At 41.9% G+C, this 72,089-nt stretch overlaps 1 long non-coding RNA gene across 1 annotated transcript; it reads right to left on the reverse strand.

The window, feature by feature from the left end:
- Positions 1-1,478: 1,478 nt before the first annotated feature.
- On the reverse strand, positions 1,479-58,757 carry LOC146346846 (uncharacterized). The gene is made up of 4 exons (XR_014789832.1): positions 58,685-58,757; positions 5,719-5,858; positions 4,394-4,518; positions 1,479-3,847 (listed from the first exon to the last, which is right to left on the reverse strand). It is a non-coding gene; the product is annotated as an uncharacterized LOC146346846 (long non-coding RNA).
- Between the last annotated feature and the right edge of the window lie 13,332 nt (positions 58,758-72,089).

Here is a 72,089-nt window from a genome sequence, read left to right on the forward strand (position 1 = left end):
TGACACCCTAACAATGGCTACAATAAACTATGCATCAAGTTTATTGTAGACCAGCTCTCCCTGCTGGCACACCCTCTGGATTCTGTGGGGGATACACCTATTGCAGCCACAATTTGTGTGTCTTGGGCAAATTACGGCTGTAATTAGCATATTTTATGGCATGTGTAGCTGTAAAGTGCTTCATAAAATTGCATTATACGTAAATCACAGCACATACTCATAGTACTGGCAGACGTATTGACCATCGGGCCTAACTTGAGCACATAGTGGCTTCATTTGATCAAGGTCAGGAGTGCATGGCACACTAGCAGACTTATGATCTGATCGGAAGTATGGGGACACACCTAATGTGTGAACCAGCAATTCCACCTGTTCACTCAACTGTCATAATTTGCACAATCATGGTGGATTTTTTTTAAGCCATTGCTGCAATCATTCCAAGTGCAGCACGTTTGTGGGAGTAATGGTTCATAAAATCAGCTCCCCTGTTTGATCCCCACTGGAAGGAGTCCCATGTGCTTCCTGAACAATTGTGTGGGGACCACTGACTGTCTAGAGCTTAAGACAGAGAACCCCTCTCTTACTTTGGTACTAGATGGAGTCTAATGGCCACTTGGCAACGTCATGTGTCAGGCAAGTCTCCTTGGAACTTGCTGCACGGCTGCTCCTTCCCCCTGAACCATGTTGCTACTTGCTACACATGATGAAGCTATTTCTCTTTCTATGCATGGATGGCCTTTTCCAATTAGAATCATTTGCCTTAATTTTCTTATGGATTGGGCTGTTTAAAAATCATACTGACACACTACAGAGTGGAAATACTCTGTAGCCTGGTACAATTAAAGTCTTACATGAAATAATACCACCAAGGTCTGCAAATACCTTTCTCCTGATAGAAAATGGCTGTATTAGAGAAGCAATTTAAAATGGAACCAGCTATCTTGTTCTCCCCCGCCCCTCCTCTTCCTCCTCCTCCTCTTCCTCCTCCTTCATAAAAAGTGCACTACTCTGGTTTATAGAACACTTCAAACCAGGAATAAAATGGAAATGAATTAAAATGTATATATCATCTGCGGTACTTTCCATCTTGTGAGAATTTTTCGGGTAGCCAACTGTTTTGAAATAAAATTCCTTGCAGTTGCTATAGTGATGATAATAAAGTTCCTGCCTCAATTTGTGTGATAGAGGTTCCTAGCAGAACAGTTGAAAAGGTAAGCTAATCTAAATGAAGGCACTGTTAGTTCTCAAAGCTAGCCTTCTTGAATTTAGTTCACAATTACAGGACTCCTCCATTGTTCTCAATTGTATTATATGCACATTATCATAATCTTCTTCAAAGTGTCAGTAACAAATTACATAGCAGGAGCAGCACCATTCTCTTTACAGATTGATGCCAGTGGACAAAGGTTATGGACATTTGTAGCAATAATCAGTGCCTAAATTAAAGACATTTCCCTATTAGCTTTTAGTTGTTGTTTCATTATAAATCTTTATTTTTCTAACAATGCAACAATGGGTGTTATTTTGCTTCTGCGCTACATCATGATCCGCTCTCATTTTATCTCTGCACTGATGCAAACGAAATAGCTTAAAAGCAGACAGTTACCTGTCAAAATGGATGACTCATCAAAGCAATGTCAAAGATAAAACAGCATTGCCTCAGATATACATTCTCTTACAGCAATAAATTTTGCAAAATAACATAATTTACTTTTAGACGCTAAAGTCGCTTCCCTAATAGCTGCTCTAGAAGAAATATATGCAAAACACCTGACAGAGCCAGAATGTCATTAAATACTATTTCAGATAAATAAAATACAACAGAAATAATAAGTCTGCCACAAAGAGATAAACCCAATAATCATGAAAACAAGTATGCTTTGTGATGTGAATCTGGGGGGGCGGGGGAGCCCTGAACTTAGCAACTGGGGAATAATTAAGAGCTAAGCAGTTTTCCTTGTTCCATTCTTTTCTTCCAAAAGTTTGTTCGGTGCTGCGTACTGCTCCTCCTTAATTCCTGTTTTAACTAGGAAAATGTCTAAAATTCCGGGATTGGATCATATACAGTTTTCCACAGCTTTCATTAATTTGCATCTCTCCCCCCTCTAAATTACCAGTGAACATTTGTACATTGAAAAAAAATCCACCAAACACACACAGTCCTGATATAATCATACATGTGTCAAACATATTTACACACACACACACACACACAATACATACATACACTCACATCAAAATTACTTTTTTGCAATGCTTTTTCAATGCATGCATGCACATTGGTAATGCAGAGGAGAGAAAAGACAGAACTGAACTGAATGAACAGAAGGTTATGACAAACAGCACATGCACAGCATTGTATACAAAATTCTCATTTTTCTGTTAAATACAACAACCCCAAACAAAAAGAAGTCTCCTGATGCATCAGTTCAGTTCCACTTTGAAAACAAGACCAGATAATTCAAAATTCCAAAATGTTAACTTCGAAAGCATCTAACGCAACTACATACGTCTCAGTGAGTGCCTAGTATGTGGCTAACTTGCCATGCATAGCTGCCATTTTAAAAACCACACACACTATGCTCTTACAGCTCACTGGCATGGCTCCCACTCATCAACATGCTTTTATTTGTAAAAAAAAATGTTAGTAAAGGATAATTAAAAATTAAAGTTCAATGACAGTTCATGTTTGATCCATAAGGGCACAAAAATCATGTTCAGAATATGTCACATAACAGGAAAGATCAAACAAATTAATGGAAGTTTCTGCCAGAGTTAATGGCCGTAATGCCAGTAAGCTTTTCATTAATATCTTTCAGGATATTTTTTTAAAAAAGCTCCTTTGTAGCTGCACTCATTAGGACTTAGTGTTCTGCTAACCAGGCAACCACCCCCAACCCCCAAAACCAGTTGTTTTGATTTTACCACAGTGTGGATAACTCTCTCCTGCAATCTTAGTAACAGCATATGTTCTTTGGTCAAATGTGTGAAGCCTTAATCTGACCAATGACATTCAGGTCATGAGTACACATATGGTATGCCATACTGGCTCAATTAACCATCCATCAATTTAATTGCATAATACATCAGTCCTTGTATTCCTTTACTATTTACAGCAGCAAGATACAGCCTGAAAATACATAAAGAACAAAAACATTGTTCTGATGTTTGTTTACGTGAGATGGGCTATTAAAGAGAAACAATAATATAATTTATAACACTTTTTCCTCCTTTTTTACTTTCAGCAAATATGTTTGACAGCTAAACTGATCAGGGACCGCTGGTTTTATAAATTATACTTATAATAAGCAAGCGTAGGTGGAAAGCAGGCTTACAAGAAAATTACAGTGCTTCAACTGATTCTAATCACATTAATGTAGGGATAAGGGGAAAAGAAGGTGTATTATTTAAACATTATGTAAATTCAAAAGAAAGTTAACATGCTGCAAAGTTATAAGTAGTGACACTGTGAGATTGGTAACTTGACTTTATGCAATCACTCCAGACATCAAATCATTCTGAATGATACTTGACAAAAATACCAACATAGTGACATGTCTCTAGGAAAAAACCCCACTCTGTATCTCAAAGCTGTCCCATGCACAATTTGCATGTGCCTAAGTCCAGTTGAACTGAATAACATTCAACTGTAGCTGTGTGCCAGATTTCAGACTATCAGTTTAACCCAGAGATCCGTGCATGCAGATTGATCTTTTACACATGTGAGGATCCCCATTCATATCAGTGGAGGGAGCAGGCAAAAGAAAGCTCTCTCTTCTTTGAAATGTATTGTGGAACTGTTATGGTTTGTGGAGCACTTTGGAATATCCATGCCTGAAGGAGATAGCTGGAACAGGGGAGAGAGAGAGAGAGAGAGAATCCATACCAATAATAAGTCAAATGTAAGTAAAACCTTCAAAACGTCAATAATTAAGGCGGCAATGCTCCACCCACTTTCCTGGGAGTAAGCCTCATCAAACTCTGTAGAACTTACTTCTGAGTAGTTGTGTATTGGACTGAGCTATTACAGTTTCTGGCTTTGGACTCAAGCCAAAGTTTGTTTGCATTATTGCAATTTTAAAGTCCACATTAATATATGACCAAAAATAAAGTTCAGGTTATCAACAATATTTGAAGATCTTACACACTTCATGTTTTTGTTTTTGTTTTTTCCGTATAAAACTGTTTGTAACCCTTCCAACCAAGGCCTTCATTTGACAATTCTCTGGGTATAACAACCGGTGCACAAAATCACAAACTGTCAGCCACAGGCCATAACATTATTGCAAGATTCTTTCTCTTACATGAACCAGCTCCATACAGCTGGTATCATTCCCTTTCTGCTGTTCCTCTGGGGGTAAAAATCATTCTGGTGTGATTTGTCTTTACTGACCTGCGGTTGTTGCCTAGAATCAGATCTTCCCTTCATTTTTTTTTCATGGAAGAACACCCAGTGCTGGATATTTTCCTCCTTAGCATTGCTTATTCATCCAGAACATACCAGAGAGCTGTCTTTTCCTACAAAGTAACAGTATCCCAACAGGGAAGGGGAGCTTATTTAGCCAGTGAAAACCCTAAAATAATATAATCATTTCTTTTCTCTGTTATAAAATATTGGCACTGTTAAGGCATTTAATAATATCATGCGGACTGTTTCCTCTAACAAAACAAAATGTTACCTAATCTAGTTTCAAAGCAACAAAAATAAAAAATGTGTCGGCCATGGCATTGTTAGATCTCACAAGAAAAATAATGGCATATTGACGAAGGTCAAACACATGCTAGAATAAAGGAGCATTGAGAAGGGGCGAGGTGTCACAGTGTGTCAGCATCAACCTAATGAGTTCAAAAGTGAACATAACATATAATTCTTGTATGTTCAGAGTTGTATTTATTAGGCTTCTATGTAGTTACTCCTGATTCTTTTAAAGATATAGGATAACCACCACAAAGTAAGCTGAACTGAGAGGATCTACCAAAAGGACATGTAACTGACATTTAATAATTGAGGGGAGAGACCCTGAGATCACTTGTAAATATAGAAAGGTGGTTGGCATGAAATGGAGTTAAAGGCGACAAGTAGCTGAACCCTACAGCTTAATTTGTAGAAACACAGCAAAAAATAGACAATTCTAGTGGCATCAGCAACCATATAAGCAAAGGCCGAAACACAGAAACTGAAAAGTTGACAAGTTGTTTTGCTCAATATCAGTAGTAAAGAGTATGGCAAGTGATTAATGGGCAACTAATGAAAGATAAGATTATTTGGAAGGTAAGATGAGCAAAAATGGAAGAGGTTACTGCACTCAGCAATTTGTACAAACATTAACATAGGTTTGTGAGGCAAGTATTCCATATGGAAGCCTGATTTGCATGGTTTTTTCCTCTTCAAAAATCTGAAAGGGGGGGGGGAGATCATGCAAATTAAGCTTACATACACAAGGGCCTCTATGTGGAACATTTGCCCCACAAGCCACATCATGTGTATGGTGGAACTGAGGTGCGGGTGCATGCTCCCTAGCCACGCAAAAAGAGGCATAGTCCTTTAGCCTGGCAAACGTGAACTAGGCCAGTGTCTAATGTCTCTGTGTAATGTCAGAGGATTGTCACATCTTACTAGTGAAAGATGTATGCCTCCACAGCTGGTGGATCCACTTCTGTAAACTGTCTCCATGCACAGAACTTGCATTACATGTAGTAGATATGAACACTGCATACCAGGTAACTGTGTAAGAATCAGATGTGAAAGAGGTCCAGGTAGTAAGGCAGAAACTGAAAATCAGCTGGCCATGACAATATCTGTCCCAAATATTTTCAATTGCTGCTCCATCTGCTGTCAGGAAGGTGTTTCAATAGATCTAGAAGAAAGACAACATGTTTGATGAGTTGTAGAACTTTATGTTATTGGGTAGTATATACATATTAAGTAAACAAATAAATACATAAATCATAATGCTGCTATGTGAAGAAAGCTGAGTCACAAATTTAGCCAGTAATATGACTAACATATATCCCATAGGCTTCAAATGGGTCCGCTCTAGGTATGGCTAAGCCTGGATCCCACCCACAGAGTAGAACAACTTAGCTTTGACTAGAGCAGCAACATTTCATATTTAGAATAGTTGAGTGGATTTGAGTGCAGCAATGATCTCCACACACTGACTTTACCTTGTTGTGTAAACTTGTCCCTTCTTTGTAGTGACAATGTTGCTTAGAGACACCCCATAGTCTGTTCCTTAGGGCAAAACTGATGCTTGTTGGATCTGGTACACTTGGAAGACCCACTCCACAGAACCTGCTTTAAGTAACTACATTGGTGGCTGCCATCACCAATGCAGATAAAAATATTCCTCCTCCTCCCCTCCTCCCACTCCCAAATGGGAATTTTGGTTTCCCTTCCTTTTCCTGAGAAGTAGAAGTTTGTGCACTGAGGAGTCATTGAGAATCACAATTGTCCTTATGAGGCACAAATATATGAGTTTTCACATTTTCTCAGTGCAGCGCTAACTTGGTAAACACATAAGTGAATATGGCTAGCATGTATCAAGGAAGAGTATGAGTGGGTGAATGTACTGAACAACTTTAGAGGGGGTAGGTTTTATCTGCTTTTTTGATGTTGTTGTCCCACCTAGAGGTGAAGGCATCCAGTCACATATCCTCTCTCCCTTCAGCATAATTATAGCAGCATAGTGTAAGGGGCGGGTGTTTCAGGGAGCCACTGTAATGCGGTGGGTAAAGTGTTGGACAAGGATTGGGAACATGCCACTTGAAATCTCTGGTATGACCAAAATTCAAATCCCTGTTCAGCTATGGAGCTCACTGGGTGGCCTTGGGCTGGTCGCTATTTCCCAGCCTAGTCGAACCTACCCTACAGGGTTGTTGTGAGGTTAAAATGAGGGGAAAGGTCCTGCCTTGCGGTCCTTGGAAGGAAGGTGGAATATGAATGAATAAATGAATGAATGGCTATTCTCTCCCTTTCTTCCCTGTTTGTCTAGGTAGACTGTTGGCTATTTCGCTCCTTTGGTAATATTGATGGAGTGGAGAGTACAGTGGAATTAGAAAAGGTTGATTTTTTTTCCCTAAAAGAGCAGCTAGGAGAGGAGAGAGAAGACCACAGAGCACAGGAAATTTGCTACCCTATAAACTATAAAGTACTTAGTTTGTTCCATACTGCCTAAAAGCACATAGACTGACAGGCTCTGTGTGTATACAGAATTCACACATATGCACAGGCTCAGTAGAAAAACAATCTCGCATCCTGCATTTTACAAGATTCCACATTGCAAGGAGAGAGCTTACACACAAACAGCTTGTATTCACTTAGGCTCTGAGGATATCAACACATTTTACTTCCTGACTTACTTATGTAATATACTGGTCCTCAGTCTAACAAGGATCTGCAGAGCGGTTTACAGAAAGAAATTAGAATCCCTAACACCAAAAACCAGTAACACCATGATGTTATTGCATTAAGGGGTTCTATACAGTTAAAGGGGCAGCATGGCCTTGCCGCTGGTTTCCCCCCTGCCAAGTTGTGCAGCTTCTTTGCCTTGACCCCCAACATATTCCATGGATGTCTGCAGAGAAAGCCTATGAGCACTGACCATAGGTTTTCATGACAGCTGGAACCCTGCACAATCAGGGTTCACATTCCATGGAAGCCTATGTGTAGAGTTTTACGCACAGAGGCCTTTTCCCTCTGCACACTCAATACATGGTTGTTGGGGAATGGTACAGTGAGGAAGACACATGACCATAAATCTGGGTATGTATCCTGACTTTTCCTTTCTACATGTGGAACCCCTTTATGCAATTAACATGTGAAGGTGGTTTAGAAAACAATGACCACACCATTTAGCAACTCAGCAGAGAAAAATGCCAATGTAAGGTACACAGAAAACTAAAAGGCCTGGGAAAATGAGAAGGTCCTCATCAGTGTCAAAAAGATATCAAGTGCGTCTTACCGAAGAAAGAAGCTGAGAGTCTTGAAAAAAGGCCATATCCCACTGGCCACCTTAAAAAAGGCCATATCCCACTGGCCACCTGCCTCAACTCCATTGGCAGTGGGACCCAGACAAGGGCTTCCAAGGCAGACCTTAATATATGGGCAAGCTCCCATGTGGAAGATTGTGGTCTTTAAGGTACAGTTGTCCCAAGAGCTTTAAGGCTTCAAAGGTTTAAAAGAGTACTTTGATTTGTGCTCAGAAATGGACCAGGAGTCCACACGTCTGGTCCCACTCAGTCACCTTGCTGCTGTGTTTCAAATCAGTTGCAGTACCCAAGCAGCTTTCAGTACATACATGATATTTTGCACTAATCCAAACATTATGTTGCCAAAGCATGGATAACACATGGGGGACAGGGCCTGCTGCCAAAACCATGATCGCCCTCCACACATTGTGCCTGTAGGATTTCATTTCAGAAGGTTGGACAAGGGCTTTTCAAACCTAGCATCAGCATGTGGAACCTCTGGGCAAGTGCTGGGGTTTCAGCCCCCCCTACCTCCCCCAGCTGAGCCTACCGAGGTGCTGATGCCTGCCTTGTCCCCTGCCCCCAGAAGCTCAGAGCTGCCATTTTAAATTTCCCACAATGCTGCGGAACATGCTACAGCATGGACATTTGAGGAAATTTACAATCCAGCACTCATCACAGTGCTGCTGCTGGTTGCCACTACTGGGACCCACTGACCTTGGAGGGAGTCCTCCAGAGGGCATTTTAGCAAAGGCAACCTCAAACCTGAAGCTGGCACCCTGGGGCTTTTGTTTTCTGTACTTCATATAACAGCCAGTCCCTCCATTATGCCAAGTTGGACAGAATTCAACCTGACCTGAGAAAGAAAGAATGGTGGATCAAGGTAGCTAAAGCACTGTGAAAGCAAAGTTGGTGGGGATTTCAAATGAGGGGACAGCTCTGCACACATATCCCCTTGTGCACATGGATCTGCTGCTCAGTTGAAGAGTAATGGAGAACCAGGATGGAGTGGTCTAGCACTGAGGAGACCTGGGTTCTAGTCCCTACTCGGCTGTCAAATAGGGAGAAATCCACAACAGATTCAAATCAGATTAGATTTCTGTGAGTCCAACCTGTGGATTCTTCAGTGGCTTTTCCTGAGTAGTGTGAATCCACAGACTGTTTTTGTTTTTTGTTTTACTGTGTGTGTGTGTGTGTGTGCACACTTGCAAACCAATAAAATTTTCGTACAAAAAATCAGATTCCATCAATGAGCGGGTAATGGAATGAAAGATACCTGACAATCTGTGACACACAGGCATGTTATATTCAAAATCTGTACACCCCTACCATGAAGCTCACTGGGTAACTTTGGGCCAGTCACTGACTTTCAGGCTAGTCTACCTCATAGTGTTGTTCATTGTGAAGATGAAATGGAGAGGAGGAGGATCACGTAAACCACTTTGGGCTCCTTGGAGGAAAATGTGAATATACTACGGTTGGCGGAGAATTTCTCCCCGAAACTTCGGGGGGCCGAGCGCCAATGTGTTCGGCCCCCCGAACAAGTTTCGGGGAGAAATTCTCCGCACCCCCCCGCCCCCCGCACCCCCCCCGGGACGGGACTTACCTTTGCCGAATGTCCCTCCCGGCGGCGGGTCCGGCCGGCGGTTCGTCTGGTCTTCGTCAGGGGCGGGGGCGGCAGCCGATCTTTCGACAGGCTGCCGCCGCCGCCATTCCAATAAAAGAAAAAAAAAACGCCCCCGTGATAGGCTACGTGACGATTTACGTAGCCTATCACAGCTGACTTTGCAGATCTAGCCGTGATAGGCTACGTTAATCGTCACGTAGCCTATTACGGGGGCGTTTTTTTTTTAACTTTTTAGTTCGCGGCCGGGCGAGGCGAGGCGCCTCCTCCCCGGTCTGAATTTCGGCCGGGCGAGGCGGGAAGCCTCCCCCCCGGCCTGAATTTCGGCCGGGCGAGGCGGGAAGCCTCCCCCCCTGGCCTGAACTTTGTGGGGGGAGCAGCGAAGTGCCTCCCCCCCACTGCGAACAAGCTTCGAGGACAAGTAAGGGACTTTCGTACACCCCTAGAATATACATGAATAAATAAACCCTCCAAAGCCCTGTTTTGAATTGATATGCCAGGGAAGTTCACAGAATCTTTCTTTACACTGTACTTTTTTGGATTCGGTTTTTGTTTTTCTTTACTTTGAATAGTTTTGGCTATGTTGATTTTAATAAGTAGAAAACATATTAATGAATGAAAAAAGTTTGAGTTGGATAAAACTAATCCACTGGTGATGAGGTTGAGAAATACTGAAAAGCCACCAGGAAATGTTGGCAAAATTTGTTAATTTTCATCTTCTCAAGACAGTTGTGCTTTCCATGAAAGAATCCTACAAAACTGGCTTCGTATCTTTATATCTCTCACCATATGTGTACACTCAGTGTCTGCTGTCACCCTTCTATGATTATGCAGCTTAGGGACGCTTATTTGAGACAGACATCAATCTGACATGTTACACACATTCAAGCTTGGGACCAAAAAGATACGGCACATTTATTTATCTGCCTCACTATACTTGAAAAGATATGAAACTATGCTTAGGCTGGTTTAGCAGGACAAAAAATGCTGATAGTCTGTGATAATGGTAAATAATCATAATCAGAAAGCCACCTCATTATGACTGGTTGACTGTTTGATATGAATTTGACCCACGGCAAAGCCTAGGGCTTTGTTTATTTAAAAGGGCAGAGAACTAGACAATCATCTGTACTGTACATTTATATTTTTAGAAGTGTTTATAGATTTACTCTACATGAAGGACAGAAAGAGAAAGGAGAGAGAATACCAAGCCCACTACAAATTTTAAATCTTATATTTTGTCTCACTTTTTACGAGACATAATGAGGCTTTCTGAAAGGTTATGGGCATGCTAATAGCCTTTGTATTATGCCAATTTATTATAATCTCACACTTCAGAAAGTCAGATAGATGTAGCCCTCACATCTTTGGCTCTTTTTGATTTCCCCATGACAGGTTATCAGCTATTATCTGTTATTTTTTTAATTGCAAGGCCTGATGAGTTTAAGTCAACATATTTCCTTATTGCTCCTTCTGCTTGTCAGCTGTAGCTGAATTGATAAAATGCAAATGAACAAATCATTAACGAGTACTGGTTATGAATCTCTCAGGCAGTTCAGGACCCTATCAAATCCTGCACCTATTACTTTGTGTGATTGATGTACTATTGTAAGTGATTGTTCCTGATCTTATTAAATCTTATTGATTTCCCCCCCTGTTTCTATTTTATGCAGGGCCAGGCCTGGACTATTATGAATGTTGCTGAACACTGTTAATCAAGCTTACACAGCTATTTTGATGGCAAACAATTAGAACTCCGCAGCAATACCTTGCAATTAGCTTCAGGGATCTGGACCTCAGCACCATAGTAATGAAAGAGGCCTTCTCCTTCAAGCAAGATAATGAGATTTATAATTATGACCCCAAATAACCTCTAAGAAATAACCAATCTGGAAACTCAGATGTGTTTATCAATAATTTGTGCCCTTCTAAATAAAAATAAATTTAATGTTGGCCTGGCACTATTAACATTTCCCCCCCCCGTGAAAGAATGCAAAAATAAAAATCAGGAACAAGGATTTCAATATTTTATGATGGCTACTATTTATTATTTATCTAGTGTAAACAGTATTTCCACAAATTGCTCATTTATACAATGTGGTTTATTTGATACTGTTGAGGTTTTTTTTTAACAAACAGAAGTGCTTGCAAGGTAGCTGGAAACTGTGACTCACTGATATGCATTTATGTTCATACACAACAATATAGTGCTACATCATATAGAGAATACACTGTAACCATTTCCACAAGCCCTACACACTTATTCTCCACTCACGCAATTATCACTGCATGAGGAGAAGAGTAGGGTCATGCTTGCTGGTCCTGCCCCCTTCACCACACCTCGATTGCCACGTGCCACCCTGCTGCCCTCCACACATTGGCACACTTTCGCTGGAGGAGGATCTGAAGTTGGGAGCATCCTTCATCATTCACAGCTAACCAGGTTCTTCCTGGAATGCCACAGCACGCTGAAGAATAAAAGAGAACACCCCTCCCCTTTCATTGCACACTCTTGGCTGATGGCATGCTCTTGGAGTTGGATCCAAATTAATGCAGCATCAACTGCACTGGTGGAAGTGGCCCCGTCCTGCTCCCTCCTTTCCATCAGAGCCCCTCCGGAGCCCTGAAAATCCTACACAGAGAGGCAGAAGATCTTGTTGTATGGGGTAAGTTGTGGTGTGTGTGTGTAGGAGGGGGAATCTGCAAAAATTCAGAGGATGAGCTTTCCACAAATGGAGCCCTTCCTTTTGCCGAAGGCAGATCCTGATTCTAATGCCTGGATGGTTAGTTAAGTGTTAAGGGTTTTTATCTTGTGCTGTCATTTTATTAGTTCGTAATATTTGTAGATTTGATTTACATGAAAGCTGCTCTGGGTTGTCACTGAAGGGTGCCATTTATCATTGAAGGGTGCTCCCACCCCAGCTAGGAGTGACCTCACCCCAGCTCTCACCACACTTCTGTTTGCGTGGAGGGAGCATCATGGCAGCATCACCTCCCCCAGAGTGTCAAAGCTATCAGTGTGTGGTGCCAGCAAACCACAGAGGAGTGTGACTCCCCATTCCCCATGTCCTAGTGTCCTGGGTCACATGTCTATGGACATGCCTTTAACCTTCTTGGTGCTTCCAGCCATTAATTTCTTTCTCACCATTAATTTCTTTCTCAAATTAATTTCCTGTTCTGTCCTGCCGTCTGGGACCAGGTACTCCGCACCTAGTATCCAGGGAAAAGAATGAAGGAAACCTCCAGGTGCACAAGAAACATATTTTTCTTAAGCCCAAACAAGTTGCGATTTGATACCATGTTGACAATTGTGTTTAAGAATGCCATGGACGAAGAACTGTTCTCCCCCTCCCCATACACCTGGAGGTCTTCTCCCTTCCTTCCCCCACAAAATTGATGAAAATGTCAATTAGTCCTTTCCCTGCAAAATTCATGAATCTCTCAATCTTGGTTTCTCTCAGTTTCTCACTTTTCCAGTCTTAAGTTCAGTTTATATGGTTTATCCTTTGAGAATTTTCTTTTTAAAAAGTTCACATGAAAATTCGTATGCAATTTTGAGCACATTTCTGCTAATAACATGCAATTTTGTACACAATTTTTTTCCAATATACATATTTTTGCAAGCAATTTTACTAATACAATGTACTTTTGAATGTTATTTTCCCTGATATACAGATTTGTGTATGCACTTTCCCTGTATGTATGCATGTATGTATGTATTTTTATTGGAGTACTCCAGTGCTGAATTTGGAGAAGTACAAATTTCGAAGGAAACCTGAATTTGTGTATTGGTTCAAAAGGGCAAAATTAGGTAAGTTTGCATGAATATGCAAACTGAACAAATTTCTCCCCCATTTCTTATTGGTGTCTTCCCATTTATCTTTCCTCCTTATTAGCATTCATACACCACCACTAATGTCAACAACCAAAATGATATATGGGCTGGGTGGGGGGTGGAATTCCTGCCAGTCCCATATGTGACCAGCTAATCTTGTACAGAACAGAATACGAAGTCACTGGCTGGGTGTCTGCTGAGACTGATGGCAGGGAAGGGGTGGATGCAAGCTTATATAGCTTCTGCTCACCTCCTTTTCCTGATTGGCTGGGTGCCGCAACAAGCACCCATGTCCAGCCCCCATTTGCGTAAGACATCTTTCATGGAAAACAATGAATCACAATTCTACACAAAATGGCGGCTCGCTGAGGAGTTGGGCACCCATGGACCACCTAGTAGCTCGACCAGGGAACTTAACAGCGGCAGGTAAGTGGTGGCAGTTTGGTGAGCTGTGCACAGGGTGGGCACAGGGTGATTCATCCATCCCTAGTTGTGATACAGACACTAAACTGCCTGTTCTGAGGCAGTTGCTTCCATATGAAAACATTCAGCTGAAATGAACATCAGTGCACACAGAAAACAACACATGCACACCAGGAAATATTGTAAGTTTGTACGAGGTATACATATACATATATATATATATATATATACATACATACATACATACATATACATATACATACACACACACACACACACACACACACACACTACAGCTTGAATTCAGAGGACTGGTAAAGATGGAATTCTATATTCCAAAAGCTGGGCAAAGATGACAACAGTGTAAGATCACTTTTTAAAAAACAAATATGTTAATCCAGATCTAGGATAGGATTCTAAGGACAAGTAGAGGAATGGGAAGGGTAGAACAGTATTTTTTAGACACACCACTTTAAAATATGCCTACTTTGCTGTGCCAAACTGGGAGCAGGATTATATTTTAAAATGCAGGATTAAAAAGATAAACTCTACTTAACCCATTCCCTACTCCTTGTTCAAGAAAAGTTGACCCAGAAACTGCAGACTACATATTTCCTTAAGTAATGATAGAGACATGTCATATATCTTTTCCTTGCAGTAAAATGTTAAAATGGCCTGAAAAACAATCAACCTCCTTGATCAAATCAAGTAGTGATGAAGGAGTTAAATCTGAAAACCCAGAAAACCTGAAGATGATGATGATGATATACACACATACACATACAGTTTTCCTTATGTCCCCCTAGTTTAAAGACAACTGCTAAATCTGAATCATTTTAGTGCATGTTTTAATTTGTATCAAATAAATACATATTTTACTAGATACAACAGTTAATGAAATGCATATAAAATGTAAAAAAACCCTATTAAAATGCTGTAGTTATACATTTCTTTCTGACTGTCATACAACCTTTGCAAACAAAGTATAGTATATCAACTTTCTTGTGACAATAAGCAGACCTGTTATCTTGGGGACAGCTAAATGAATTATTTAATCAATACAACTACATCTCTGATGATAAGACAAGCTCAGACAAATTAAAATCTGAACCAGGTAAAGCATGTCAGGAACAAGATGCGTAGGTAGTGTAATACACATTTTAATATTAAAGCAGATTCTTTAAAAAACAGCAAAATAAACACCAGTCCTTTCAGTTTCCTGTTAGGATGATGTAAATTTGAAATTGGCTTGGGAAACCACGCCATGCTCGCTAATTTGTTACATGTTTACCGCATACAAACGTAATGCTATTTTAATTATTTAAGGGTTATGAAATCTAAAGACAATGTACAATACAAAGTTAGCAAGGTGATTTGGCAAGGGAAGATAAACCCTCATTTTTAAAAGCTGAATTATTTGTACAAAACTGACTCGGAAATGAAGAATTAAGGCAGCACTGTAGTTCAGTGGTAGAGGACATATTTGGCACACAAACGGTTCCAGATTCAATCCCTAACATCTCCAGAGAGGGCTGGAAAAGGATCCTGTCTGAAATCTTGAAGAGCCTCTGCTAGTCAGTGCAGGCAGCACTGCATGTATTAATATGTAAGGCAGCTTTCAATTCACCAGCAGTTTGAGAGGGATCCCAAACAAGGAAATTCTCCAAAATCCTTTTCAGAGGAATTTTAGCTCAGTTAATATTGAATGAAACTATATGGTTAGTTCATACTGATACAGGTGGACAAAGGAAACAATGGGGTAAGAGAGGAAGACTGGAAAGAGTAGGGGTTAAAACCATTGCTTCTTTCATCAGTATGAAGATAACATTAAACATTATTAACAGTGGAGCCACAGTTATGCCTAAAATTCTCCACTATATGAGGTTGGTGAAATTCGGGCCATCATTTGGGTGAATCCCCCAGGGCTGTGCAAAAATTCTACAATGGGCCAAAAAAGAAAATTCTCAGAAAATGTTTCATAATGAAAAATATTTTCTCAGATATGTTGGCCCAGCTCTAAAATGCAGTTGGTGATGTAAAACTGGTAAAGAACTTTAAATAGATGCTTCCTGTAGGCAATCTGAGCTGGAGAAAACATCAGAGATGGCAATAATGCAGGGGGAAAAATCTATATTTCTAATAGTGATGGATTATTTGCAAGTGGAAAAAACTAAAAGAAAATTGACTGTAGTTAATGTAGTAGTGCAGTTTAAGATAGGGGCTAAATAGCCCTACCACAACAAATCTATGTCTAAACACTCAGTAGTATTCATCTGAGAAATAGGGAGTCTAGATTGGTCAAATGGGAACACCCATCACACACACACACACACACACACACACACCATGCACCTGTATGTTGTGAATTCCAGTGTTCATGAGGGGAATAAATCCTACTTTTGGATGGTCAACTGAATACAGCCCTAGCTAAGTAAGAGCCCCACAAGTGGGTGGAATTAGGCTAAAACCCCAAAAGGGATGGGGAAGAGTTTTGAAGTGCTTCTTACTCTGCTGAAAGATCCTAGCAAATTTGTGTCGTGGCTGCTTGTTTCCTTCCTTTGCTTGTGCAAGGGGTAGATGCAGGGGGAGGGGGAGAGGGATGGATGAATCTGTCAGTTTCACTTTCTCCCAGATTAAATTCTTTTAAATCTCAAATTCTTCCTTTCCTGCATATGAAGAACTGTGTGAATTTTGGTAAATGCCTATTACAACAAAACTCAAAGGAAAGTCTCACCCAATCCGCACCAGCCAAAGTCAATAGGTACAGTGATTCCCAGTATGGAGAAAACCATGATGTGCTTGCCTGCCATACAGCAGCTAAAAAAAAATCAGGAGTCTGTCAGAAAAAAGAGGTGGCAACCTGAATTCAGCACCACAAATATGGTTTAATATGAAAGGATTCAAAACCAGACTTTTAAGAGCAAAACACTCAAAGCCCTGGGCCTAGATGAATGAATCAGTTTTTTTTAAGAGTCTCAAGTTCTTTTTGTCCTGAATATAGATAACTTTGTGAATTTTAGAGGTGTACAAAACTCCGCTTACCTGGCTCCGCCAGGTTCTGCAGGTGGGGGGAGGCAATCTGTTCCTCCCCCCGGAATCCTCAATGGGGGGGAGGCGTTCCGTTCCTCCCCCCTAGAATCCTGCCTGGCTGGCTCTGCTCCACAGCCAGGCCGCAGACCTGCCAGCCGGGCCAACCTGCAGCGGGGCCTCCAGCCGCTGCTGGGCTGGTGCAGACGCAAATGGCGTCCTGAGTAGGGGATGCCATTTGCGTCCCTATGGTAGCCCGTGATAGGCTACGTAAATATTTACGTAGCCTATCACGGATAAAACGGGAACACAAATGGCATCCCCTACGCCATTTACGTTCCCACTTTAGCCGTGATAGGCTACGTAAATATTTACATAGCCTATCACGGATAAAACAGGAATGCAAATGGCGTAGGGGACGCCATTTACTTCCCTGCATTAGCTGTGATAGGCTACACAAATATTTACATAGCCTATCATGGGCTACCATAGGGACGCAAATGGTGTCCCCTACTCAGGATGCCATTTGCATCCACACCAGCCTGGCTGCAGCCGGGGCTGCCGCCGCCGCCACCACCGGAGCTGAAGCCAGAGCCACAGCCAGGTAGGCTCCATTTCGTGGGGCTTTCGTGGGGTGGAGGGGTGGGGGGCTCCATTCCACCATGGATTCCGTGGGGCCGAATTCACTGGAATTCGCCCCCCCTGGGATCTGTGGTGGAATTCTCTAACATCCCTAGAATTCTTATCAAAACAAGACTGGAACAATATTCTCACTCATCCCTAGGGGGAAGTAATAGAGCTGTGTGCAAAAGGCCTCAAAATTCTCTATCCTTTGTTTGGGCAGAGAAAGGGGGGGGGAATTTCACCGAAATTCTCCACGAGAGGAGAAATTATTAACAGTTTCTTACAGGTAAGGCTCACCATTGGCAGGGATTGTACCACAATTCCTTTCTTTTTCCTAAGGATTTTTTTGTGCTGCAATAGCACCAGCTGTGTTGGCAGGCTGGCCCCTCCATTACGCATCGACCACAATGCACGTGTTGTGGGGAAGTGTTGTGTCCAGCTCCAGGGAAGAGGTGGAGATAGTGCTGAGCCAAAATCTGCCCTCCAATTTCCTGAAAGTTTTCTTCCCCCATGAAAGAGGCCTCCATTGTTCTGCCTCACTCTCAACGTGCTGTATACTTTTTTGTGATGTTTTTAAGCTTACCTAATCACTGCAAGATGACCAAGGGTGCTGTGTCTCTGTTAGGGATGGCGGAGAATTTCTCCACGAATCTCCGGGAGGCCGAATGCCAATGCATTCGGCCCCCCGAAATTAGTGGAGAAATGGTCTGCCCCCCCGCCCCCCCGGGATGGGACTTAGCTTTGGCGAATGTCCCTGGCGCTGGCGGCTCCCGGCAGCAGTTCAGCGGCGGTGGCGGCGGCCGGTCTTCCGACCAGCTGCCACCACCGTCATTTCCAAGTAAAAAAAAAAAACAACTCAAGCAAACGTATTAGGCTATGTAAAGATTTACGTAGCCTATCACGGCTAGATTTTCAAAAAACACCGTGATAGGCTACGTAAATCCTTACGTAGCCTATCATGGCTGACTTTGGGGGGGGAAAAAGCACGTATGCAAATGGGGGCGCCCATGGGCGCCGCCGTTTGCATTCCTTATTTGGGCACGTGTAGTCTACGTAAACATTTACGTAGACTACGGCGAAAATAAGGGCAACGCAAATAGCGTTGCCCTTATTTTTGCCGTAGTCTATGTAAATGTTTATGTAGACTACACGTGCCCAAATAAGCAACGCAAATGGGGGCGTCCATGGGCGCCGCCATTTGCGTACGCGCTTTTTTCCCCCCAAAGTCAGCCGTGATAGTCTACGTAAGGATTTACGTAGCCTATCACGGCTGACTGCAGGGACGCAAATGGCGGCGGCTATGGCTGCCGCCATTTGCGTCCTGGCCGGCAAGGAGGATTCGCGGCCAGAGGGACAGGGCACCTCCTCCCCGGCCAGAATTTTGGCCGGAGGGACGGGGCGCCTCCCCCCCACCAAGAATTTCGGAGGAACGCAGTGCTTCCCCCCCACCGCGAAGCAACCTGCGGGACCAGGTAAGGGACTTTCGTCCATCCCTAGTTTTCTTTCTATCACACATCTCTCAGTTGCTCTGCAGCCTCCCAGGCTGCCTGCACTTCCTGATCTGAAAAAGCCCTATGGAAGGAATTGCCTCATGATGACTTCCCCTGGGCTTTAATTGAAGTGTGGGAAGCTGAGGAGGCTATATGCTGTCAGAGAGATGACTGTACAACAAAAGGCTTATCTACCTCATAAGTAAGGCAAGCACAAGGACCCTGAACCAACCCATGAAAATGTCTCCAAAATTTCTCCACCATTGAATTTCTTTTCAATAGCAGTTTCTTTTCTATCCAACTGAATGAGAATGGTTGGAAAAAAATGTGGGATAAAATTTTGGCACAGCACTAAGAAGTACCACAGCATTGGGCTTTGGTAATAAACTAATGATCTTTGCCTATGGCCCATTGTAGTACTATACCCAGCCCTGCTTAGGCACATAATTGGGGTGGAGATGGCTAGCAGAATATAAAAACGCTGTGCTTTTGCTTGATCAGGTCCTGGGACATCTGTAATAGTTGTCAAATCAAGTTAGTGGCTACGCATCTCCCTTTCTTCCAGGGCTTGGCATTTTTTTAACTGTGCCCTGTGGGACACAGTTCCCCAGGGGTAGGAAATCATTTTGGGCCTGCAGGCAGATTTGTTTTGTTTCTTTTATTTTTGGGGGCCCCACGGGCACATTTATCAGGCCTACAGACATTTATTCTTTTGGATTCTCTCAGTTCTTGCCTCTTGCCTGAATTCTCCCTGTTCTTGGTCTTCCCTCACTAGATACTCTCTGTTCTTGTCCTCTCTTGCCTGGATTCTTTCTGTTCCTCAGATTATCTCTTTTCTTGTCCCCCTTCCTCCTGCCACCACCTACCTTTTCTTCTTCCTCATCCTTCTGCTGCCTACTGCCTCTTTCTTCTCCTCCTCCTGCACCCGCACTGCTGCTACTAAGGAGTCAGAAAGTAGGCAGATCAGGAGATTTCCTGCTTCCTGGCTGCTGAGGTGAGCCGAGTGTGGAGGTAAGGAGAAGCAGCAGCCATGGCAAAAACAGACTTGGTTTCTGTGGGGGGTGAGGGAAGGGTCTGGCACGCACAGTCAGGGGGGCTGGTGGGCACTGGTGCACACACAGACACCATGTTGCCAACCCCTGCCCTAGAGCCTTAACCATTAGCCATTGGGGTTTCTTTTCTCTTTTTTTTTGCTCATCTCTGTTTAAGCTGTAATTACTATCCAGGACATAAACAAATACATATTTACAACTGTCTTGCAAAGCTTTTCAACTTCAGTCTTCCTTCATTGAACATTTAAGAATTTGACATGAACTGAAACCCTCAAACATTTGGTTCAGTTCTAATGATAAGCCATGTGATACTGGTGATAATAGCATTTCTTAGGGTGCAATCCTAACTAGATAGGCAGCCGCCTCCGAATTCAGAGGTGACGGCCTATCCAAAGCAAGACAGGAGAGGCACGGGTGTGTGTCTGTCATTCTCTCCGTGCCTCTCCTGCCTTGCTATTTTTCGCTAGACAGCTGTTTTCAGATGTCTCGTGGCGGGGGCGGCCGGGAGAGGAAGCTGCTGTATGACACATTGGATGTGTCGTATGTGCAGCTCCGCTCTCCCCACCCCAGAATGCCCCCAAGCCCTGCCCCTTTTCAGTCACCCCACACTCCTCTTGCGAGCGCGGAGGATGGGGCTTCTCCACTCTGCTTCTGAGGCAGCATGGACAAGGGGGGCAGTCGGTTTTCCAGGAACAGACCTCAGAGCGTGGGCTCCGAGGTCGGTTCCCAGAAATGAGCATATCCTGGGGGTCTCTAGGCAGTGTCTAGTGGCCATAGGATTACTCTCTTAATGTACCACAAAATCCCACTTCATCCCATTTCATGCTTCTATGATACACTGTTTGCTTACCTTCCACAGAACCCTGAAACATTACAAAACAATGTGCAGTGAGAAATATTTTACTGAAAATGTTACCTTGATGTGAGCGTTTTGAAAGTTTTGGGTTTTTGCTTTGTGTGTACATGACTATACTCTCCTCTTCCACTTTTTACATGCACATACCCCAACTTCACATTGCTTATAGGAAAGCAGCTCATTAGTGAAATACTCCAAGACTTGGGGAAGAATTATAGTTTATGCAAGCCTTAATGTCATATTAGGCATGAGAATCATGTTCTGCCACTTATCCATGTAAATTATATCAAAATTGGCCTTACAGCACCAGCCTCTCTAGAATAGGATCCATAGCTGGGACAAATGTAATGAAAGGTTAGACATTAAGTGAAATAAAAATCACCCATCCGTAGAAATCTCAATTCACTGTGTGAGGACATTCAGTCTTGGATTTCCCTTAACAAAGCTTGCAGGGAATAGTAATTGAGAACTGTTGTTCCACACTTTCTCTATTTTTTTTTAAAACATGTTTTGAGAAGGCAGACTGTAGAATGTTAGTTATCCTGTGCCATACCGTAGGCAAGCTGATTTACTTGGTAAGAAAATATAGAGCAAACCGTGAATTGGCTTGGCCGCAGGATATGGATACATAAGATATCTGTCTAAGACATTCAGCTTGTACAGGTCCAGCATCAACCACAGGTATGGCTGGGCACCTGCTGAGAGCATACACACCAGCAGGGACCCACTGACAAGAAACCTGTGGAGTTGCCCCTTCACTTCACAATTACAAATTGCTTGTTCACTTGCTTCTTGAGCTGGTGCAGAAAACCATGGTGGTGAGAAAGAGGAGCAGTAAATGCCACCGTCTGCTTGCTCATTGGCTCTCTACCTGTCAAGCAAGTGGTAGCAATGATGAGAAAGAAGATGAGGAGTAATAGCAGCTGGTGACAATGGTGGTGAGAAGGTAGACTCACTGAGGGAGGGGGCCCATTGAAGTGTCTTGTCCAAGGGCCCTCAAAAAGCTGAAGCTGGCACTGGAACTGCAGAAGCTGTGAAGGGACTGATTGCTGTTCATAATCATGTCTCTTCCAACAGTCACCATGGACCTGAACTAGGGACAGCCAGATTCAAACCTCCACTCAGATATGATTCTCACTGGGTGAAATTGGCAAATCAGTATTTCTCAGCCTAACCTACCTAACCTATGGGATTATTCTGTGAGGATAAAAAGGGATAATGTGACCCACGGTTTGCTGGAGTAATGGCCTGATACAAATGTGATACAACTAAGTAAGTCAAGGGAAAGAGTGAACGCAGAAATCAGTCATAGTAGAATGAGAGGCAAAACTTGATATATCATATATGTGGAGGAAAAGTATGGCAAATCCTGGTCCTCCAGCTAGGACTGAATGTGTGAAAGTATACATAGAGACTGGCTGTGTTTTCCATAATCACTATTATGGGCTTCTTCACTAGCACACACACCTTCAGATGATTGCATAGCAACACACATTGAACAGAAGTTACTAAAGCACTGGGGACAAAAACATGAGCAACTATCATAAGGGCCATCTAATTCTGTATGATAGCTTTGCTACTCTGGTTTGTGCACTGGCAACATCCAGGTTGGATTAGTGTAATGTCTTACAAGTGGACGTTCCCTTGAAAATGGTAGAGAAACATCAACTTGTGCAAAATTCAGCAGCCAGATTCTGACTGGCTCATCAAAATGGGGCTGTATTATACCAATTCCTAAGGACTTATATTGGCTCCCTATTCACTTCTGAATCCAGTTCAAGGTGCTGGTTGTCACCTTTAAAGACCTAAATAGTTTGGGATCCAAATACCTGAAGGACTGCCACCTCCCATACTATCCTGCCCATGCGTTAAGATAATCAGAAGAGGCTCTTCTCCAAGTACCATCAATGGGAGAAATTCATAATGCATTTACAGAGGAGAAGACCTTCTTTGTGGTGGTACCCTGCCTTTGAAATGCTAACATAAAATACATTACACTAGTGTAAATTACTCTAGCGCAGCACCGCTACTGGTGTTGCACTAACACAATGCTAACTATTGGCATTGCGTCAGAGTAGTTATGCTATTGCATCATAATTTACATTACCAGTTGCACCTCCTGGATACTGCCCAGTATCTGCTTTTTTCTGTTCTTATGTTTTTATGAGCTTTTGTGAAGACACCCTAAACTCTGACTATGGCAGAAAGGTGGCATTAAATGGACCCTAGACTGCTGAGCCCTGGTTTAATAGACATAAATGAGTATACGAATGCTCACAAACGTAACTGGGGAAGTGATGTGGGCTCTTAAGCAAGTTGCCCTTGTGTTTGCTTGGACATTGAGCTTTTCTACATGAGTGTGCTGGTCATTCCCTACTCACAGTTGTTTATGGGTTCTTTAGATGATCTCATGACCCTCAAGTTTTGCTTCTGTTTTTAAACAGCACTTTCAATGAGTTTTTTATAACAGGGAAAATGCGGTATTAATTGTGAAAGTGAAAGAAAATGTTTTGTCTGCTTGTGTAATTGTGATATTCCACCATAGCACAGTGCCACCTAGAGGTTACAAAGCAGAAAAGCAGGAAAAGAAACACCCTTCAGTGCTTGGATCTCAATTATGTGACAAAACTGAAAGTAAATAGAGCAGACTAACAGTTTTGTGTAGAAAAGCTCATTCTTTCTTTTGTTATTGATAGTAGCATCACTTGCATTTCTTTTTTCAAATACAATGTACAGAAGCAACCCTGAATAACATCTTGCAGAAGGAAAGTTGCAGAACAAACAATTGCAAAATAAAGGTTTTTTTTTTTTTTAATCTTCATTTTCTTAGGGTCACATAATTGATCACCAAGAAAGAAAAATAAAATTGCTTGTGCACCCTTGAACATTTGGTCACCCATGTTCTTGATCATTCCTAACAGGGGGTAATGGGTTCACACTGCTGTGTGATAATCTTAGGGATAAATCTCTTGCATGATCCAGGACATGGTGGATTAAGACTGAGGTCATCTGCAATCTAGGTTGCATAGGGATACAACTGGATGGGTCACAATGCAAAATATTGTAGGTGGTTGTACGTCAGCTCCAGGCACTGTTGAATGAAACTGATTATCTAGAACCATTTCAATCGGGCTTCAGGCCGGGTTTTGGAGCGGAAACTGCCTTGGTCGCCCTGTGGGATGACCTCTGCTGGGAGAGGGACAGGGGGAGTGCAACCCTATTGATTCTTCTGGACCTCTCAGTGGCTTTCGATACCATCGACCATGGTATCCTTCTGGATAAGTTGTTTGGGTTGGGAGTTGGAGGCACCACACTGCAGTGGTTCCGCGCCTACTTGGATGGCCGACACCAGAAGGTGGTGCTGGGGGATTATTACTGCGTGCCATGGCAATTGTGCCATGGGGTTCCACAGGGCTCTATTTTATCCCCTATGCTGTTTAACATCTACATGAAACCGCTGGGGGAGGTTATCCGGAGGTGTGGGCTGAGGTGCCATCAATATGTGGATGACACCCAGCTCTTTATCATCAAAACCAGGTGAGGCAGTGACTGTTCTGAATCAGTGCCTGGGCATGGTAATGGACTGGATGGGGGCCTATAAACTGAAACTCAATCCAGACAAGACGGAGGTACTGTTAGTGGGTGATATTTAACCAGTTCTGGAGGGGGTTGCACTCCCCCTAAAGGCTCACGTTCGTAGTTTGGGGGTGCTCTTGGATCTAGAACTCTCACTTGAGGCACAGGTGAACTCAGTGGCATGGAGCACTTTTTATCAGCTTAGGCTGGTATACCAACTACGCCCTTATCTGGACAGAGATAGCCTAGCTACAGTTATCCATGCTCTGATAACTTCTCGTCTGGATTACTGCAATGCGTTATACGTGGGGCTGCCTTTGAAAACAGTCTGGAAACTTCAGCTGGTCCAAAATAGGGCAGCAAGATTGTTAACAGGGACTGGCCTGCGAGCTCATATTACGCCAGTACTTTTTCAGCTGCACTGGCTGCCAGTCCATTTCCGGGCCCGATTCAAAGTGCTGGTATTAACATTTGAAGCCTTTAACGGCTTGGGTCCAGGTTACCTGAAGGATCGCCTTCTCCCATATGTGCCTGCCTGGACCTTAAGATCATCATCAGCGACCTTCTCCGTGAGCCCCTCCAAAGGAAGTGAGGCGGGTGGCTACTAGGAGGAGGGCTTTTTCTGCTGTGGCACCCCAGCTCTGGAATGAGCTCCCTAGTGAGGTTCACCTGGCACCTACATTGTATTCCTTTCGGCGCCAGGTGAAGACCTTTTTATTTTCCCAGGCATTTTAGCATTTTAGCTTTCTAAACTTTTAGCTCTGCTGTTTTAAAAATTTGTATTTTAAACTCCTGCACTGCTGCTAGGTTTTATTGTGGTTGTATGGTTATATTGTGGTTTTAATGTTCTATATATTTTAAATTGTTTTATTGTGTGTTGTTTGGTTTTAATTTTTGTGAACCGCCCAGAGAGCTTCGGCTATTGGGCGGTATAGAAATGGAATAAATAAATAAATAAATAAATAAAATATCCTTGAGAACAGCCCAGCTGTTCTGACATAGAAATCAAGATGACTAAAGCCTAGTCTACACATCCTTATTATGAGGGAGTACCATACTTAGGTGCTAGAATGGATTGCTTCACTTCAGACTGCAGGTGGGGCATCATGTTATTGAATGTTCCCATATGTTAAAAGCTTCATGCAAACAGAAAAGCAGCACAGCAGACAAATGGAAGGGCTAGAATCCTTCTTCCTGCCATGCTAGTTTTTCTAGAAACTTTTTAAACATGTGTGAGAGGATTCAAAAGTAGTATTTATTTATTTATTTCATTTATATCCCACTTTTCTTCCATCATGGAACTCAAGGTGGCTACATGTGGTTCCCAAGTCTCCCCTCCAAGCAACTAACAGACCCAGACCTGCTTAGGTTCTGCAAGTTGGTGGCTGGCCTCATGTGCCTCCAGACTAGGGCTGTGCTGGGACCGCCCGATCCAGCTCAGACAGATCTGGAGGGCTGCAACCCACCTCAGCCCTGAACCCAAAGAGGGTTCCCCCCGACACCCCCACGCAACCCCTAGCTCTTTACCTGGGCTACCGCCTCCTCTGCTGCTGCTGCCATGCCACCCGCTGCCTCCTGAGGCCTCGATGTGCGGCAACTCTTCTTGCAGGGAGTCACCATTTTTAAAAAGGCAACTTCCTGGAACTTCCAGGAGGTTGCCATTTTAAAAATGGCGACTCCCTGGAATAAGACCAGTCGCTGTGCGTCCAGGCTTCAGGAGGTGGCAGCGGGCGGTGGCAGGCCGTTCCCACTTTTGCTGCCTCTGTTGCCGTACTTCCGCCTCTGCCGCCATCTCCTGAGACCTGGACGTGCAATGACTCTTCTTGCAGGGAGTCAATATTTTAAAAATGGCAACTTCCTGGAACTTCCCTGGAAGACGACCAGGTGCCTCAGGAGGCGTCGGCGGGCAGCGGTGGCAGCAGCAGCAGGCAGTGGCACAGTGGCAGGAGGTGGCAGGGCAGCAGCAGTGGCAGCGGCGGTGGCAGCAGAAGAGGAGGTGGCAGCCCAAGTGAGGAGCTGGAGGCACCGGGGGAGGGGCTAGGCCGGGGGCTGAAGCACACTGAGCTCCCGACCCACTCCAGGTCGCTTCGTGCCCCCTCCACTTTGCCTCAGAAGGTGCACAAAGTGGCCCAAAGCAGCCCGTTTCGACTTGAGGTTCAGGCCTCGGGCTGAAGCAGTGCACAGCCCTACTTCAGACCATGTCCTGGGATCCATACATGCAATTAGGGATATTGGAGAAATCCGCAATGGAATCAAATGAGTTAGGATTTCTATGAATCTGATTCATGGATTCTGCAGTGGACCAGCTTTTCCCAAGTCACACAGATTCTGTGGAGTTGCAGACTTTTTTTTTTTTTTTAAACTGTTCAGAATTTTTAGGGATATACGAATCCCTTACCTGGCTCCGCGCAGGGACATCCGCGGTGGGGGGGAGGGGCTCCATCCCTCCGCCCGGAATCCTCCTTGGCCGGCTCCGCTCTGTGGCGGCTCTGCAGTAGGGGTGGACGAAAGTCACATACCTGTCCTCGAAGCTTGTTCGCGGTGGGTGGGAGGCGCTTCGCTGCTCCCCCCGCGAAATTCAGGCCGGGGGGGAAGCTTCCCGCCTCGCCCGGCCGAAATTCAGGCCGGGGAGGAGGCGTCTCGCCTTGCCCGGCCGCGAACTCCAAAGTTTTTTTTTTTAAATAAAAACGCCCCCGTGATAGGCTACGTGACGATTAACGTAGCCTATCACGGCTAGATCTGCAAAGTCAGCTGTGATAGGCTACGTTAATCGTCACGTAGCCTATCACGGGTGACTTAAAAAAAAAAAAGTGCATACGCAAATGGCGGCCACCATAGGGAGCCGCCATTCGCGTTCCTTATTTGGTCGCTGTAGTCTACATAAATCTTTACGTAGACTATGGCGAAAGTAAGGGCAACGCAAATAGCGTACGCGCTTTTTTTTATCCGTATGCGCTTTTTTTTTTTTAAAGTCACCCATGATAGGCTACGTGACGATTTACGTAGCCTATCACGGCTGACTTTGCAAATCTAGCCATGATAGGCTATGTTAATCGTCACGTAGCCTATCACGGGGGCGTTTTTGTTTTTTTTCCTTTGATTGCAATGGTGGCGGCGGCAGCCGGTCGAAAGACCGGCTGCCGCTCCCGCCCCGCACGAACACCCGCCGAACCGCCGGCCGGACCCGCTGCCGGGAGGGACATTCGGCAAAGGTAAGTCCCGTCCCGGAGAATTTCTCCCCGAAACTTGTTCGGGGGGCCAAACACGTTGGTGCTCGGCCCCCCGAAGTTTCGGGGAGAAATTCTTCGCCATCCCTACTCTGCAGAGCTGCTGGCCGGGGCCGGCCACAGCCGGAGTTCCGGCCGCAGACGGGCTGCTGTGGCCGCAAATGGCGGCCATAATAGCGGCTGCCATTTGTGTCCTTGCTAGCAGCCATGATAGGCTACGTAAGTATTTACGTAGCCTATCACGGCAAAGAGCAGTGACGCAAATGGCGGCCGCTACGCCATTTGCGTCCCTGCTCTTTGCGGTGATAGGCTACGTAAATACTTACATAGCCTATGACGGCTGCTAGCAAGGACACAAAATAGCCTACACGTGCAGCAGAATGAGGTGGTCAAAAGCCAAGGTGATTTTGTAAAATATGTTCCATCTGCATTTTGTCAATTGTCAGGTGCCTTTCATTGTATCGTCCACTCATTGTTGGCAGAATCAGATTTTTCTCAATTTCCCAAATTTCGCAAATTCATACTTGTGAAAATTAACAAATCCCTCTTCCGAAACATGCAAATCCCCCCCTCCACATTTTCCCATAAATACGTATCCCATCACGGCAAAGAGCAGGAGTGCAAATGGTGTAGCAGCCGCCATTTGCGTCCCTGTTCTTTGCCATGATAGGCTATGTAAATAGTTATGTAGCCTATCACGTCTGCAAGGTCACAAATGTCGGCTGCAAAATAAGGGCAAATAGCGTGCCCTTATTTTTGCCGTAGTCTACGTAAATCTTTACGTAGACTAGATGTGCCAAAATAAGGAACGCAAATGTCGGCGCCCATGGGCCACCGCCATTTGCGTACGCGCTTTTCTTTTTTTTTTCAAAGTCACCTGTGATAGGCTACGTGACGATTTACGTAGCCTATCATGGCTGACTTTGGAAATCTAGCCGTGATAGGCTACGTAAATCGTTACGTAGCCTATGCACGGGTGTGTGTGCGTTTTTTTACTTTATTATTTTTTTTTGCAATGGCGGTGGCGGCAGCCAGTCAGGAGACTGGCCGCCGCCCCTGCCCGCGCCGAACCGCCGCTGAACCACCGCCGGGACCTGCCGCCAGGAGGGACATTCGCCAAAGGTAAGTCCCATCCCGGGGGGTGGCGGGGGGGGTGGCGAAGAATTTCACCGCCGATTTCGGGGGGCCGAATGCGTTGGCGCTCGGGCCCCCGAAGATTCGGGGAGAAATTCTCCACCATCCCTAGATTCTAAAGAATCCAGCCTCACTGGAATCCGTGGCGGAAGTCTCTGCCATCCCTAAGGATTTTACGTAAATTTAGTTGTAGAAAAATATGTAAAATATTTTTTTAAATGGCTGAAATGCACATTTCCCCCACAGGCTAAAGCATGAGAATGTGGATGGGGGGGGGGGATTTGCATGTTTAGGAAGAGGGATTTGTTAATTTTCACAAGTGTGAATTTGCAAAATTTGGGAAATTGAGAAAAATCTGATTCTGCCAATGAGTGGATGATAGAATGAAAGGCACCTGACAATTGACAAAATGCAGATGGAACATATTTTACAAAATCACCTTGGCATTTGCCCACCTCATTCTGCTGCACGTGTAGGCTATTTTGTATTAGTTTAGTACTGGCAATATAATCCCAGCTTTCCTGGCACAAGTAGTTGGGAAGTCGTCGCACCAAGGGAATGTGGAAGACAGTTCGTGGGAGAGAACCTATAAACAGTGGAGGCTGAGGGCTCCGGCTTTGGAGGGATGATGATTCCTTTCTGGATTTTAGTTAGAACCACCCAGAACTCTAAAGGTGCTATGCAAGGTGCTGCATCCTATCCCCAAAATTGGTCCAGCACCTTGGATAGCACCTTTAGAGCTCTGGTTGGTTCTAACTAAAACCCAGAATGGAATCAACACCCCTTCGAAACTGGACCCACCAGCCTCCACTGCGTATAAAAGCTCATAGCAGATGGTTGTCTTGGCTCTGAGGTAAGCTTATGAACAGCCCTTTTCAGCCCTGAGGCATCCCTTGATCTCCACTGGCTACTTTGAGAGCTAACTAACTAACATGGAATAAGATTTGCCCCAGAGATAGAGGTCTCTCCCCTCCCCCCATTGTGCTACAGACCTTGTCAATGAAAGTGGAAATGTTGTGATCTTCTCTTGACAGAAATAGGGAAACATTTCACTGCATATTTACACAAGAAATACTGCAACAAAAGTGTACGTGTACTGAGGGGGAAAAGAAGCAATAACATTGTCAATAAAAGGCTATTTTTCTCTAAATCCAAATTTTATTTCCTACTCCCAAATGCCATTTTAATACTTACTGACTATAACATTTTCAGAGGATAATTGAGCCATGTGTGTATTTTTAGGACAAATATTGGGGAAAGCCGTGTTCAATACCAATGTCTATACCATTTAAACAATGAAAGCTTCGGGTAAGTAACAACATTTGGACAGCAAGTCAATATGACTATGAAAGGCCTCCAATAATGAGCAAAGTCAGACCAATATACTGTTTGAGTATTTGGCCTCCCTACTGACAAAGGTTGCTTTCAATCACACTGTATCTATTACCATATCAATCATCACTCTAAACGAATACAGCATCATCATCGACGAAGGCATCACTTAAAGCAGAGAAACTAAAGGGTTTATAGAGCAAATAATGAAATGTAGGCTTATCAAAGAATGAAAATGGGTTCGGTTCCTTAACAGTTAGTTCCTGTGTGCTAAATCGTTCTCTCCCACAACTGGAGTTTAGCCCTGATTCTTGATCAGGATTATGAAATTGCGGAGGAACTAGCCCCACGTCCCTAATTATTAAAGATAATGCAATCCGATACTTTGTTTGCTACACAAATTAAGATATGGAATTGAACTGATGGAAATGATTTACGTGCAGGATTAAAATATTGGCAGCTTTATAGAGTGAAATGTCACTATACTGCTGTACCTTCAAGTTTTACATTTCCTCCTTTGAATCCCTGTCAGCCTTCATGAACACTAGAGACTTTAATCAATGCTTGCAGTAGCTATAACATAACACTGAATATTTTACCTGTGTAATAATCAAACTGCTGTTTAGCTGGAGCCATAAGGAGAAATAACAACCATACATATTCCAATCAGCAAGTTTACAATATCAATAGCGTGCCATGTTTTTTTTTTTTAAAGCTTTCACGTATCAATGGATCCTATATGTTTCCAAAACAAAACCTATTATATTTCACAACAGCTGAAATCTTCCATCTGGCAATGCAATGTACTAAGGAAGACTTAGAAGGTCATAAAAATAAAGATGTCTTAGGCATATTGTCTAAAAATTGCCCAATGAATCCCAGCCATTTCAGTATATATCAAGAAAATAAAATAAATGTCCCACAAATATTTCCATGTCATAGAAATTTAAAAATGGTTTACAGCATCTTCTTCTTTTGTAAAAGAAATAAGTGGAAAAGCCCCTGCTGCTCCATGTTATAATTGTAGGTCCCCTGCCCTCACAGAAAATTCATAAAACACTCCTGATAATGTCCCCCCAACATACAAACTTTCACAGGGTACACGGTCCTTCAAAAAGCACAGGTTGTTATTTGGCATAGCACTACAAAAATACCAGTTAAGATTAACCACCGTTTGGGGCAGGGGTGGACTGAAAGTAGATGATTTGAATTTCACCTGCAATGTTGGCAGGGAATATGCAGGGTTCTGGGAGTTGAATTTCCAACATCTGGAAATCTACATTCTGCCCACCCCTGGTTTGGGGTTTGAATGCTAAACTATGGTTGATTGAAAATAGAATCAAACTCCTCCTTGTGGCTAAATCAGAGCAGAGTGATGACAAGCCCCAAACTTGGGCACGTAGCACTAAGCAATAGTATAGTATTTAGGGATGTCCATCACTGGGAAATCCAGCCCTTTGGGGGCTCACTGGACTTCCATGGCATGCCTGACTCAGCTTGCTTTTGTGAGCCAAGCTGCATGGTTTTCCTGAATTCCAGGGACTTTTAATGAATTTTTTGTTTCGGCTGTAACTTGCAGAAATAGAGATTTGTGCAAATTTTGGCTGTAAATAGCACAAATTTGCATAATTTGTGCAAATTATGGCTGTAATTTGTGCAAATTATGGCTGTAATTTGTGCATAGTGTGCAAATCTGTGCAATTTACAGCCAAAATTTGCGCAAATGTTTTACACAAAAAATAATTTGTGGAAATTCCACCAGCTGGCCCAACTCATTGCACACTGAGTAAGGCCAACTGGCAGGAGATGGAGCAGAGTCCGGGGGGGACGGGCAAGCTGACGAAACCTCATCAAGCTCCACCCCCCAACCAGATTCCTCCAACAACCCTATTAGTACTATGACTTGAACCAGGCCATTGGCTTTGTTTGGGCATATATACCTTGGCTTATTAAGCCAGAGATCAAAGAGCTCTTTCTATCCATGGGAGGCTTCCAATCCAGCAGAGGATTCCCACTGGCAGACAGGCAGCAGCAATCTTTGTCAGTAATTTCCTCTCCCCCAGCAGTTCCCCTATGCTCCAGAGGTTGGGGACACTCTGGAACAGTGGAGGAGGTGATACAAGGGGGAATTGGCAAAAATTGCCTCCCCTCCTTTCCACCGTTCTGAACAGAATTTTGCTCAGGGAATAACCAGCAAAAAAGGCAAGATTTATAGCATATCAAAAACAATTCTTATAACATTTAATACATAAGAATTAAATACAAAGAGCTTCAGCTATTGGGCGGTATAGAAATGAAATAAATAAAATAAATACATTTCCTATGTTGAGGGGTTGAATCCAAGATCTGCCTACTGCAAGGGGAGAGGGCATTCCATAGAAGGAAGGGTTCCACTTGCAGAAGGTCCCACCTCTCCCTGATTTTTTGAATGGGGTGACAGCTCACCCCATTCAGCAGGGCCTCCTGAGTCTCAGTGTAGTATTTTCAAGGGGCTGGATGTGCCACCATGGGAAGTAGGGGCTGGGGAAGTCCATTTCCAACAGCACTGTTGATCCAGAGTAAATCTGGATCCAACACATTGCCTTTATATCCTTTTTCTTAGTTAATAAAACCCCCCTATACGAATCCAATTTTATTTCAAATGGCATGAAAATGAAAATCTGAAGGCACTCCCAGCGTTATTTTGCTTTCAGATAGCTTCACAATAAGTGAATGAATGTATCCATCTGGGATTTTCATTTCCAGCTAGTTGAACTGTAGTTGCTATTTTATTTAAATTCTTGGGGTAATACACTATTGTACATTCGTTTGTAAGGATTTGCTCTTACATTTGTATATAAAGAAGTTGGTGACCTTCTTTCCAGGCATATTCCTAAATTTCAAAGAGTATTCAAATGTGTAGTATTTCAATCTTGCACCTATCTGAATATAAATACTTTAACCTGTTTCGCATTTTAGTTTTAACAATATGTCATTTACTTTTGAAACTCTGTGTAACATTTTGCTAATAATAAATCTTCCAACTCAGTATATATTTATGTATGTTTCATAATTTGTCCAGAATTGAAATTGCCCAACCTCCCTACAGAATACATTTGGGATTGTTTGCTACTAAGGCTGTTGGTAGCTGTAATGGGATTAAAAACAATATATATATATATAATATATATTATATATCTATATATACACACACACACACACTGTTCTAATATATATGCTTTTGTAGACATTTTTCAATTGGAGAAGTTTGAAAAATTTGGAGCAGTGTGAATTTTGAAGGATAACTGAGTTTCAGTTCACATATTGAATTGAAAGTGCAAAATAAGGTAAGTTTGCATTAAAATGCAAACTGAATGAATTCCTCACTCATTCCTACTCCCAACCTTCCCAGCCACAATAGCCATGGAAAATTATGGGAGCTGCAGTCCAGCACATCTGGAGGGCACAGGTTGGGGAAGGCTGCCCTACACCATACTCCCCATTTAATCCAACACACATATATCAAGGTCATGGTATATCTCAAATGACAGGTGTTGATCGAAATAAAGAACAACATATAATGTAGGCCTAGGGATGGGGGAGAATTTCTCCCCGAAACTTCGGGGGGCCGAGTGCCAACGCATTCGGTCCTCCGAAGGTTGTTCGGGGAGAAATTCTCCGCCAACACCCTGCCCCCCGCCCCCGCCGGGATGGGACTTACCTTTCACGAATGTCCCTCCCGGCGGCGGGTCCCGGCGGCAGTTCGGCAGGTCTTCGTCAGGGTGTTGCCCTTACTTTCGCCGTAGTCTACGTAAATCTTTACGTAGACTACAGGGACCAAATAAGGAACGCGAATGGCGGCTCCCTATGGGGGCTGCCATTTGCGTACGTGCTTTTTTTTTTTTTTTCAAAGTCACCCGTGATAGGCTACGTGATGATTAACCTAGCCTATCACGGCTGACTTTGCAGATCTAGCCGTGATAGGCTACATTAATCGTTACATAGCCTATCACAGGGGTGTTTTTTTTTTTCTTTTGAAGTTCGCGGCCGGGGAGACGGGGCGCTTCTCCCTGGCCTGAATTTAGGCCGGGCGAGGCGGGAAGCCTCCCCCCCGGCCTGAATTTCGGCTGGACGAGGCGGGAAGCCTCCCCCCCGGCCTGAACTTTAGGGGAGCAGCGAAGCGCCTCCCCCCCACCACGAAGCAAGCTGCGAGACCAGGTAAGTGACTTTCGTACACTCCTAGGCACTACATAAAAGGTGACATGTCTGGTGTACAAATGTTCTGGGCATGGGAGTTCTGAATAAATGAAGTATGGTATTATTATTGTTATTGTTGTTGTTGTTATTAAGGTAGCAGCCTACAGATGTGTAGTAATTTAAATGGCCGGATGTACCCATTTGTGCAGATGTGATCTCAGAAGCTAAGCAGGGTCAGCCCTGGTTAGTCCTTGGATGGGAGACCGCCTGGGAATCAGGCTTCCTGCAATGAGCAGGGGGCTGGACTCAATGATCTTGTAGGCCCCTTCCAACCCTATGATTCTATGATTCTATGAAAAGATGCAGAGAACCTTTGGTCCACCTAGTCCTTCCTCCCTAGACCGCTGCTCAGCAGGAAAACCTGATTTCAAAAGAGGCATCCTGAAATATCAAATGCTTAATCCACCTCAACAAGATAGCAAATTTCAGAGCATTTATTCATGGAAGCGTTTTGCTTTACTGTCTTCAATTCTACATGTGATCACACACACACTGGTGGTTCTGTAATATAAAATTTGCAGGACTTCAAAAGGTTCATTAAGCCAAACTCCATTGCAAATGTAATTTACATTTACAGTACTCCAGGCCATGGCAGGTGCCACTGGTTAGGCAAACATGAACTGAAATCTAGTGTGGTCCTCCCCCCCCGCTTTTTTTTTTTTTTTACCCCAACCTAACTTGATCTTCATTTTTCTCACAGCCAGCATTCATTATGAGTACAAGGACAGGAGCTTAAAACAGCACCATAGCATGCTGTTTCCTGTCTTGGCCAGCAATAAGCAATATAATACTGTGTCCAGTCTATTGAACACTTTCCCTCATACATACAACAGTATGTGTGTGTATATATACATGCGCACGCACACACATGCACACATGGAGCAGTGACCAGCAGCCTTCAAAATGTTGTATGCCTGGCTCTATTGAGAGAAGCTCCAACTACTGAAAAGCAGGAGCAGTACTTTTTGGCTGTAATTTTTCTATTTCCCGCTCTTAGTTCCTATGCCCATATGCCCAATTTTTTTAGCCCCTGCTCACAAGGGCTTCCTGCTTGTAGCAAACCAGTTTCCCGATAAATTTGCCACAAGCCAAACCTGCAATTTTGCATTCCTCTGTTCAACGCACATGGAGGAAGACTGCATTGTGGGCACAATGGCCTGTTCTGTTCAGCTGAGCCATTTCCTACAAAAAGAAGCAACCACAGGCAGACATCACCAGCAGGCAGACATCACCAGCAGGCAGTCCTGTGCAACAGCAAGAGATAAATATAAAAAGAAACATGTATTTTTGCATTCATGTATTCAGTTTATATCCCATGTGTTCTATAGCAATGAAAGTGGCTAATAGCAGGAACAACAATATTTTTTTTCATTTCATTTATTATATTTCTATAGTGCCCCATAGCCTCTGGACGGTTCACAAAAATTTTAAAAAACCATTAAAATATATTATATAAAATATAAAACCTTTCACGTAATGACATAGAACAAATAACACATACAGCAACAACATATATCTAAAACAGTTTAAAATAATCAGCCAGAGACAACCAAGACCTTTTAAAGTAAATAACAATCAGTTTAAATTTAAGTAGGCCTAAGATTTAAAGGAAGGGCAGATAAAACCAACTGAAGACAACAACAGAGGCCATGTTAAAACATACTGAGTTTGGCCTGTTTCGCTGATTTTACTTTATTTAACATATGCTCATCTTTTTCTTAATGGCTTCAATCCAGACTTACCCATACTTAGAGTAGACCAATTGAAATTAATGGGACTTAAGTTAATCATGACTGCTGTTAGCAGTGCCCATTTTGGTTTTCCCCTAAAAACCAGTAAACATGGCATAATGGGGAAACAAAATGGCTGCCACAATGAAAACACTGTCTAGAAAGGCTGGAGGTTTTTTGCATCTGTGCAGGCTACTCCCATTGACTCGCCTTACTTGCTAAAAAGCTTATTTAAAAAAATGAAATTAAAGGAAAATGAAAAAATTAGTATTCCACCAACTGCACCGATACATGAGGAACAGGAAATCATCAATGTTTTAGATAAAGAAAACCCTTTTTCTCCACAAATTTTGGGCAAAAAAGCTACCTATATAAATTCTCAAAATTAATTTTGAAAGGGGGAGGCGTTCTCGCCTTTTCTCATTAAATTGCTCTTGCTCTCTTGGTATTTCACCAATCATCCTGAAATGTTCAAGGTGTGTAAAACCAACAGTTTTTCCTGGCACCTGTAAGTTTCAGAAAGATTAATGAAAATGTTCAGATTTTATGAGGGTTAGAACAACAACACCCCAATTACCATTTTACAAGGTGGGTGGGTTGCTTTTTTTTTACTGGTGGGTCTTAACACAGGAAACACTTGTGTGTCTTCTTTAATAAAGTAAAATCAGCTCGACAGGTAATGGGCTCTCTATAAAGACTTTTTCCCCTTATGGTGGAAGGACATCAAAAAGGGGACTAAGTGGGCCTCTCAAGGGAGGAAGGAAGCTTGGGCACAGCCACTGAGAAGGCTTTTTCTCATGTCTCCGCCAAACTTGCATCAGATATTACTGGGACAGTGTCCTAAGTTGTGTCTATGGCATTATCATGTTGAAGCAGGACCATGTTTTTAGCCCTGCCCCCCAGCATCACATCACCTTCTTCCGGTACTGGTCAGGTTGAGCATGATTGTATGCAAAGGAACTCCAACTCATGAGCAACTGCTTGTATGTAGGGCAGGGGTGGGGAACTGTTTTTGGGTGGGAGGAACACATGACCTCCCCACCAACTCCTTGGGCTGGATAATAGGGGCTTGGGGAGCAAACTGGATGGGGGCTGGGTGGGAAACCTCCATAGGCTGAATTAGGCCCATGAGCTGGAGGTTCTCTGTCTCTGACGTAGAAGGCTCTGCATGATTGGGATGCCCCCATAACCAGATATCCCAGTGACATGGAGTCACTACATGCGAGCAGTTACTTGTGCATCGCTGTGTAAACAACAGCACTTAATTAATGCTCAGATGTTGGAGAAAGGAGACATGATGTTGGGGGTGGGCCTAAAACCACAGCCCCATTCCTACTTCAACTCAGTAATGATCTACATGTAAGTAATAGAGCAATAGGACTTGACAGAAGGACTTATCTGGAACTTGAAGACATGGGCAGGCTCATATGGGAGAAGGCAGTCCTTCAGATAGCCTGGCCATCCCAATCCGCTGTGGATTCTTTGGAAACTGGCCTTAGGAATCTGCAGTGGATCGGGAGCACTTACCTCTGCTCCAGGAGGACTGGAGGCGGAACAGCACTCAGCTGCTTCTTGCCAGCCAGAGCCGTTCGCCTCCTCCCTGTCCCTGCTGATTGCCTTTAAAAATAAGTCTTTAAAAAAAAAATGGCGATTGGGAGGATGTGCCCATAGACTTATATGCAAATAGAGTCATGAATCTTGCGTATAAGTCTATGTGTCCATAGGCTTATACGCAAGATTCACCACTCTATTTTGCGTATAAGTCTATGGGCACATGCGATCAGCAGGATGTGCCCATAGTTTTATACGCAAAGTAGAGCAGTTTTTTTGCAGATTACGGCAACGAGCAGGGGCGCAAATGGCATAGCGGCCGCCATTTGTGTCCCTGCTCTTTGTCGTGATAGGCTACGTAAATACTTACATAGCCTATCACGGCTGCTTGCAAGAACGCAAATGGCAGCCGCTACGATGGCCGCGATTTGAGGCTGCAGCAGCCTGGCCGTGGTCAGAACTCTGGCTACGGATGGCCCCGGCTGGCGGCTCCACGGAGCCGCAGCGGAGCAGAACCGGCCAGGGAGGATTCTGGGGAGAGGGACGGAGTGCCTCCACCCCACCTTGGATGCCCCTGCGCGGAGCCAGGTAAGGGATTCGTACATCCCAAGTCAGTCCAGCCAGCAATATGGCAATGGCAGCTGTATCGTTGGGGCTTTGGAGCCGGCCGGCACCTCTGCGGGATCACCGTGTAGCGGAGCTGGCTGGCGAGGATTCTGGGGGGAGGAACAGATCGTCTCCCCCCCCCCCGTGGACCTCCCCCCACCAGAACAGCAGGTAAGCAATTCATACATCCTTAGGTTACACCTTGCCATGTTGAACCGGTAAGGTCTGGAAGGGAGTTCTACTCATGTTCACTTGAACGCAAGTAGAATGCATGATCAGGAAACCTGATAAGGCAGCACTGAAATAATAGATAATTTGGCTACTGCATGCCATAATTTTTCTGCACTACTCACTAAACCATGAGAACTTTTTTTGGGGGGGAAAAAACCTTTCAAAATTCACATCAGCACAGGCTGATCAAAATGTCCATTAAAAAATCAAGTGAAGCAACCATAAAATAGCTCCACTCATATTCTGTGTAGTTATTTTCTTGCACTCTACATTTTCTTCTTTGACAAACATTTTTAATGCCACCATTCATCAGTCATGTGGCAATACTACAATAACCTTACCAATATATCACTTTCATAGAGATTCGTTTTTGTTTCTGATTGAGTTCTCATTTATTTTCAGAAAGTATATTTTACTCTTCTTTCTATCTCTTAAGTGAAATCTGTCATTGCTCAAGTAGATTTTTTTTATTTAGCATCATTTGCATTTTCTAGTGATGCAATCCTGGCAAAATGTTTCAACATCTAAATTTTTGGATAAATACCTCAAAACTCTTAATGTCATAATTCTACAAAAGTCATTTGGGTATGCTGGACAATGTTTTAAACCAGAGGCTCACCACAGCCTTATTTTATGTGCCCCCTAGCATCTGCCGTTCCTTCCTGTACCAGCAGCCACTGTGAGATGAACAAGAGAAAGATCAGCAGGCACGCACAAGTGCCATCTCGAAGACCCAACTACGGAACGGCTAGAGTGGAAGAGCATCCTACAGAAATATGCTGTAGCCTCCACACTCCGTGTTTGGTCCGCTGAGTTTGTATGTACACTAGCCTGCCTCCCAGTCTCATTCTTGTTCTCCTTGAGGCAGTGTCTGGATTGCTGTGGGCTGGAAGCACCCTATAAGGCAAGAACTCTGGAGGGGGTGGTGTTGAGAGGCAAAAGTATATTGGCAGAGAGATAGAGACCCTGTTTGCACATGATGAAAATCCATGGGTTGTTTAAACCATGGGTTGTCAGAGCTGTGGGTGAGGAAACAAGCATATTAGCTCCCATGGGCCTGTCACTTCCCCTTTCAATCAACAACCCAGGTTTGTTGTTGGGTTAACTCTGGGTTGTTTAATCCCTAAGCAACCCAGAGTTCTGGGTTTGGACATCACAATAACAATCCAGGAATGGGGCATTGGAAGTGACAGGTATGTTAACCCAGGAATTGTTGTGACATGCAAACTGGATCTAAGAGAGAAAGGCAGGAGAGGGGTGGGGGATAGAAAGGGGGAGGAAAAGAGAGAGAGAAGAGAAAAGAGAATGGAAAGCATGGATGGATATGTGAGTAAGAAGTATGAGTGAATAGATGTGTGTGTATGTGTGTGTGTGTGCAGCGTACAAACACACACCACCGATTTGCTATGCTTAGGGATATAGAGGTATTCTAATTAATTGTTCAAGATGATAGTGATGTTGAAATTAATGAAAAATCAGAGAAGCAGTCAAAAGAGAGTATGTGATAATAAGAGCTAACTTTTGCATTGACTGCATAAATGTTAACTGAGCTCATGACAGACTGATAAAATTTCCAGAAATGATAGGTAAGTGTGCCTTGGAGCAGTTAGAGCCAACAAGAGGAGAGGCAATAATATCTGAGATATTGCAAGGATTAAATGTTACTGAACATAGCAACAGTAACTATAATCCTATTAGATTCAATATACATGGACGCAAGAATTTGCCCCCCTCCCCACCAAAAACCCTTAGTCTGACTTCAAAAGCAGAAATTCAAATGTGACCACAACAGTTCAAAGGGAACTACAAAGATATGGTTTGGAAGGTCAGCCCCTTCGGGCAGCATGGTGGGTTTTTAAAAATGCTATAACAGAGGCTCAATTAGAATGTCAATTTACACCATAAGTCAAAGCTGCAAAGCAAACATGGTCAAACAGCAAAGTCAAGGCTATGCAAGTATAATAATGCAGCCCAAGAAAGAAACTGGAGAGCAAATTATTGGAAATATAAAGAGTAACAATAAATTATTTAACAACCTTGCAACAGCAGTTCAATAAGGCTGCAGCAGAGGGAGAGAAAGGAGGCAGGGTCACTCCATCGGCACTGCTAAGAAGCCAGGTCCATCAGGATCTTCCCTCCATCAACTGTCACCTGTTGGCAGCCAATCCAGCAGTCTACAGCAGAGGGAGGGATGGGAAGCAAAGCCACTCCATTGGCTTAGCTGAGAGACCAGCAACTTTTGGCTCGTCCTCTCCTTGAACAGTTTCCATTTCAGGTGGTTGATATAAGAACTTTGGAACTAAGAAGTAGTACCCGAGTTTGGATTTTTCCTCATTCCTCTCAGTTGCTTTTCCTTTTGAGTTGTGTCTTTTTAGTTTGTTAGCTTGAGGGCAGGGACTGTCTTATTACTGATCCTATAAGTAGGGATGGGCAAACTCACTCCATCCCATACCATGTGCTGTGTGCTAGACCCCTACAGGCCACCTTACCCTGTTCGCAGCACGTGCTGAGCTGCTGGGCAGCCCACAGGTGCCTGGTGAGCAGCCTCCCACTCCTCCGCCAAGCTGCCATTTTGTGCAAAAGCATTTCTGCTTGGCCTTTTCCATAAATCTGCACAAATGGCCATGAAGAGGTCTATTTATGCAAGCTTTCAGGCATAAATAGTCTAATTAGAGCACTGCCTATAATTTTGTGTAAATAGAATTGCAATTTATGGAAAAGGCCGAGCTGCCATTTTGCTCAAAATGGCAGCTTGGCAAAGGAGTGGAGACCACTGTGCTTGCCTGACTCAGTGTGTGCTGAGCCAGGCAAGTACAGGGCTCCGCAGAATGGTGTCCAGGGAGCTGATCTCGGGCTCCAAGCTGGATGCTCTGGGAACCATTTTGGCCAAACAGCAGAGAAAAATATTTTATTAAGCAACCATTCCTTTAAATATTGAAAGCCCTACAGAAAGCCCATGGCTCAATTAGGCAGCAAGGGTGTAAACTAAACATTTAAAAGAAAAATAACAGTGAAACAAATGAATTGCATCTGTTTTCACTGCATACGTCCTGGAGATGAACCCATACCAGGCCACTTTTGTAGGTAATACAATAGAAGAATTATATCAAAATGACAGAGGATAACATTTTAGAACTCATTGATCAAGCTCAGGGGTAACAATTCGGCAGAACTGGATGACAGCCAGGAGTCCTTAGAAATTCAGAATTGAAGTCACAGAACAAACATATCACTAAACTCAAATTTCAGACTAGAATACTGGAAATGGGAATGCAAAAACAACTTTAAAAACAACAATAATGCCAATCTGTATGCATTCCCTCTTAGATGCAAATGCCCTGAGAGGAGAAGATTTTGGTGTGCATTGTGTTGATGGGTTGGGATGAGAGGTTTTAATCTCAAGATAATAGCCCTGGTTTAACAATCTTGAAATCTTGTCTGTGTACACAACTACAAATGTGCATGGTATGAAATCATTCTCCAGGGTTGTTCTTGTATTTGGCTGACCTGGTGTTTAAAGTATTCCAAGTATAGTTTCATGCTGAACATTCCATTCATCTAGCAAAACTGGGTGCTTTCTTTTCAGCACAAGACATACTTTGCTTGCTTATTTTGGTAAAATGGATTTTTTTTTTCACCACGTCTAAAAAAAGTAAGGAAACTAAGCAAAAATGCTTTGCAATTTATTTTTACACATATCTGAGCCACTGCATGCAAAACCCTGTTTTTATAAATACTGCATTATGCTATAATAAATAATTGATTTTTGTCACAAAGCTATTTAAAGGGCATGATAAAATGTCTTCAAACTTGCAGAAGAAGGCAGCATAATTCTTTTCACTCTTGTCTTCTAGTTGCCTTACTGGTGTTGTAAACATCCTATGTTAACACTTGCTCAATTTCTTTATCCAGGATGAGATAAAAGGCAAAAAAATGTTATTTGAAGTAGTGGTATCAGTAGCGCCATAACAGGAGTGTGTATGTAGAGGGGGGCGGGATCAAATGTATTTTGAAATACCTATAATACAATGGAAACAATTCAATGAGGCTAATAATAAAGCTGTTCAAAGAAGCTAGTCTTCCTATACAAATGAGATTTGGAAAGATGAAGAATAGTTTTTCTGTGATTCATCACTCCTTTCCTTGTCAAATTCTTCCTTCCTTATCTAATCCTTCGTATTGCAGCTGGAAGGGCTGATGGGTACTCATAGGCTCAGTTCAGACATGGCAAAACAGGGTTGGCAGCCATGGTTTTCCTTATTTGGATTTCATGACAAATTATGATTATCTGAAATAGTTGGCAGTTACTTGAAGGATCGTGTCCTCCCATATATACCTGCCTAGATCCTAATTCTGTCTTCTGAGGCCCTCCTCTGGGTGCCCCCAACAAATGAGGTGAGGCAGGTGGCTACTAAGAAGAGCGCCTTTTCAGTTGTGGCACCCTAGTTATGGAATGCCTCCCCAGAGAGGCTTGCCTGGCTCCTACATTGTGGCCTTTCTGGTGCTAGGTTTCTGGTACCTTCGTATTCTCCTAGGCATTTTACTTCTTTAGTTGTTGTTCTTAAATCTGTTATTGTATTTTTAAATCTTTACACTGCTGCTGGTTTTTACTTTGGTTTTATACTGTAGTTTTCATTTTTAAAAAAATCTATATTATTTATTAAATTTATTTATTAATTAAATTTCTTAATCACCCATCTGGCCGGTCCCCCGGCCACTCTGGGCGATGTACAACAGTACAATTTAAAACACTAAAACCATATTATGATTTATCATGCTGTATTTTATGTTTAATTGTTTTGAACTGCCCAGAGAGCTTTGGCTATGGGGCAATATAGAAATGTAATAAGTAAATAAATTGCTGTAAAAGGTTCAAAGGGGATGCACTGGGGTGGGGGTGGAAGAGAGCAGGAGAAAAAGGAATGTGTGACCCAGCAGGGCACTCCCAATTGCCAGACCATGATTTAGCTTTCAAAACTTGTGATTTCTGAACCAGGGGATTGTCTTAAAGGTATTCCACACATTATCCAGAATAAGGTGTTATACTGAAGTGGTAGAAGGCTTGAGTATATCATGTTAAAATGCAGGTCAGGGGTAGGTTAGGGATCATAGCTTAGTGGAAGAGTGTGTGCTTTGCATGCGGAAGGTTCCAGGTTCAACCCTTGGCATCACTAGTTAAAAAGATTCTGGAAGATGGTGGCATGAAAGACCCCGAAGAGCTGCTGCCAGTCAGAGTAAACTAGACTAGGACAGAAGGCCAAATAATCTGACCAAGTATAAGGCAGCTTCTGAATGTCCTCCCTTGTAAACAACATCCTGTATGTAGTAAACTAGCACAACAGGGATTTACCCTAAGCCTTTCACTGATGTGCTAGTGTACAAAATGAGGCATGATTTTTACAAAGGAGAGGGGAGAGTATTGAACAATATGATACCCATCTGCAGTCTGAAGTGGTACAGTCCAGAAAGCTCAGTCTACTCTACCCGCTCATCCTATGCATTGTGTAGAATATCTCTTATTTGCACAGGAAGAACATTTACAGAACTATTATGTGATACTAGTTCTTGACAAATCTGTAAGCACTAGACAGTCATAAAAAGTTAGCTGACCACATTAAAAAGTACAGTTCCTCTAAGAAGGGAGAAAGAGCCCATCCAGCTGACAATTCACCCATGAGATTCCTTTGACTATAACCGTATTGGCCTCTCCCTGGCTAGGGCTTCAAAACCTTGCAGTGTAGATCCCAATCAGGAAAGAATACCATGACCAGGATCCAAAAGAATTGGGCAACTAATTCCATGAGCCCAAGAGGAATTTTGATTTCTTTTGTGTAATAGCAGCATTCCCCATCCTGACAAATGTAAGAGTCAGCCAGAAGAAAGAGAGGGCAGGTAGGCAGGCAGGCAGTAGCAGTGTCCTGTAGTGGTTCAACTAGGGTTCTGGGGCCTCAGCAACTGCCATTTGAGGCTGACCCCTGATATCAGCCCTGAGGTCTGTCTTTAATACTTACAAAATATTTCTGTCTTTCATTGATAACCATGCATACTGAGCTTTACATTTTCCATTTGCTACCTAGGGTGCTTCTGGATGGAAAATTCCTCATCTCCATCTAGGAATCCTTCTTGATGGAGGACACCAATAAAAAGCAGACATGTGCACTGACTACAAGATTCGGCTTGGACCCCAATTCAGCACTTTGTAAAACAATTCTGCTTGGACCACTTCAGAGGCCCTCTTCAACTGAACCCAAGTCAAGATTTGGAAATCCAAGGCTTCATGCCTCCCATTGATCGGAAATTCAAACAAATATGCCCAAACCAGCTATAACTTTTTGTGTGTTTATCAGAAGTGGATGAAATTTGCAGATGTAGTTTGAAATGTGCAGGCATCCCCTTAGGATCCCTGCAAATCTTCTGACAAATTTCATATCAATAGATGCAGTGGTGTTTGTGCTACACACACACGCACGCACACACACACACACACACACATAAAGAAAACTGCCAATACTTTTAAAAATATATTTCTTGGCAGAACTGGATGAAATTTGCAGAGATAGTTGACCCTTCTGAATGGATCAAGCCTGCAAAGTTTCAGATGAATAGGTAAAGGGACTTTTGTACAAGAGCAGACTTTACATTTTGAGAGTATCCAAAAAAAGGCACTCTTACTTGTCTCCCATGTTCTTTGTGGACCATTCTTCTGAAAATGAGAGGCAACATAGAGGATAGGAGCAGCTATTTATGTGGAAGGGGAGTCCTCACATTTAGGGTGTGTGAAAGTGATTCATTCACTTTTCCTTCCTTCCCCCATGACCTTTTGGGCACACATCATAGAGGTGTCTCCAGGCAAGAAACCTGCAAAGTTTTAGAAGTATAAGTGCAAGGCACAAGGGAATTATGATGACTGAAAAGCAGTTTAAGATTCTGAAGCCTAGTAGTGTTGGAAGAATGTCCATTTCACAATCACATCCCTGCTCTCTTCCAAAGAAGAGATTGGAAAGTCTCTGGTAAGATGCATCCTAGGATTAGAAGGTGGACCTGTCAGCTACCATTCTGTGATACATTTGCATTCATATTTTACATACATGTATATGTAATCAATTGGATGCTTTCTGAGAACTATTACACTGGAAACATGTCAAAGAAATTAGAAATAGAATTAGAAACATGTCAAAGAAATTAGAATAGCATCAATACTGATATCCATTTCAGTAGGTATTTCATGTGACCCAGTGTTGAGCCAAAGAACATTCACTTCCACAAAATACAGCTATACTATAATTTAGAGTAATGCCCATGAGCAATGGACCCTAAACCTAAATTTATTTTGGTCTGGGGCAGCTATTGAATGCTGCTTTGGATCTTATGAAGTGGTCTTGCTCTGCTTCAGAACAATTTGGACCCCATCCACTTCAACTGGGATCAGGATCTGAAGTGAGATTCGGACACAATGGGAGTGTTTCCCCATTGGCTTGCATTGGAAAACACAAACGGCCATAAACTTTTCAGTTTTTATGGCACACACATGAAAATTGGAGAACTCTCAGCCCCCCTGGAGGGGATTCCACCTGCCAAATTTCAGACAGTTTAGCCCAGTGGTGTTTATGCTAGGCAGAATTAAATTTTGATTTTTTCCCCACAAACACTCTCAAAACAAAGAGCTATAGCTTTTTACTGTTTCCACAGAAGTGCTTGAAATCTGGGTCCCTCTCAGTCCCCCCTGGAAGGCATCCCACCTGCCAAATTTCAGACAGTTTGCCCCAGTTTTTGTGCTAGGCACAGGCAAAATGTGCTTTTCTCAGAAACTCAAACCAAGGTTCATAAAGGGATAATCAAGTTAGGGGTTGAAGCAGTGAAGAGGCCACTGTCCCTAAACTCTGTTGTAGTTTTCTTTGAAGTGCAAATAACCCCTTTCCCCTAGTAAGTACTACTTATTCACAGTCAATAAACTCGGGGTCTCTTTGGCTGAATTGCCTGGGAAAACACTGGCTGGTAGGCAGGAAGCAAACAAAGACAGCAACCCTGCCAGGCGGGCACACTGACTTGAATGAAGAGCAACAACAGTTTTCTGATGGACTGACAGAGGCAGGGAGCAACACAGCAACCCTGCCAGGAGGGCACAGCAGCGCCTCGCCCACCTCTGCCCCTGCCAAGACCCCAATGATGCCTCACATTGGGCTGCCTTGTTTTGCCACACAGTGGAGTATTATTGGAATAATAAGTTAATATAAATAATATGTGTGTATTGCTTTGCCCACTGTATTGCAATGTGGACGTATTGCTGTGCTTGACCACAACACAAGCACACACACACAGAGACACAGACACACAAGAGCAAAAGATAAGCAAATACAGAACTACCTACAAGGACAGAAAAGAGTTTTATTTATTATTTTATATTTATTTATTTTTTAAGGAGAACATATAAAGTTCAAGAAATACAGGAGGGTGGCAGGGGAATAAGAGCCATGAGCAAGCAACGAATAGAAAAAAATCCTTTGATTTATTTTTTTTAGCATCAAGCCGGAAAAGAAATAGACAATTCATTTCAGAACGGTAGGGTGGTAGTGGCAAACACTAAGGCAAGGCATGGGTAGGCTGCTATAGTAATCTTTCTTTATTTTAGAATTTAGAAAGAAAAAAAACTAAATGGTTGAATAACAATTTAAAAAGGTGTGTGTGGGGAGGGAGCGAAGGAACAAGCCAAGAAGTAAAAAAAAAAAAAATCTAGAAAAGACTGTTTTTTAAAAAATTGAGAAAAGACAGGGTTGAATGGAGAATGACTAGGAAGAAGGAGTAAGAAGCTGCAGTGAGTGCCAAACTTAAAAAACAAACACAGCCCTCTCCCAAGTCCCAACCAACCACTTCGCACAATGAACAGTGGAGCGGGGGGGGGGGAGGAATGAGCCAAGAAGAAGCTAACTAGTGCGTGTGTGTGTGTGTGTGTTCTAGAAAAGACAGATTTGAATAGAGAAGGAAGGAATATATAAGAAGCTGCAATGAGTGCATGCACATACCCCAGATCTAACCAAAAATAGCCCTCTCCCAACTAATCACCTTGTGCAATGAACAAATGCAGCCTTTCCCCCAACTATATATATCCCCCTCCTCCACCACTATCTCTGATTGGAGACTGCTGGCTTAGTTTCAGCCCTGGAGTTCCCATTTGCCAAATCACACTCCCTCCTCCTCCTCCTGCATCCCTCCTCCCTCCTCCTGCCCCTCCACATGATCTTTCAGAAGTTGAAACACTTTGGAGACAGCCTGTCTGGGCTGCTCAGAAGGCATAAGAAGAGCTACAAATCTCCAAGGTGGATGAGGTGACTTGTGGAGGAGCTGCTTTGCTTCAGGGTACCTCAGTGCTGGCCTGATTTGCTTTGTATCACAGTGAGGCACCTCCAAATCAGCCTGCTTCGCCTTATTATTTGGGCTTTGTGCTGAAGCAGTGCACAGCCCAAGTTTAAGGTGCCCTCTTATTGCCTTTTATTATAAACCATGGCAATGCATTTGTCCCTTTGCTTAATAGTCTGGCTTCTTAACCCCCAAAGGAATCCCTTCAAGCAGCAGAGTGATGCTTCATGAGGGAGAGATAAACAAAGGCAAGAGTTGGTGTCTGAAAGCTGCAGCAATACATGTGTTGTCCCAATTGGGGGAAGGTGGTGCCATTTAGGCTCCACCTCAGATAGTGCCTTCAAGATAAATTTTGTGCCTTATTTTTTTAATCCTGTTCCATGACCTCTCCTATGGAAAGAATGACCAGATTCTTCTAGCATAAAGAACTGAAGATGACTTCTCCTTCTCCTTCATCTCGCTACAATAAAAGAGAATATATAAGTAGATGTTTCATGAAACCCTTTTTGCCTCCCCCAAAATTATGTGGATTCTGTAGTATATGAATGGTGTCACTAATCCCTATTCCAGGGATTTTAAGCAAACTTTTAATTATCTCCAGAATGAAAACAGTGTATAACCAAGTTGTAGACAAAATAAAAATCAAGTTAAATATGTATGGTTCTGGAAAATTTCTCTTTTTAAAGGCGTCTTCACTTCCACTGTAGTTTCAGCAGTTTGCTCATTGCATTGTGCCTCTCACCTGTTAGCTGGAGACAGACAAGACCCCTAGCATAGACATTTATCCTCAAATGTGACAATCTAGAGAGAACCGCTTGCCAGAGGATAATCATTTATGATGTATGATCAAATCCAGGAGTGTGAGCACCCTGTTCTATTTTGTGCAAAATACATGTGAATGTACCATTCCCCATTCCTTTCAGACAAGGGATACAGACATGAACTAGATTCTGTTGATTTCTCTGTCAAATACCAATAAACAAGAGAATGATACATCTTTGTCAGTTCACCATTTATGTACTGGGCTCCTTTCCCTCCTTTCCCACCCCCTTCTCTCTCCATGCTTCCTTGCCCTATCCAACTAAGGAGATCCAAGCATGGAAGCAGGATTCAATCTGCATGTCACTTGCTGGACGAGGATACACAGCCAAATGTGTGTTCAAGTGCTGTTTTATATGTTATATAGCGTCCTTTCACCTTTCAATAGAATATACACTTGAATGTACATTCAGTTATAGATGGAAATGCACTCTGGGATGTGCATCCAGTTGACACTGTGGTCCTTTAAATTGTTTAAAGGATATCTTGATAGGGAAAGAAATTGGATTTAGAACTCCTCCTCAAAATAGGGTATTGACCAATCCCAACTCCCCAATTCCCTTTTAGGCTCAGTCTGAAAGGAATCAGGTGGCAAGCCATTTCTATCTCTTCAGCCTACCTCCTAAATCTGCCCAATGATTGCTCATGCTAACATTTAGTGGCAACTTTGGTCCACACTGGTTTATTGGGGGGGACGGGACAGGTGTTATTAAGGATAGGTGTTATTAGGGAAAGTGTTGGTGCAGGGCTTAACAGGAATGTCCTGTAGACCTGTACATATTGGGGGTGCACACAGTCTGTAGGGATCTCCTGCAGCACTGGCTCCCCCCCACCCATTTTGCTACTGACCTAGCATGTCTACCTGCATGACTCCTACTTTGCTAATGAAGTGACATTACAGTAGTTTGGGTACATAGGTGTCTGCAATGGGTTTTCCTGCAGCAGCTCAGAACTTCACCCATGGTAACAGCTTGACATAAAGTGGGCTGAGAGGAATATTCTTTAGAGAGATCAAGTCCACTTCAGTTTCTGAAAGCACCATTTTCTTTCATCTCTTAACTCCTACTACTGTTGCATTTCTAAGTGATAACACATCTCTTATGATTCACCTTGTTACTGAATGTAAATGAGTTTCTACTAAACCAAAGAAACAACTGATTGTTTTGTTGATACCTGTTGTAAGTGATACCAAACTACACCCTTTTTGAATTAATAAATGAAGACTACTCTGTTCTGACCCAAATTAATAAAACAATCTGATTAACAAATGTAAGTATATGGTATTATAGTATTTTACAAAACCCTAAAAGAACGCTTAGAATTTATGTGTTAGTTCCACATAATATGTGCCAAAATGTATCATGATAGAACTTGTACCCCATCCAGTTTAACAACAACAACATGACTTAATTTATATGAAATATTCTTTAGTAAAATAGCTATGCAAGTTGTGTTTTGGATAGTCTCTCGTGTCAAAATAAAAGAGTACAGAACAGGTATTTATACAAATCCTTTTTAGATTTCTGAAAGGCAAAATGTTATGGATGCACAAATATTTATACAGCCAGATCCATGTATATGCCAAAGCTTTTCTGTTTCCTTGACCTCCCCTCATTCCCATTCATTCCATTCCCCAACATAATCACAAGATATTTCTAAAGGTCCCAAATACTCAGTGGGCACAGAAGAATCCTAAATCATTGGTGGAGGGGCATTGGAAAACAATAATGGAGGGAGATGGAATGGAGCATGATAGGGCATGGCTGGCTACCTGGAACAGTGAATGCACTCCACACTGCAACATTTGATTAGGTCTCACCTGTCATAACTAAGTCCCATTGAAACTAATGGAACACATTTGTTAGCTGGATTGGCATCTCAATGTTTTGCAGTTCAATGTTGTGAAGAAGAAACAAACAAATCTGTTACTTACAGCCTAAACCTGTGCAGGTTTACTCAGAAGTAAGTTCAATGGGGCTTACTCCTTAGTAAGTTACGTAGGCTTCCATCCTTAATATGTGTCATTCACTGGATCATGGCCTGTTTGAGGAAAGTTAGCCCCTTTATTTTAATGGAATTAGAACCTAAGTATGATAATTCTAGTGATTCTAGTGATAAAATCAGTTCTCTACCACACTTCTAGAGAAGTTATGTCCCAAGTTTAACAATAAATATGCTTGAATCAAATTAGTGAATAATTATGTGATGTGATTGTATGGACAAAGTAACTTTTTGGGTTCTGCAATACTCTAAAGATTATTAATGACATTTCATGAAATTCCTTTTCTTCTTAGCTTATTAGTCATTCTTCTTTTCTGATATATTAAATCTATATGATCATTATTAATAACTGACTGTAATCCTTTTTCCTATAAATTCCTCCTTGTGGTTTGTGTTACACAGAAGCTTAAACTTGGTTACAGTACACAGCTACAATTGTACTTAGCCAAGAAAATCTATTTTAAGAACCCAATTATGTGACAATTCAGCAAGAGATTTCGCACATAAATTCAAGCAGCTGAAGCCACCAACCCCTATATATCTTATACGGTCCACTGGATGATGGTTAAAAAATAAAGTGATGTCAGGGAGGCTATGACACATTGAACTCAAGACTTAAATCACCATGCCTCTCCAGCATCTTTATTGTATGAACTGAACTTGGATATGCTGCCTCTTAAAGATTCAAAGTCAATTATTATTGATAATGTTTATCGTTATGTGATAATTTCAATATCAAGTACAATTATTGAGATGTTAAGCAAAGTTCACATAAATGACTTCAATGGATATTTTGCTGTATGATGATCTTGGCACTGAACTTGATAAAGAATTGCATCACTGCAAGAGTAAAGATTCATCTTGAGAGCTATAAAATACATACACAATCTTCATAATAATACGTACATAAATGAAAGCTACATCTATTCTGATATTACTTTATTTTGAAAACTATCATAACTGTGAAAGGTGAGTGGAGTTTTGTTCACTCTAATTCACAATGCCCTGGGTGCTTTTATTATCAAGAAGGGAAAAAAGGAGAATATAAATTTTTTTTAAGGGTCTTTTCCTAACAGACATCAAACAGGACTTTCATTTACAGAAATAGTCTCTCTCTCTGTGTGTATTCCTTTACTTATTCCCCAGTTCTAAGCACAAATATTTAGAAGTTTCATTATGTCCAAATGCACATGTTTAAGACTGGGGTGTGGGGTGGGAGATCAGGGATATGGATGGACTTGCTAAAGTTTTAAAAAGCAAACTTGCTCTATACAGCTTGCATAAGGTAATTTCTACTATTCTCAGTCTTTAAAGGTGAGGCTAATATACAGAATTCTAGTACAAACCTAATGCCAAGGAAGTCAGTGGAAATGTTAGCAGTGGTATTAATTGGATTAGGATTTTACCCTTGGCAGGTACTGACAAACAAGCAAACTTCAAAATTAGTGGGCTTCTATCAACAGAGCAAGATGCACTGAAAGATAACTATCTGCTAGAGTTGCAATCCTGTGCACAGTTAGGCTTCTTAAGTGTTATTGACTTCAGTGATTGCATCCTAAATCTGTATCCATTTTTGTATTTTTGCCAATAAGACAAAGTGGTGAGAATTTTGCAAATTTACCATAACTTTGATATAACCAGTTACAGTGCAGGTATGGTCAGACACTTTCAAAATGCAGAAACATCATCATTCATTTTCAGATTACTTCATTTATAATGAGCCCAAACACAGCTTAAAGCTTTTTTATTTTCGATCTCCAAATATTAGGTTTCATTACAACATGTTAGCCCTGCAAGAAAAAGAGCAAATTGGTAAGTTAGTAACAGTATTCTTGTATGCTTAATAAGAAGCAGAGCTTTATGAAGTTTGAAATATGCATAAAACCTTGAACCTGGTTCATTTTGTGAAATCTTTTTTTTTTCTTTCATTTTCTCAAGTTCTCCACTGCTTAATTTAGGAAGAAACTTCAAAGATGCAACTGACATCTTTGAAGCATCCTACAGAAACTGAATCTGAATAGCCCCTCTTTACAAAAGCTCGAATCCAGGATCTAACAAGGCTCAAAAAGCAAATGACCCTGCTACTGCTCCTTACTCAAAAAGGGTCAGGAGCAGTTTTGCATTGACAACACAGCCAACTTTGAAATTCTTCCATATGATATGGAATATTCTGTTATAATGAGTGCCATGATTGTTAGCCTGCTGTTAAGAATTTAACAGAGAATTTTAACATCAGCCAATTTAAAATGCACATCTCATCAGAACCTGAACTGGCTCATAACATACTTGCTTTCCCTCTATAATCCTATTTCTTTTTTTGCTTGGAATGACCCTTTAAAACAAGATAAAGGGAAGATCATTTAAAAGAGGCCAAAGGAAGCAAAACTGGTCTTGTCAGCCAAGGGAAGGAGCATGTTCCTGGCTCCAGTATTCACCTCTTGAATAGATTTCATTGCCATTTGTCTTGACATAAGCAGCCACATTCCACTGCTCTGTATTTTGGGGAATATAAGAAGCTGAGACCACACAACACTGGTGCTTTTTTTCAAGCTAACTGTACTTAAACTTTGTATCTGATCAACTTAAGTGTATTGGATTTGAAAACAGTTAGTCAATTGTTTTCAGTCCCTAGGTGGTGGTTTATGGTAATGTTTGCATCAATACTAACAAAAGCCATACTGCAGTACAAAGTACATCAAGGAAATGAAAGAGAAGGCTGCCTGTTGTCAGCTCTGTCTACAATAAAAGCAGGATTCAGGACTAGGGCAGAGATCGTTACAGAACCACAAAAATGAATGAACCACAGAAACCAGAGGGCTGATGGTTCACATCAAAGGTGCAGGGACTGGCTAATGGACAAGGTTGCACACAGGCCACAAGACATATAACCTGGACTCATCTGGCTACACACATACACACACACACACACACGTCACAAAAGGGAAAGAAAATATACATGAAAACAGCCCGCTATGGTCTCATAGAATAACCATGAGAATGGAAAGATGCTGCTCAACTGACTGTTTAAGAACAATAGCCCTCCCTCTTTAGGAAGAGGATATTTGCTTTTGACCATCTGATGTGGAACGTTTAAAATGTGCAGTGTTTCTTGAGTTTCAGTAGGAGATAACAGGTACAGATATTTGAAATGATCTGAAGCATAAGTAGCAAATAGTTAATTGAAGTATCCTGTAGTTCAAGCATAAGCCTAATTTCCCCAAACAATTTATTAATTCCAAGTGGCATTATATGCATGAAAACATATTTCTATGTTTTTTAAAGGTAACGTACAAACAGTTCAATCATAATAATGATAAAAGAGTAGGTTTTTAGGGTGTGTTTTTTTCCTTCTCCCTTGTCTGGGCCTGCCTTATCATATATAATTTAGCAGAAAACAATTAAAGGAACTAAATGCTGCAATAATATGACATTCATACAATGGCATCTCTTAATATAAGGAGGTAGTTATCCTTTATTTGAAGCCTAACCTCTGGATACCTGCTGTGCTGCTAGATGCGAGAATGTCAGAGAAAAATAAGTGAAAGCATATCTCGTCATGGGGTAAATTGCCTGTTGAAAAGAATTGTGCTTAGTTTCTCATTTGAATGCCGCTTTCTGCACACACAAAAAGGGGAGAAAAATTGGAAGGATTGTTATCAAGGTACAGACTAATCTTTCCTGGCTAAATGAGAGTGAGAGAGAGAGGGGAGGGGAATATTCATTTGAACAAAAGATGCAATCCAAAAGGAAAAGGGGAAAACACATCTCTCTTCTCCTTTGTGCTATATCCCCATTTCAATATATTTTGGGCCTTTTCTCATCAATGGATGAATTTTAAGAACTATAGCAAAGTTGCAAAGCAAAAAGGAAACATGATACATGAAGAAACCTTGAAATATAATCTATCAAAAACTTTTATTTCAAGATAGGAGGTATTTTTCACCTTTCATTAGAAAGATTCATACATAACATTTACGCACAGTATATTGGAATGAACAGTGCTAGGACTGCTTGAAGTATCTGTGCCAGGTGTTGTGTTTTCAAATGGTACATGCAACATTTCACTGTCCATTCATTCCTCAGCTAGAAAGGAAAATAAAATGAGGCTATTCAGATAAAAAGATGTATCTGAGGGTAGCAAGCTTTTAATTAACAATGTGGGTGAAGCAAAAGCATCTAATATTGCCAAGTATTTTATATCTCATTTCATATCATCCTCCCATGTCCTAATCCAGTAGATTTCAGAACTGCAAGTTCTACAGCAAACAATGGCTCTCTATCTGATATATAATGAATCTCAACTTTAAAACAGGTTATATCAAAAGAAATATCAGTAAGTAGATAATATTAAAGAATACAAGACAAAAACAACACAGACCCTGAAATAACCATCTTTACTTGACCTACCTTATCTGTTGCAAAATGCAAAGTCCCTGGAGAGGCCTTTGACTAATTTCCCTAGTAAAGTCTTCAGTGATACATAAACCATCAAGGGTTGAATTCACGATTCCCTGATTTTACAAATACTATCATTTTGAGCATATAGAGATATTAGAACTTCCCAATATATATACTGTGCAAAGAAGCACTTACATTTTCAAATAGGACCATCTGCATTTAATTAACAGCTTAACCACTATATGGTCTCTATATAAATACAGCACTGATATATGTATGTGTATATATATATATATACACACACACATGCACGCACGCACGCACACGTATGTCATTATTTGGAATTCTCAAATTGCATCAAATGATAATTTTAAAATAGTGCAACAATGATTTTTAAAGAACAACCCCCCCCCAGCAAACAACCACAGCAAATTAACCAAAACACAAGATTCTTTTTGAAGCAAGTTATTAATGCAGTTTCCAACAACAAGGCATTGTTTGTACCTACGTTGCCAAATTTCATTACAGAAAGGAATTGCTCCAGTTTTATACAAAAATCCCCATCCCATTCAAAATGACAAAATGTGTTTGGATAGAATTTTTTTAAAAAAATTCAAGGACATTTGAACGTTAGCTGTCATTATGGTCCAATACACTATTTATTTCTTTGGTATGCATCTCCTGACCTGTATATAAAATTCATAGTTTCAGAAGTGACATGTGCAAGCCTTGGACAACAGGGGAAAAGGCATATTTCCTGACCTTGTAACCATAGCAACCACTTGCTGATTGGTAGCAGGCAGGCGTTCCATCCTTTACCACTGAAGGCAAGTATGTAAGATTGCTGGCTTTGTTTGTGGTTCTTGCTTTATTTACATGCAAACATGAATGCCAGGTTTTAAAAACTACTGTTTTGGTAAAATGTTCTGTGGCCAGAATGGGAAAGGAAGACTGTTTTTGGGTGTTCCACAATCAAATTAACATGAGCATTAATGACTGTGTCACATCCCATTTAAGAAAATGAACACATGCCACCAACTTAGAAAGAGCCACAGCATCTTTTTGAAGCACTTCTGGGTTTTAGGTGTTCCTGAGGCCACTCTTAACATGTTAGATGTTTCCAGTTGAAATAACATCCCCATTGACTTTAATCTGAATAAGTGCAAGTGACTGGCCTTAATTGAACTTTACACTGGTGTCTTTTATTTTTATTGTAAAGGAAAAGGTATCCCTAAGTGATACATATAGCTGGCCTAGAGTCTTAAAATACTTACCCTGGGATAGTGCCACTGAAGTAAGTGGGGCTATTCCCAGGGAGCAGCGGGAGGGGAATACCAGACAGCATTCTATTCTTGCATTGCTTTTCTCTGGGATTAAGATTTTAAACCTTTCCTTTTAAAATCACAAGCTTAAAGTTCAATAAATCTATACGAAATTAGTTGGGTGCTCTTCGTACAATAACCCTGAAACCTCTGTGGCTAATCGTCCAAAGGTTCCCCTGCTCACACAACCCCCACCTTTTCCCTTCCCATATATGCATTCCCTATAAAAATGAAAATGGAATGCTATATAATGCAGGGCTGGATGAATAAACTATGCTCTGCAGTAGTATAAGGCTCAGCAAGTATGAAGACGCATTTGTATTTATTCCTGTTCTTTATATGGAGGATTCGTCTTCAGGTCAGGGTTGCTATTAGGGATAGAGTGGTAAAGGAAAGAGAACTCTTTGTTCTCTCTTTTATTAAGAAAAAGTCATACACACAATATGGGTGTAACCTTCCTTTTCTGTTTATAAAATATTAATTTATCCCATTGCATTGATTTCTTTTATATTGATTGCAGAACCTCCTGTTCAAAAGCTGTATTATTTCAAAATTACTAGTCAAGTATTTTCACACACCATTTTTAACTAGCAGGACCTTCTCGCTAATATTCATTTTAATTCATATTTATTTTAAAAAGGCAGTCTTTTCTTGGCTAATTACTTAATGGAAACAAAGAGCTTTGTGAAGTTTGTTTTCAAAAGATATACTAGTATAAATTATTTTTATTACAAAATGCACAAATTGTGAGAAGATTTTTACAGGTGGAATCTTTATACCTGCAAAAGTAATAAAATGTTCTAAATGTACAAACTACATAACCATTGTGTATTTTCATATTAAATTATGCATAGAGATTGGGGGAAAGCTAAAGTAAATGATAAATAACATGTTCATGCTTTGTTCATAGTTACAGACAGCTACTGCAGCTTAAGATTCACACACAGGTGAATGACAAATAATTCTTTTATACTATCTAGTAAAAGAAATCAAATATATGATCCATATTTATTAAGCAGTTTAGAACCTGATGTTAACATAAACTGGTACAATGTGTTAATACACTGGATAACGAATGTGAATAAACCTTTGTATGTATACTTCAGATATTAGGAGCTTTGTTTTGGAAATCTGAAATTTTATCACACCCTATATACACAGCAGTAAGATTCAGTAGTCAATCCATTTAAGGGAACCATCTCTCTTTGGGATCTGTTAAAAACAGTCTGAAATGTAGAAGTTTTTGTTGCTTTCTTTTGCATTGTAATTGTCTAATGTGTTGAATCTGAAACTCTCCCAAAGGAGATGCAATTCAAGGCAGCTTTTGGGCATACTTCAAGTTTTAAAACATTATTTTAGCATTTTTTTCATTGTATATAATTACTATATCTCATACCTGATTCAAAACTTACTCACTAAGAAGCAGGGCAATGGTGGAGTGTATTTCTGTGAAGAATCTTTTGATGTATTTAACATACAAACTGTCTCTATATATTAACTGTGGAAATTGCCTTTGTATCATCTGCAATATTTTCTTAATTCAAAGATTTAAAATCACAACATTTTGGAAGCATGAGAAGGCATAACCTTAGTGAAATAATTGTCTTTTTTTCTTTACATAAGAGTTGCAGTCTTTGCTTTTACTAAAAGATTATAAAGTTCATTCTCAGCTGTAGTGTACTGTATAAAATATATTTAATATGCTAATGTCAAATATAAATTAGGTTTCTATTGCATTTTTAACAGGCTAGGCTCTATAGCCAACATATAGGCAATTGTCAGAAATGTTGTCAAACTGAATGCAAATGTATGTATCATCTATCATGAAAGAAAGTAGAAAAGATGCACTGCATTACCTAGGGTGTCCTAAACATAATGCTGATTAATGCAAACCTTTATTGGTGTTTTTTCACACCTTGTAAACTAAAAGGTACTAATTTCAACAGAAGCCATTGTTTCTATCCATGTTATTCAGATATATTGTTTGGCTAAAACATTTGAAGGGTACAGACAATATTCAACGTTCCAATGTCCTGAATCTGATTTCCCCCTCCACTCTTTGAATATCTAAGCAAGCATGTCGTATTGTATTAATATCATAATTCAAAGGGAAATTTATTAAACCCTCCTCCCAGCGTTCTCATCAGAGCTAAAAGTTGCAAATTCTAGGTGGCAGAGCCTAGACAGTAATATCAAATTTTAATAACAATTTCTCTTCTTCAGTCAGTGCTACAGTGAAAAAAAGCATAAATTGCTGTGACTGACCGTTAGTTGTTAGAGAAGCAATCTGACTTCCCCACACCCTTATTTCAGTGTGTCTGTTCTGTCCCTCAGCTGTATTAATGATAGCATGAAAGGTCACATGATAAACGAGTGACAAAAATATCAAAACATATTAGCCTGTAGCTTTGTTATCAGTGTATGGCAGAGATGACAGAAAATTGTATTTTTTCCCCTGAATAATTTTGCCTTACATTTTGCTGGCTAGGCAGAGTGAATTAGGGAGAAATTTCAGCTTCTGACTGTTTGTCTCCTTTTCTGACATACTTGAAATAATAATGTACATTAATAATAGGGTGTATGCACAGGAAAAAGGTAAGAATTCAAGAGCAGACAGTTTGATTCAATTCTACAAGGTGCTATCCTTGTTTCTTCCCTTGCAAAAAACAAATTTTGTTGAAAAATATGCACAATGCCAAATGTTATTAATGCTAATAATAATGATCCACTGCATACTACGGTTACCGCAAAATGAATGGTACACATAGAACGGCAATAGAAAAACAGCTTTAATGCAATGAGACTACATTGCATACAATTATACGTCTCTATGCTACAAATGCATGCATCTCCTAATTAAATAAAGGCAGGCCCATCAACATTTGATCCAACCCCTTCTTATGTTGGCCCAGTGATTACAAATTAGAGACTGATATTGCCCCTGCTGGTTTACAGCCTACAAGAAATTGCAGACCCTGGGGAGATGAGGTTAGCAACACTGGAAAGAGAGAATAGAAATTTGCAGGAGCCTAACAGTCGCCATGGTAAGTAGCTAAGTCCAAGTTTCTCATTCCCTTGGCAAAGAGGAGCTCAGTCCTTAAGCTCCTGCCAGATTTTAAGGTGTTGAGTAAAGAACATTATGAAAGGCTAGCACTGCATATCACATTTCTCATGGAAAATGCATAATTACAAGTTCAGCGAACAGAAACTGTGTGGCCATGCAAAATTCCTTTCTATCAGCAAGGAACTAACTACATTGGGATGTAATGCTAAATCACGGTTTGTTTAGTTTAGCTGTGGTTTGTTTGCACATCTGAACCCACTTCCGTCAATTACCTATGGTTTGTTTGTGGCCACCAAACCAAAATCCAAAACCATGTTTTAAAGTTGCATTGTGAATTTCAGCTTGCATTAATTTGGTTTTTTGTTACATCTGAACCCACTATCCTGGCTTAATCCTAGTCTATTTCAAGGTTCTGCCAGTACTGCCCACCTGCCTAGAGAGATGTAATTCAAGAGTGGTTAAAAATGAAACTGCACACATGGCTAAGGGACTTATGCTGGTGTTTTTCCAGACCTCACTTCTCACTCTCCCTGGCAACAAGCTCCTTTCCCACATACATCCTCTGGCAAGCCCTGCCTCTCTAGCCTTCCTACCTATCTCCACAGCAGCCTTGGGAAGAGGGTTTTTTTAAAGGAACCACCGGTGATTTTACTAATACCTATCCAGGAATATGTGTTCAAAGGACAACTTTACAAGTTAACACAATGGTTAAACTGATGGAAATCGACAAAAACTTTCTGGAAACCTTTGCTGCACACACTTGTGTTCTTTGCAGCCCTGTTCCTGGGGAAGTCACACCTGTGACTCCTCCGGGACTTAGCACCTTGTTGACCAAAGAGTGATCCCAAAGAGTGATCTCCATGGAGCCAGGCAGTCCAAGCACAATTGCTCCCAGCAACCATGTCAAACTGCAGGCATAAAGATTGTGAACAGCATGAGACAGCAATTGTTTGAGAGAGTGCAAAAACTCACGTGCACATCGTCTGCTCCTTTATCTTCCGTTGGAAAGAGGATAATGCCCAAACTGAGGATCTCAGGACGTAAAGCACTCAGAGGTCAGTTTCTGTGCCAGAGCTGCATTAGCAATATCTCAGCTAAGGCAGGCGGGGCCCTTTCCTTACAGACTCCCTGTTTTGCTGTTGAGGAAACTCAGGACTCCCAGCACCTTGCACTGGAGAGGCAAAGGGGTCAAATTTTGGAGTGAAGAAGAGATAGGACAGCCAGCATGGCACAGTGGCTAGAGCGTTGGACTGGGACTCAGGAAATCCAGGTTCTAGTCCCCACTCAGCCATGAAGCTCAGTGGGTGACTTTGGGCTAATCACTGAGTCTCAGCCTAACTTATTTCACAGGCTTGTTGTGATGAGAAAATGGAGAGGAGGGAGACCATGTAAGCCTCTGTTCCTTGCAAGAGGAAAAAGAGGATATAAATGTAATAATCAAACAAACAAATAGGGGCCTCTGTAGACCTGTTGATGAGTGTAGAGGTGCAAAAGGATTTCCAGAGTGTCTATTGCAATGAGAATGTCTACTGCAATAACTCAAGCATACCTACCTCAGTAACTAGGGGGGGGGGAGGGGGGGAGGGGGGGAGTCAATCATTTACCTCACCACTGCTGTGAGAAGACCCTTCTCATGGTCCCACCATCACAGCCACATTTGGAGGGCACCTTCTCAGTGGCTGCCCCCAGGCTCTGGAACTTCCTTCAAAGGAAAGCTAGTGTGCCTTCTTCTCTGTTGTCCTTCCTCTGGTAGGAAAAGCCATTTTTATTTAGGTCTTTGGTATATAAGCTGGTATGTTGCTGAAGGGTTTTTTTAACTGGTTGGGTGTTGTTTATTTCTTTTATTGTGTGCTTTGAATTACATTTTTAGTTTTTAAAAATGTTTTAATTAAGATTTTGTTTTAATCTGTATTTTATTGTAAGCCACCTTGTGCACCATTTGGGGGGGGGGGCAGAAAGGTGGGATATAAATTAAATAAATAAATAATAAAATATATGTTTTTTAAAAACTAAGTCACAATAAGAGCTTTCTACTCCCCTGTTGCTCTAAATCTCATACAATATAAAGAGGACAATGTATTAAAAATGCAGATGCCACAACCCACCATAGCTTAAAAATTCCATGGTGGGCTGTGGTGATCATACAAACCTGGTCTTTGTCTGTCATGTCAGCCATTCTAAGACAAACACCAAAAAAGTATGACCTTTAAGAAGATTCAAGAGAGTGGGGGAAAGAGTGGATAAAGAACTGCTTCTGTACGTCTTTATATTAACTTTTATCATGATTTTGTATTTTATGGTTTAAAGTTTTGTTTTGCAGGGCATTATAGAAATATAATAAATAAAATAAATAAAGATGGGTGCTGACTTGACTTCAGTTGTGTTCTGGAGGCTGGTGTTTGCAGTAATGAACATATCCATGGGGGGGGGGGGAATCATTTTACAAGCCATAGAGCTGGGGAGTTAGGTGTGAGTTTGCTGGCCAGAGGTTTAATTCTGAGGCAAAAATGGGGGTAAGAGCCATCTGTATTTGTTAGGTTTTCTGATAAAAAATAAATGTCAAAAATTGTATTCTTGCCTGGAGGCTGGGAGACAGTGATTGCTAAAGACTGGGGGTTTCCCCCGAAAGTGGTGTTGGGTAGTTGAATATTTATTTGTTTATTTAAACTACTTTTATACCACTTGATATCATAAGATCTCTAAGCAGTTTACATAAACATAAAATACAATATAAAAACAATATAAAAACAATATAAAATAATAAATGCATTGAAAAGATTTCAGAAACAGTAAAGCAGAGCAGTGCAATTGTACATCAAGGAAAACCTGAGTAAACAGGTGCATCTTCAAGAGGTGTCTCAAGTTCACCATACTTTTCCCATCTCTCAGACCACATGTGGGAGAGCGTTCCAGAAGGTTGGTGACATGACTGATAAGGCCCACTTATACGCCAGTATTTAGAGATAGTGTGGGTTCCCGATTCTGTCTGGGAATCCAGCAGACCCCACCCCCCGCCCATACCCCTAAGTCCCGTTTGCTGAGCCCCTGCCTCCGTTCACCCCTTGCCTTCACTTGGCGAGTGGCCCACACTCACCCCGGCGGCCTTGTTGAGCTTTATTTTTTGAAAAATAAAATAGCGATTGCAAAAATTACTCAAAGTTGTGTATGTTTGAAAATGCACATATTTGCAAATGCACATATTTGCATGTGCAGAAATGCAAAATGTTGCGGACGCACATATTTGCATATGCATAGAAATGTGCATTTGCAAAAATGTGCATTTTTGCTCTCACAAAAATATGCATGTTCACAAAAATTCATATTTTTGCGCATATGCAAATATGCATATTTTTGCGATCATTTTAATTTTCCAAACATGGTGACTGCGGAGCTCAACAAGGCTGCTGGGGCTGCTCGCCAAGCATGGGAGGGGCTCGAGCGAGGTCCGGGGACTGGTGAGTGGGGACAGGGGTTGGGCAGGCTCCTGGAGAACTTGGACAGGGGTGGGTTCGCATATCCCTACCATTATTTGACAACACACTCTTGGATATTGGAGCATCCAATGAGGGAGTTTCATATATCCCTTTGCTGCTGGTCAGTCACCATTTTGGGTTGCTAGCAAATTTCATTAGAAGTATATGGGACTACAGGCAGAAGTCTTGCAGCAAGAGATTCTTTTGTTTATTAGAAATTATTAGAAATGCAATAAATTAATAATGATAAGTTTTAATCAGTCCTGGGTGTGTCTTTAGTTATGACTGATAATTCAGTGTTGTTTTTGGTTATATGTTGTTTGTGTATATTTTCTGTGTGCTTTTATGTGCTATTTTGTAAATGGCTTTTAAACTTTTTATATTGTATCTAATGTTTTAACTTCTGTAAACTGCCCAGAGAGCTTCGGCTATGGGGCGGTATAGAAATGCAATAAATAAGTAAATACATACATATTAGGGCTGGGGGGAAGAGTGAAGAAATAATGGCAACAAGTCTCCATGGGGCATGTCTAGGAATAAGGGAAGGGAGGAAAACTTTAGGACTGCAACTGGCCTGGGGCATGCTGGGAGTGGGCAAAGATCTGTGAGGATAATGTTCATGTTCTCTGCCTTGTTTCTGCTGCCAGCAAATAGTAAGAGAACTGATGATTTGGTGAGGCTATCCTGTGTCTTCTTAGAGAAGGGGTGTGGGGGTGCATGTGTGGGAAACAAACTTTAGGTGAATAAACCACAGCTTCTTTGCTTGTCTGCGAGCTGGATCATGGCATGTTCAAAAAACCATGGTTAAAACAAACTGTGGCTTAGCGTTCCATCCAAAGATGGCCACTGAAAATGAAATTAGCAGAATCACAGGAGAATAGTGTGATTAAACCAAATGAACAACAGGCCTCTGGAACAAGATCTAGATACAAGCATTAGTTTCGGTTCAGAACATTTGGCTTAAATTTTAAACTTTGTTCCTTTTTTCACAGTCTTTGAGCTTCCTGATTTTGTCTAGTAGCAAAAGTGCCAAAATCCCATGGAAATGTCAATTCTAGACAGTGTAGGTGAAGTTCCTTTTTCAGCAAAACATTCAGCCAAGCAGAAGTTGAACAACTTCAAAACTCTACTCTAGGGTTTATCTGCTCAGCTTTAAATATTCTAATCCTGTGATTTTCTAGACATAGAGAGAAGGGTCAGCAGGTTATCAGATATGCTTCAAAATACTGGAAATCTGAGTTGGTCACTGAAGCATGGCCCTTTAAAGCCACATTTTAGCTTCTTGTTAAGCTTTAAATGGTTATAGTGAGAATGATGGGGAAACATACGTTGCCCACCTTTTGGCAACCAAGGATCAGCTATCAATTCCTTGTAAGGCACTACACAGCTAAGTCTGTTTGTAAGCAACTGCACAACTCAGTCTCTTGGCACTGACAACAATCAACATGGTAAAATGAAGAACCAACAACCACTCTCTCAAGAGTTTCAGGTTTTCATTGGAAACCTATTTTTTAACTTGACTTCAAGAAGCACTTAAGCCCTGTTCAGGCAATAGCCTGAACTTGCGAGGGCTAAAAGTGTGTGTGAGCTGGTGAGGGAAATACATACACACATCTTACCTTCCTTCCAAGTCTACAACCTATTACATGCAACTTATTCCTGAGTAACCCTGCTATGTCTGACTTAGTACCCCACAGGATTATAGTAGGAAGGGGTTAAACATGGCAAACATGTAGTGCTTCCCTCCTCTTTTAATCTCTGCCTTTATTTAACTGGTGTGCTTAATTGTTCAACTTGCAGGGGGTGGGGAACTAACTCCACTGAAGTTTCCTGAGTTAGTAAGTGAGCAGTTTAACATTCTTCTTGAGTTGAACGCTTTTTGATTCCTTCCTCTCGTATACAAACTTCTGTTTTTGCAATAGGGTAGCGAGGAGAGAAAATAAACAGTAAATACATAATAAGTAAAATTTAGGAGATGGGAGAGAAATTAATTCAGTTCATTCACCTAATATCACAGTTTTGAACCAAGGCACAACCTGTAACTCAATTGTCCTTCAAAATTCGCAGTTCTCCAATTTTTTCAATGGAGCACTCTAGTTTTACGTGGATTTACGTAGCCTATCATGGTGTTTTTTTTAAATCTAGCCGTGATAGGCTAAGTAAATCCTTACGTAGCCTATCACGTTTGTTGTTGTTGTTGTTGTTTTTTCTGGGAAATGGCGGCGGCGGCAGCTGGTCAGAAGACCGGCCGCTGCCGCCACCCCGCCGCCGGGAGCCACCAGCGCCAGGGACATTCGCCGAAGGTAAGTCCCATCACGGGGGGGTGGCGGGGTGGTGGTGGACCGTTTCTCCACCAGTTTCGGGGGGCCGAATGCGTTGGCATTCGACCTCCCAGAGATTCGTGGAGAAATTCTCCGACATCCCTATAGGCTACGTAAAGATTTACGTAGCCTATCACGGCTAGGTTTAAAAAAAACAAAACGTGATAGACTATGTAAATGTTTACGTAGCCTATCATGGCTGACTTAAAAACAAAACAATACGTGCATACGCAAATGGCGGTGGCCAGGGCCGCCGCCATTTGCTTTCCTTATTTTGGCACGTCTTAGTCTACCTAAATATTTACGTAGACTAAGACGGCGAAAATAAGGGGAACGCAAATAGCGTAGTGTCTACGCTATTTGCGTTCCCCTTATTTTTGCCGTCTTAGTCTACGTAAATGTTAACGTAGACTAAGACGTGCCAAAATAAGGAAAGCAAATGGTGGCGGACATGGCTGCCACCATTTGCGTACGCGTGTTGTTGTTTTTAAAGTCAGCCGTGATAGGCTACTTAAACATTTACATAGCCTATCACGGCTGACTGCAGGAACGCAAACGGCGGCGGCTATGGCCGCCGCCATTTGCGTCCCTGCTAGCCAGCGGCTGGATGTCCGGCTGCTGGCGGAGCTGGCTGGCCGGCGGCTCCGCAGAATCCCTGCAGACCACAGCCAGCCGGCCAGGATTCCGGGGGGGGGGAGGAACGGAGCGCCTCCCCCCCAGCGAGGATTCCGGGTGGAGGGATGGAACGCCTCCCCTCCAACCATAAACATAATCCGCGAAAGGTAAGTACCTTTCGTACATCCCTATCCCCTGGTGAAATTTGGTGAAATTGTCCCCCAAATTTCTCTACCCACAAATAAGGTGGAGAATTTTGAGAGGCTATTTGCACACAGAGCTAGTTTTAACCTTCCCCCTGCCACTTCCAAATCTCACACACACTGTGGTTAAAAAAGGAAAGGAAAAAAGCCTGCACTGCTGCTAATGGAGGCTTCCTTTTCCTTTTTCTTTTTTAAATTGGGGTTGATTGGAGAAGGAAGTGGCTGGGGGAAAGGTTGAAACTTTCCCTTCCCATGTACAGCAGTCCTAATCCAAATCTGGGTCTCACAAAATTACTTCCAAGAGGATCAGCTGCATGCTATGTAATTTATGTAATGTATAGTTTGACCCCTTAGAAGAGGCATTCCTCATTCTCTCATGCACAAATGGAAATGCCCCTTATGATAGTTCTTGCCTTTGAAGTTTTTATAACTACTTTTATTTACTTATTTTTAAAAAATATTCTGTTTTACAGGGATTTTTTAAATAACTATTAATACCTTTTTAATATTTGTAATTTAATCTGATTAATTGACTAATTGCTGCCCTAAAAAATAAATCCTATAAAATTATAGAAAATGTAACTGGCAATTTAGAAATTTGTACTCATACTTCTACATGGTATCAACATAGCAGATAGAAGTACAGTGAATTAAAACTTTACTCTGTGACTCTGAGTGAGCTTTAGTTATCTGCCACAATCTTATAACTGAACCATCACAATCATTGTGCCATAGGGAACGGTGATCAAGTCAGAGTGAAAGCACATAATCCTCTCCTATTGTTTAAAATGTTTCTTAAATCAATATGGAAGAGATTGCCTGCATTACCATCTCTCTGTAATAAACTTCATACAGATTCCTTCTAGTGTACATTGTCACCCTTCAGCGTCCACTCCTTCAGATTTACCGAAATCTTCTGTGCCTTCCTTTTGTTAAAGATTTTAACCATCAAAAATGAAGATGTCATAGCTGTGTATTTGGCGGTATGTGGTTTTTCGTTAAAAACAACAAAAACCCTATGCATAGTTAGAGAATTTTTATTTATGCAACTAAATGATCCCTTCTTGGTCCGTATGAACATAGAAAGAGCCCTGCTGGATCAGACTAGTCATTCATCCTGTTGAGGCAACATACTTAATGCGTATAGCAGGGGTGGGTACACTAGACCCACAGGCCAAATCAGGACTTCCTGGAGACCCAACCTGGCTGTCTGGGTTTTCCCAGATGAGATGACCCCTCCACTTCCCTGGCCATGCCCCCTTTCCCCATACCATTTGAGGTCTTCCAGCTTTTGCACATTTTTCCCCTGTTCTAAAAGGTTGAAATGCCTCTCCCAAGGCTTAGTTATTGGCAGTAAAAACTTTGCGCTCAAATATGCTGGTATTTTGGGTACTTTGGCTCCCATTTCATTTTTGGTCCCACCACTACTGAAATAGAGTCCACAAGAGCTTCTCCAGAACTGAATTTGGCCCTCAGGCTGAAGGAGGTTTCCTACCCTTGGTATATGGTTTCCATCTTGTTGGCATTGCGAGGGCAAAGACTCCCGATGCTAATGATAGCTTGTTTGCTGGCAGTGGCACCACAGCCCATTTGCCTGGGGTGGGGGAAGAGATGAAGGGTGGTTTCAGAATATAGGAAGCTGCCTCATTCCGAGCCAGACCACCAGTCCATCTAGCTCAGTACTGTCTACGCTGTCTGGCCGCAGCTTTCCAGGTTTCAGGGGTCTTTCTCAGCCCTACCTGGAGATGCCAGGGATTGAACCTGGAACCTTCTGCCTGCAAAGCAGGTGCTGCACCATGGAGCTGAGGTCAGGCTTAAGGAAGGCTAAAGCCAGCCAACAATGCGAGTCATCCCTCCTGCTGGTCAACAGTAACCTGAGGCATAATTGGCACAGTAGTCCCAATACGGCTTGCCTGTGAGTCCTTAAGGGCCGGTGTAGGAAGCTCACCACCTAGGCCTTTTGGCTATGCCCATTGCCCAAGATCCAAAGCCACTGCTGACTTGGAGAAAAAAAATGAGAGTAACATGATAAGCAGTCTTCCAACTTAAAAACAAAATGCTAAGGGGGAAACAAAATCCCTGACACCCAACTAGGGACCCAGGTAACAGAATTCCTTTCCAGTTCACTTAATCAGCAAATGACTTTGGGTTTTGAGTAATATGAGCTCACAGGCCAGTCCCTGTTAACAATCTTGCTGCCCTATTTTGGACCAGCTGAAGTTTCCGGACTGTTTTCAAAGGCAGCCCCACGTATAACGCATTGCAGTAATCCAGACGAGAAGTTATCAGAGCATGGATAACTGTAGCTAGGCTATCTCTGTCCAGATAAGGGCGTAGTTGGTATACCAGCCTAAGCTGATAAAAAGTGCTCCGTGCCACTGAGTTCACCTGTGCCTCAAGTGACAGTTCTGGATCCAAGAGCACCCCCAAACTATGAACGTAATCCTTTAGGGGGAGTGCAACCCCCTCCAGAACAGGTTGAATATCACCTAGCTGGGCAGATGAACCACCCACTAACAGTACCTCCATCTTGTCTGGATTGAGTCTGTCTGTCTTGGGTGGCCCTGCACGGCATAGCTTATGGCTTCACTGAGTTACTCAAGCCCCTTCACCACAACAAGGCAGTGATTCATGAAGGGGAAACTATGCCTTACACACTCAATAATCCACAGGTGCCTGGAATTATTAGGGTATATACAATTTACGTAATAAATTTCACTTTTCAACGGAACATCTCTTCAAGCTCTTCCTTATTAGGAACTGAACTGGATTTTTTTTTTTTAAGTTTTGTTCAGCAAACACATTCACTGTATTGTATATAATGACAGTAAGAAATATCATACTTCCTTGGGCAAGGACATGGACAAATGTGGAAAGATAAGTGGTGCATTAAAAAACAAGTTTTAAAGCTCCTCCTTTTTATTCTCCAGAGCTTCCCATCAAGATGGATTGATTTAGTCACCATCATTTATAATGGGTATGAAATATCCTCTCACCTACTGTCCCCATTGATATCTGTGGAATAAGACATGCTCCCTTACAGTCTCGATTGAAATGAATGGGTGCCCTGAAAGAGCATGGTACAAAGTGGATGTCCCATTCTATTGGCTATTTGACTACTATTAGTTCTTAATTCTGTTGTTCTGTTATTGCTGCTGCTGTTTAGTAATTCTAGGTTTACAAAAAGAAGACTTTTCTGTGCTGGCTCCCTGACTCCTTAAGGGAGTCCCACAGGCACTGACTTTATAGTTTTTTTGGTGCCAGGTGAATACATGTTTATGTGACCAGACATTTTAAATTGGTTGTAGTCTTTGTTGCAGTTTTATGATTTTGCTGCCTCTCTGTTTTATGAAGGATGATGTGATACGTTTTGTTGCTTTTATTATCTTTGGTTTGTATTACTGGGCACTGCCCTGGAATCTGTCAGGACAAAGAGTAGTCTAGAAATACTTAAATAATATTTGGATCTATAACATAATGTGCTTGTGGTAATAATGATTCTTCCACTGATTGCCTCAATTGTTTTTGATGGCACAGAATGTTCATGAACATTCCAGCTTCTTAGGGAACAAAGCTGTCTGAATGTTAAGGTCCAGCTTCTGTGAGGAAAGGTAAAGTTCTCAATTTGACTGGGATTATTAAAACCTCACACAGCCATAGGAGTAGTTTTGTGGTGCAATAAAATAATAAAGACTTAGCACAAATTTGAATTTTACTGAAGAATCTTCTGATATGTTGTGGTACTGGTATTTTAACCAAAGATTTTATTATCATAGCTAGACATGGGTCAGCACAAAACTCCAGGGGCAGGCAAGATACAAAAGACCACATTGCACTGGAGGCAATTATTGCAACTGACTCAAGCATTTAAACTGCAAACTTCAAATGTTTCTTCAGCCATGACAAAACAAAGAGAAAAGAACGGTATATTAAATACTCTTAGGCTGCAATCCTTATCCATTTACCTGGGAGTAAATCCCCTTGAATTCAGTATGTCTTATTTCCAAGTAGACTTATATAGGACTGCACTGTTAAAATATTTTCTTAGCTGTTGTAGTTTATGTATGCATGCCCAGCCTCTACCTAAGTTATGGAATTGGTTTTAAAACAACAACAAATGCCATATTGAGCACTGAGAAGATAGACTGACAAATAATAGAGCTTCACTAAATGTTTGCCCTTTTTGATTTGGGGGACAGAAGTAGTGTTTTGGGGGAGCCACATATTTCCTGAAATATCTCTAGTGCTCAGAATGCTAATTCTTTTTTGCACCTATTCACTGCCAGTGTTTTGCCAATCTACTGCTGCTTCTGTACCTTTTTAAGAACATCAGAAGAGCTCTGCTGAACCAGGCCAAAGGCTTATCTAGTCAAGCATTCTGTTGCAACAGTAGCCAACCACCTGCCTCTGGGAATGCCACAAGTAGGACATGAGTGTAACAGCACCCTCCCAGTCATGCCGCCAACAACTGGTACATAAAGACATGCTGCCTCCAATATTGGAAGTAGCATATAGCCATCCTAACCAGCAGCCAGCATTATCTTCCATTAATTTGTTTAATCCACTTTTAAAGGCATTGAATTTGGTGGCCATCATTACGTTTTGTGGTAGCAGATTCCATAGTTTAACAGTGTGTTGTGTGAAGTACTTCTTTTTAACTGTCCTGAATGTCCCACCATTCAGCTTCATGGGATGACCCCAGGATGATTATAATATTATAGGATTATAGGATCCACTTTCTCCAGACCATGCATAATTTTATACACCACTATCATGTTCCCCCACGCTTGCCCTTTTTTTTTTTAAGCTAAAGAGTCCCAGATGTTGTAACCTTACCTTTCCTCATAATTGTTCCAGTCCTTTGATCACTTTAGTTGTCCTTTACTGTACCTTTTCCAGCTCTACAATATCCTTTTTAGGTGCAGTGACCAGAACTGTACACAGTGTTCCAAGTATTCCACCATAGATTTATAAAAGGGCAGTATGATATTGGCAGTTTTCTCTTCTGCTTCCTGATCTTCTGCTTTACAACTGTGATCCCAGACAGTTGTCTGGGATCACAGTTGCCCACTTACAGAGCAATCCTATGGAGGTCTACCCAGGCATTCATTGGGACTTACTCCCAGGTAGTGTGTATGGGATTGCAGTCTAAATGAATGAATTGATGTCATGGCAATACATAGGCACATAGACACATCACTGAAGACAAACAAATATTTTCAGTGGTATCAAACTCTCTTTTGAGGGGTGATTATTAGGGCTGGCACAGCTGCCCAACTGGTTCCAGGAGTCCATAAGGCTCCCCCCCGCCTTTGCCCCCAGACTGTGCCTGCCAAGCCTCTGGCCTTGCTAACCCCTGCTAGCACCCTCCCGGACAATCCCCACACTCACCAGGGCACATTCGCAAGCACCCGCCATTTTGCCAAGCTTATTTTTATGAAAAAAAGGAGGTCATTAAAATACACATATATAATTATGTGCATATTTGGGCTGGGAAAGCTTGATATGTGCAATATTAGAGGCATAAAGGGCGATTTACACCTCTAATATTGCATATATTAAGCTTTCCCAGCCCGAATTTGCACAGATCTAAACATACACATTTTTAATGACCTCCTTTTCCCCATAAAAATAAGCTTGGCAAAAAGGCAGGCACTTGCAGATGGGATCCAGGATGAGTGCAGGTGGCTCAGTGAGCTCATGGGAGCTCAAGGGGGGGGGGTAGAGTTTCAGCAGGTGCCCGCTGATATTGGATGGGGTGGGTTTATCCATCCCTGGTGATTATTTTGTCTTTGTAATAAAAGGAGGACACAGTGTTCACCTATGGAGAGTGAGGGTAACACTTCCTAATGGCTGCTAAATTTGCCCTCAGTGATGCTGTCACATAACAAAATCTGATTGCTTTCACATTGCCATGTCAGCTCCAATAAACTAGCACATCAAGGACAGTATAATGCTATACTTCCTTTCAAATTTTCAGGGTTACATATTTAG

Source organism: Heloderma suspectum, chromosome 4 (assembly GCF_057233095.1).
Source record: "Heloderma suspectum isolate Gila_16-S chromosome 4, 16-S_ref, whole genome shotgun sequence".
Taxonomy (NCBI): Eukaryota; Metazoa; Chordata; class Lepidosauria; order Squamata; family Helodermatidae; genus Heloderma; species Heloderma suspectum.